This window comes from Gigantopelta aegis, unplaced genomic scaffold (assembly GCF_016097555.1).
Source record: "Gigantopelta aegis isolate Gae_Host unplaced genomic scaffold, Gae_host_genome ctg2864_pilon_pilon, whole genome shotgun sequence".
In the NCBI taxonomy this organism is placed as follows: domain Eukaryota; kingdom Metazoa; phylum Mollusca; class Gastropoda; order Neomphalida; family Peltospiridae; genus Gigantopelta; species Gigantopelta aegis.
In genome coordinates, this window is record NW_024533069.1 from 1 (window position 1) to 72,089 (window position 72,089).

Here is a 72,089-nt window from a genome sequence, read left to right on the forward strand (position 1 = left end):
AGGGTGCTACTTAAAGAACAAGTTGATTCTAAAATTCAAGAGAAAACATGGCTGCGACAGCGCTTATGATAGCCACTCAACAATGGTCATTATCAAAGTAGGGAAATGCTACTGCCAAACAACAAGCCAATCCAATGTTCAAAACAACAAACGGAGCAACAGCCCTTATGATGGCCAGGCCACTATGGTGTTGCTTATGGGGTCGAGCTGCTCTGAAAAATCAAGCCAATCCTAACATTAAGATAAAAAAATGGAGTAACAGCTATTTACAGAGCAGTCAAAAAGGTCACTGCCAAGTGGTGGAACTGCTACTTAAACAACAAATTGATCCTAACATCAGAGAAGATGGATGGACGGGACTTATGATAGCCAGTTCAAAAATGTGATTATCAAGTAGTGCGAACTGCTGCTCAAACAACAAGCAAATTCCTAATGATTCAAAGTAATAAGGGAATAAAAGCACTGCAACATAGCTAGTCAAAGTGGTGATTATCAAAGTGGTCGAACTGCATAATTAAAGAACAAGTTGATCTTCACATTTAAAGAATGATGGTGGACAGCTCTATGATAGCCAGTCAAAATGGTCATTATCGACGTGGTGGAACTGATACTCAAAAAACAAAGCAAAATCCTAATTTCAAGAGAAGATGGATGGACAGCCCTTATGATAGCCAGTCAGAATAGTGATTATCAAGTGGTTGAAGCTGTGCTCAAAAAACAAGCAAAATCTAGTACTCAAAGTATTCACGGAATAACAGCACTGCACATAGCCAGTCGAAATGGTCATTATCAATTGGTGGAACTGCTCTCTCAAAGAGAAGTAATTGTAACATTCAGAAGAGGACAAATGGCCATACAGCCCTTATGATGGCAGTCAGGATGGTCATTATCAAGTGCTGGAACTGCTTTTGCTCAAACAAACAGGCAAAATCCTAATATTCAAAGTAATAATGGAACAACAGCCTGCACTTAGCCAGTCAAAATGGTCATTATCGAGTGGTGAACTGCTTCTCAAAGAACAAGTTGATTGTAACAATTCTAGAAAGAATGGCTGGACTGCCCTATGCTGGCCAGACAAAAAATGGTCATTATCAAGTGGTGGAACTCCTACTCAAGCGAAAGCAAATCCTAATATTCAAAATGATAATGGAAGTACAGCACTGCATATAGCTAGTCTAAATAGTCATTATCGAGTGGTAGAAACGTTCTCAAAGAACAAAATCAATTTCATAACATTCAAGCGAAGAATGGCTGGACAGCCTTATGATGGCCAGTCGAAATGGTCATTATCAAGTGGTGGAATTGCTACTTAAACAACAAGCCAATCCTAATATTCAAAATGATAATGGAAGTACAGTACTGCACATAGCTAGTCTAAAATGGTGATTATGAAATGGTGGAGCTACTTCTCAAAGAACAAGTTAATCCTAATAGTAAAGATAAAGATGGCTGTACGGCCCTTATGATAGCCAGTCAAAAAAAATGATCATTCATATGGTGGAACTGCTACTCAAACTACAAAGCTGATCCTAATATTCAAAGCAAAAACGGAACGGAACAACAGCCCTTATGATAGCAGTCACAATGGTCATTATCAAGTGGCAGAGCTGCTACTTAAACAACAAGCTGAATCCTGATACTAAAAATATTAATGGAACAACAGCCTGTACCATAGCCAGTCAAAATGGTCATTATGAAATAGTAAAAACTGCTACTTCAGCAAAAAGGCTGATCCTGATATTCGAAACAAAAATGGAGTATTGCCAGTTTACATGCTCGTGGGAAAAAAGGTCATTATAAAGTGGGTTTAAACTGCTACAAGAAGACGATAGTACTAAGTATGATTCCAAAATTGTTGATCCTTTGAATATTTAAAACAATTTTCTTTGCTTATATTTACTTAGAGGAGATTGAAAGTTGAATGTCATTCATTTGTTTTTTTTTTTCTTTAGAAAACTTTATAGACCACTACTTAACTTACTCATTAATGTACAATATCTTTCTTCAGGCTATTTTAAATGAAATGTTTATTCTAGTACTTAGCTGTTTGTTGTTCACTTTTTTATCTAAATGTGTCTGATATGACAACATCAAAATTTTTCTAATAAGGGAAAAGACATATATTCCAATAACAACAGTAAAATATTAGTAACAAAGGTGATGACATGTTATATTGTATAGTAAATACTTCATGTACCCAATACATGAATGGATATAGAAATTATATGAAGATAATGGGACAAAGTATATGTAACACTACACAGGATTATAATCTAATGGAATAATTTATGTAGTGTCTATTCTAATTCATGCATGATCTAGTTGTTTTGTATCTTGCTTTAGTCAAAACTCTATCTTCAAACACAATTTAAATGTAATGCCATTTCATCAATAACATAAACATGTTAAAACTTACCTGGTCAAAATCCTCCCCTCATGAGTATTATCTTGTGTATCCACACTGTGTACCATTATGATATACATATACATACTCTATCAGTATAGTGTGTTGTGATTGGTTTCTGAGAGCTTATTTATAATTTATATTTATAATTTACTATAGAGGGTGCCATAATGTTTCCACTGAACCACCCACTCACCTGCAACCGTTACCGGAGAGGTCTTTAGCTTTTGCTACTTCAATGCACAGGCGGGCCAGACTGGACATAGCTGCAAAATGGTTTTTGGGTGGTGGTTTGAGAGGACATTTTTTGATCGTGAAGGTGTTTAAACCCTTTTGACCTCCCAAAACCGACACAGCAACCCCCTCGGTTAGCTATCGATCACACGAAAACGCAAAGAAGAGAAAGTATGAACAAAGTATTCGAGAGATTGAACCACTCCCGTTTACACCTCTGGTAATGTCATTGACAGGGGGACTAGGAAGGAGGCTAATGTGGCATATAAGCATCCTCGCCTCCTTCTGGCAGAGAGACGAATCAAACCTTACAGCAGCACAATGGGTGGGCTTAGATGTCCCTTTCATTTGCCCTCCTTCGGTCATCCCATCCTCGGTATCAGGGGCTCTCGATCCTCTAATGGTCGTGTCATTCAAGAACCTCCTCCTATGGACCTGGTCTCTTTGAGGGCCCAGTTGTCCACGGTGTAAATTTAATTATTGTTTAAACACATCATATCATATAAGTATCTATAATATACTTCTATTATTTATTATTTATTTATTTATCTATTATAATACTGTATATATACTATTATCATTTCTTGCTATGTTTGGCATTATTACTTATAGAAAGATAAAAAAATCAAAATAAAAAAATAAAAAATAAAAAAAAAATATTCAATTTAATTTATATAGTTATTTTGTGTGTACATTACAAAATCATCACATTTTCAAGTAAAAGTAATATGTTTATCATAAATTGTTAAAAGTCTTTAAGATTCCAATATAAATAGAGTGACATCTCTAGAAGAGGCTACATGCAAGTTTTATTGAATACACTATTTTCATTGTTGAATCATCAAATTAAATCAGCACACTCTCCTAATATTTATGTAAAATCCTTAGCAAATTTTAGTTTGGAGTAATATGCTAAAAAGACAAAAAAACGTCATTCCATAGAATTAACACAATAGCAATCCTTAACAACCAAGAGTATGTACTGTTACTTTAATGACGTGTTATTGTTTAAGTGTATAAACATAATAGCTTTTTGTTTCCTGTCTATTTAATTAAGAATGTGATATTCATATTAACACTTTTAATGAAAGAATATTGATATTCATGTTCTTAAATTGGGTTTATTAAAAGTAAGTATTAATACATGTTAATATGACTTCATTGACAATACACATATTAAAAAACAGCCACAATAGACTTAATGGAGAATATCTCTTATCAACAGTCAAGTCTGTAATGTTACAAGAATGTGAACTTGGATTATAGAATTCATGAAGTTATATTTTAGCAGATTATTTCTGTTATGTCAAGCCTATACTGGCTACTAATGGTTAGATATTAGGATAACATGTTTGTTTGACATTTCTGGTTATAGTATGTAAGATAAGATATTTATTAACTATAGTATATTGTGGGGTAACTCATTTATTAACCCCTAGCTATATAAATACCTATTTTATGTTGTCATATTCAAACATTAACATAATAAATATCTACTAAATTCACATTTAGTAATCTTAATGTGAGTAATATAGACAAGTATATCAAGTTCATTGGTTCATAGCATATATATATAACTTCTGTTATATATGCTATGATTAAGTTGATTATGGCTAATAAAAATGGAGTAGTCTGATTAGTGGGACTAGTTGACTAAAGTGTATAATGTTGACTAAACTTGAGATTACATATGTTAATAAATATACTATCTTTGTTTATACCATAACTTTACATGTCATAATCAATTTCTAGTCATTACTTGATGATTTTCCTAACAAGTTTGCAATTAATGTCTTCAAAGTCACAAGCAATTATGATAAGCACATACATGTATTAAAACATAATGAAGCCATTGAAGTGATGTTCAATGTCGGGGCTTTAGGATAATTTCAATGTTCTTGCAATTGATTACTGAAATTGAAAAATTAGTAGATTAATTCTACATTGATATCTTGTAGGTGATATGTATTTGAAACAATTGAATGTTATCTTTATTCATAGTAAGTGAATATTGCTATGAATCAGTCTTGTTATCATCATTATTATGACCTTATTTGGTCAAAATCGCACACATCACTAATATGCAATGATAATGTACACGTATGATAAATCTTGTACGCCATTTTCATTGGTATAAAATAAATATGACCTCTCAAAATCAATTAATGATAATTATTATTATCATAATTTCTGAGATAAGTGTAAATGTAATTAATGTAGTTTATATATTGGATGTATCTATGTATACATATATTAAAATGTTATCATTCAGTATATTTGTAAACCTCAAGTTTATGTTCAAATAAAACACACCAAAGTATTACATATATTAGCCTTAAAATTTTTTATTTTCTTCTACTTTCTCAAAGATGACTATCATAGCAAACACTTATCAATGTAATCAATAATAGTTATCCAACTAAAGCACTGTCAGTACAAATTGATGTCCACCAGCTAACGTAGCAGTAATTTATCATAAATACTATCATTTGTTTGTCTTCCTTTACTTATACTGATTAATAATATGGAATTTAATGTACCTACGTATTATGAATGAATTATGTAACCAGTTATCAAATATATAGCACATGTTTGTAATCTGTTATTCATTGTCTTCTTTAGGATGTGCATGAAAACAATTATTAACAAAGAAATGATTTTTTTTGAACAAATAACAGTCGTGAATGAGCTAAAACATTTCACTGTTTCCTATTTAAATCTATTGTGCTATGTGTACACAAATTTCTCTATGAATATATTATTGAAATCATTATTGTTCATATTTGGTTAAAATGATAACCTTTCTCCTCTATGAATATTATTGTCCTATGCCTCACATGATGTTATACTGATTAGATCACTTTTGCCACAGTAACCTATATCAACGAAAGAATGGCTGAAGGTTATAGCGAATTAAGTGAAAAAGATAAGTCTGATCCTTCTCTTCTGACATTTACTACTGAATCAGAGGGTAAGTTTGTATATAAATTATCAACAGAGTTTATGTCCGTAATATAGTTATCTAGTCATTATATAATTTATGATAAACAATTCTAGATACAACACCATGTCCTGATTGGGAAGTCATAGTTTGTTGAGCTACATGAAATGTGTAATTCCCATAGTAATTACTAATCAAACAGAATGTTTATAAGGGTGCATGAAACTTGAATCATTAAACAACCAATACAGTTTAATGTGTGTACATGTTCACTATAATTATTTATTCTTTACAGTAGTTGCAGATACCAACAAACTGCATAAAACATTGCAGAGTGTACTTAAAAAGCAGTTCAACTCATTAAATAATGCATTAAAAAACTGTCTCAAAGATGTTGCCAATGAAATGTAGCAGAAGGGTTAATATCAATGAAGTTAAGGATAAACCCACTTATGACAGTATAATTCAAGAGTTTAAAGCAGGGATGATATACAAGAAAGACATCAGTCAGTTAGAGGGATACTGCCAAACGTTTTAGATTGTCTCTATAATGGTAGTCAAGGTGGTCCTGCAAGAGGCTGCACACAAATTTGGCTGAAGAATGGAAAAGGATGTCCACGATATTCATAGCATATCGCTGTCAATTTATTGTGGTAAAGAAACAAAAAGTAAGTAAAAAGATGAATGACAAGTAACTTTATTGTTTCCGCACTATCCAGAAACAAAAGATGAAATGCCAAAGTGTGCTTACAAAAAACACTGTCAATTCAGTTTAGAACCCAACAAGAAGAAAAGCAAGTTCAATATTCATTAAAGGATCTTTCCAAACGATTTGCAACTTTAATGACAGCTGTTCAAACAGCCCTTGATATTAAGTTAAACCAGTCAAATCAGCTTGCACGTTTGCCAGATGGGTTGAAAAACGAATCAGCTGGGCTAAATTGCATCTGAGTGATGAACTAAGTGTGGATGAAATCTCAGGAAAAATTCATCCCTACTATGACTTTATTGACTGTGAGTTGATCGTGGAAATTAGTGAACAGTTTCTAAAACACGAAAAATTTCAGGATGGTGATGAAATTAAAGACCTAATTCATGAACTAAATGAGCATTTACACGCAGCAACAAGTCTTCGAGACTCGACAACAGTCAACAGCTAAAAGATGATCTAAAAGAATTATACGACCCACATCGACAAAATTTAGAAAATATGCCAAAAATTTGTATTGAGCTACAGAATCGATGGTATGATGCCACTATTCAAGGGCTTTATTTACTAATTAGACATCTACTTCCTTACAGATTGAAAACAATCACTACTTCAGAATATTGACATAGAGACAGGTTCAATACTAATAACTTATGTCATCCACGAATCTCAAGTTGATTGTCTTATAGCTCATGCTCAAGGCCGGCTGCAGTTTTATGCGTCTCATTGGCATCTTTGGTCTAAAAAAATTAATGGTAAGCATATCTTCAAAGATGACGAGAACAAGAATTTTACTTTTGATGTTGCTCTTCTTGAAGCAGCAAAAGTTGGTCATACTGAAGCATTTCAGTTTCTTCTAGAGTTAGGAGCCAGTGTGAATACTGCTCTTCTTAAAGCATTACAGGATGATCAAATGAAGTAGTTTCACTTCTTATGGAGTTAGGAGGTAACATTGATGATGCTCTTCTTGAAGCAGCAAAAGCATGGTCATACTGAAGCAGTTCAATTTCTTCTAGAGTTAGGAGCCAGTATGGATATTGCTCTTCTTAAAGCAGTACGGTTTGGTCAAAATGAAAAACAGTTTCAATTCTTATGGAGTTAGGAGGTAACATTGATGATGTTCTTTCTTGAAGTAGCAAAAGTTGGTCATTGTGAAGCAGTATCCTTATTTCTTAAATTTGGTGCTAGGATTAATTACCGAAATGAAAATGGCTTAACACCACTAATGCTAGCTACACTAGGTGGACATGAACAAGTTGTACAAACACTAGTATCAGCTGGAGCTAATGTTAACATTCAAAATAATGAAGGCTGTACAGCACTTATGATAGCAAGTGAAAAGGTCATACCTGGTTTTTTAAGCTACTACTTAAAGAGAATGCAGATGTGAACATCCAGGCAAACAATGGAATGACTGCACTAATGTTAGCTAGTCTAAACGGCCATATAGAGGTTGCTGAACTATTACTCAAAGAGAACGCAGACATTAATACTCAGGGACAAAATGGAGTGTCTGCACTAATGCTAGCAAGTCAAAATGGTCATATCAAAGTTGTTGAACTACTACTCAAACAAAATACAGACGTGAATATTCAAGATATAAATGGATGGACTGCCATAATGATAGCCTGTATTAATGGTCATGCTGAGGTTGCTGAACTATTACTGAAAGCTGATGCAGATGTTAACATTCAAGAAAACAAATGGAATGACTGCTCTAATGCTAGCCAGTCAAAATGGTTATACAACAATTGCGGAACTACTACTCAAAAAGAAAGTAGATGTGAATATTCAAGAAAAAAAGGATGGACTGCCTTAATGAAAGCCAGTCGAAATGGTCATGCTGAGGTTGCTCAGCTACTATTTAAAGGTGACGTAGATGTTAACATACAGGGAAAAAATGGAGTGACAGCCTTAATGCTAGCCAGTCAATATGGTCATACCAAGATGGCTGAAGAACTAGTCAAACAGAACGCAGATGTTAACATTCAAGCAAAAAATGGATTTTTTGCTCTAATGCTAGCTAGTTTAAATGGTCACACACAGATTGCTGAACTATTACTAAAAGAGAATGCAGATATCAATATTCAGACAAAAAATGGATGGACTGCCCTAATGATAGCCAGTCAAAATGGTCATACCCAGGTTGCAGAATTATTACTCAAAGCTGATGCAGATGTTAATATTCAGGATGAAGATGGATTGACTGCCCTCATACTAGCAAGTCAAAAGGGTGAAACCGAAGTAGTTGAACTACTACTCAATGCTAATACAGATTGTTAATATAGAGGCAAAAAAATGGAGTGACTGCCCTAATGCTAGCTAGTCAAAATGGCCATACCCAAGTGGTTGAGCTACTAGTGGAGGAGCTTGTAGACGTTGATTTTGCGAAAAAAGTGGAAATACAGCCTTAATGCTAGCTAGTATTAATGGTCATCTTCAAGTAGCTGAGTGTTTACTACAATCACATGCAGATCCTCATATAATAGCATACAATGGAGCAACAGCATTTTCATTAGCAGCTTATAGTGGTAACAAAGATCTTGTTAATATGCTCTTAGACAAATCAGAGCCCACTATTAATGAGATTGAAAAGCAGTAGTAACATCATGTTATAGTGGTCACCCTACTCTCATTACGTTCCTCTTAAACAAACTTCCACACCTCACTAATAACCACAGAGAACTACTAGACTCATGTGTTAAAGGAGATTTAGGAGCAGTCATAATAAAAATATTAGATAGTCCAGATATTCCACTGGTACTTGGTCTTACTCCACTCATGGTAGCTTCATCATGTGGACATGTTGATATAGTGGATGCTCTCATACAAGCTGGAGCTAATGTCAATAAACAAGAAAATCATTAGGGCTCACTCCTTTGTTCTTTGCAGTAAAAGGAGGACAATCCTCTTTAGTAGTAGAAACACTCTTAATGTATGGTGCCAGTCCTAATGTTATTGCTACTACTAATGAAACTCCATTGGATGTAGCTATCAGAGTTAGTGAGAAATTTCAAATGGATGCTATTAGTAAGCTATTAATCAAATATGGAGGTCAAACAACATTACAATTACAGGGAGGAGAACCAAAGACATTATTTCTAACATTTGATGAACTAAAAACCACACCTACATCATTACAAACAACACAAAAAATGCAAACTATAAAACTCTTTGAAGATAAAGAGCAAGACAAAGCAAGAATATCAAGTTACTCATCCTATATTGATTTACTCACTTAAACCACATTACTTGTACACTTAGTGATATCAGTTTAAAACAACACAGCAAGAAAGAAGTCAAAGAAGTATGATGTGCTGTCAATAATAAATAATTATATATTAGTTATTGTATACTATATGTCTTGTATCTTTTTTGCTAAATAAAATGTAATATTTTCCTACATTAATTTAACTTAGAGCTTAATCATCTCTTTCAGACTTAGTCAAACAGAAAAAAAATAGGACAGAAATGAAGGCTCTCTCCCATTCAGAATGACATTTGAATACCTGAATAAAAAATAGCCTCAAGAAGAGGATTGATTTTTGATCTTGATTAATTGGATTTTGAAACTAGTTTGTATATTATAACTTCAGCTTTGACATTTAGTAATGGAGAAAATAAGCGCTTCATTGTAACAAACAAACTGTAAATACAATTATCTCATAACTTAGTTATAATTTAATTGTCAAAGAAGCATTTATGGTCATAGTGAAGCAGTTTCAGTTTATTCAAACAGTTAGGAGCTAGTGTGGATGCTGCTCTTCTTGAATCAACTGATCCTAATATTCAAAGCAAAAAAAGAATAAACAGTCCTGTACATATCTGTTGAAAATAGTCACTATAAAGTAGTGGAAACCGCTACTCCAAGTACAAGTAGATCCTGAAAATCAAAGCAATAATGGAACAACAGCACTTATAATAGCCAGTCACTAAGGTAAACATCAAGTGTTTGAAATTCTACTCAAGGAACAAGCTGATCCTAATATTCAAAACATGTTCACACATCAAAACAGTCATTGTCAAGTGGTGAATCTCTACTTAGCAAACAAGCCGATCATCAAATTCAATTGTCATGCTGATGAACAGTCCTGTATATACAGTGAAAATGGTCATTATCAAGTTGTGGAACTGCTTCACAAAGAACAAGCTGATCCTAATGTTCAACTCAATAGCTGAGCAACAGTATGTGTGTGTGAAGGAAAGAGATGATGGTACAGGTTATACACTATTACAAACTTATTGGGTTTAATTTCATATCTCTTAACTGACTTGTAGTATTTTCAGTGATTATTACAAATTTCATTCTAGTGTTTGTAGCATATCCATACCTTAATACAGTGATTAAAGGATAAAACAAGAGCAAAAGTATATGATGCATAAATAATACATGTTAGACAAGAGCACAATGGTAGAGATGTATATATTTATTCTTCTAGTTATGTAATACCAAATTATTACATGTATATAGCCTTAAATATTTTTTATTTTCTTCTTATCCTAAGATGATTATCATTGTAATTAATAAGATGATTATCATTGTAAATAATAATAGTTTTTCTAACTAAAGCATTGCTCAATAATACAAACATTGATGTCCAGCAGCTGATGTAGCAGAACCTTATCATAAATACTATCATTTGTTTGTGTTCTTTTACTTCTACTGACTAATAAAATGGAATTTATGTGTACCTACGTATTATGAAGGATTATGATTAAGGAATTAATCATTAGTATATTGTATAAACCAGTTTACCAAAAATATTACCAAAGCAACTTACATTAAACAATCTTTTTGAAGTGAATTATTAGTTATTTCTGGTATGCTGCATTGCAAAAGAATGTCTGCAGGTTCTAGTGAATTAAGTGAAAAAAGATATATCTGCATGATCCTTCTCTTTATATATTGACTACTTAACCACGCATAAGTTTGTATGAATTATCAACAGTGTTTATATTCATAATATAGTCAGTCATATAGTGACTATAGAATTTATGATAAAACAATTCTAGATAGAACACGTCCTCTGACTGGGAAGTCATAGTTTGTTGAGTTACATGAACTGTACAATTCCATAATAATTAATAATCAAACAGAATATGTTTTTAAGGATGCATGCAACTTAACGAATCATTACAACAACCGATATTTTTTAAGTTTGTGCATGTTCACTATAATTATTTACTCTTTTCTGCTGTTGTAGAGACCAATAAGCTACATTAGAACATTGTCGAGTGTACTCAAAAGCTGTATGTATCATTAAATAATGGCTTCATATACTGTCTGAAAGATGTCACTAATGAAATGTATACAGAAGGGTTAATCCCAAACAAGTCAAGGATTCACCCAATCATGACAGTGTAATTCATGAGTTTGAAGCAGGGATGATATACATGAAAGACATCACTCAAGTAGGAAAGTACTGCCAAACATTTTTAGATTAATTCTCTCTACAAAGGTATTCAGGGTGACTCTCCTGCCAGATTTGCTGCTGAAAATGTGGCTGAAGAATGGAAAAGCATGTCAAGTAGCTCCACAACATATCACCGTCAACTTATTGTGGTAATGAAATAAAACAAAGTAAGTATAAAGATAATGACAAGTAGCTTTATTGCTTTCACACTATCCAGAAAAAAAGAATGAAATGACAAAGTGTAACTTGCAAAAAACACCAACAATTCAGTTTAGAACTCAAGACGAAAGCAAGTTCAATGTTTTTTAAAGGTTCTTTCAAGAAGATTTACAACTTTAATGATGAATGTTCAGACAGCCCTTGATATTAGTTAAATCAGTCAAATCGGCTTTTACATTTTGCTATATGGGTTGACAATGAATCAGCTGGGCTAAATTGTATCTAAATGACGAACTAAGCGTGGGGAACCTTTTTGGAAAATCATCCCTATGACTTTATTGATTGTGAATTGAACATGGAAATTAGTGAACATTCCTAAAAATGAAAAATGTTAGGAGGGGGGTAAAAATAAAGACATAAATCATGATTTTATATAAGCACTTTGACAAGAAACACAGTCTTCGAGAGTCAATCACAGTCAAAAGCTCAAAGATGACCTAAAAAAATTATCTATGCTTCCCACACCGAGACAATTTAGAAAAATATGCCAAAATGTTTGTATTACACTACAAAATTGATGGTATGATGCCACTATTAAAGGGCTTTATTTATTAATTAGACATCCTACTTCCTTAGAGATTGAGACAATCACTCCTGCAGTATATTGACATAGAGACAGGTTCAATACTAATAACTTATGTCATCCACGAATCTCAAGTTGATTGTCTTATAGCTCATGCTCAAGGCCGGCTGCAGTTTATGCGTTCATTGGCATCTTTGATCTAAAAATTAATGGTAAGCATATCTTCAAAGATGATGAGAACAAGAATTTTACTTTTGATAGTACTCTTCTTGAAGCAGCAAACATTGGTCATATTGATGCAATTCAATTTCTTCTTGAGTTAGGAGCTAATGTTGATGGTGCTCTTTTAGAAGCTGTAATTGTTAGTGATATTGAATGAGTTTATTGAGCTCAATTCTTCTAGAGTTCGGAGGTAACATTGATGAAGCTCTTGAAGTAGCAAAAGTATGGTCATAGCAAAGCAGTATGCTTACTTCTCAAATTAGGTGCCAGGATCAATCACCATAATAAAGAAAAACAAAACACCACTAATGCTAGCTACACTAGGTGGACACGAACAAGTTGTAACAAACATTAGTATCAGCTGGAGCTGATATTTATATTCAAGATAGTAACAATTACACTGCACTAAAAATAGCTTGTGAAATGAGCTCATATACAATATGTAATTATCTACTTCAACAAAGAAAAGTCTATGAAACAGCATTCATTACTGCCTGCTGACATGTTTGTTCAAGTGCAATCTTTGTACTACAATACACATCAGTACACATCTCTATTAATAGCAATGATGAAATAGTGGCTGATATTCAAAAGCTTGATCAGAAGTTCATCTCTATAGTATCAATATCAAAGAGCAATTATCTCAGATGATCGAAAATGGATCATACACTATTACTCAACATATTGAAGAATACACTGAAGAGAAAGGGGTTTACTAAAGTAGCAACTATTGATGAACTATTTAACAAGATTAAGTCACACTATCATTTTCTTTATTGTCACCTAATTAAAGACCTTGTACACTACTTTTTTCAGGAGACATCCTTCAAAGTAGATTCAAAGAGTATTCAGAAGAACTCAGAGTATTCGAAGAGTCAGCTAAATTATTCAGAATGCTAGTGAAAAAAATACATCTATCAAAACAAGATGGTACTGAACTATCTTGTAAAATTATCATCAAACTAAATGTCATATGGAAACAAATGACATTAAAGAGTCTACATATTCTAATTAACCATATATTTGCAGAAATAGGAAAAACATCTAAACCACATTCACATCGAACATGAATTACTATGTATCACATTCCTAGCACCTAGTTCACAATACCACTCTCTTAAAGATATGGCAGTAACTAAAAGAGATCTCCTCTATCAAGTTGGTATCTTTGAAATGTACATTAACAACCATCCTATCATAGTAAACGATGAGAATGATAGTTTTACATTTGAGCCTTCTCTTCTACAAGCAGCAAAAGATGGCTTAGTAAGTGATGTAGAAATACTACTGGAGTTAGGAGCTCGTGTCAACTATCACTGCATTGAAAGAGGAGCAGAGACAAATGAAACAGACAATCTTGGACCAACGCAATCCATAAAATGTTGAAATGTTCATCATCTTGGTGTAGAAACGTTACTTGAACTACAAGCCATCTCTCAACATTCAGAAGGAGAAAAATGGTGGACAGCCCTTATGATATCTAGTGAAAAATGGTCATTATCAAGTAGTGGAACTGCTTCTCAAACAACAAGCCAACCCTAATATTCAACTGCAAGATGGACGAACTGCACTTTACTTAGCCAGTGAAAATGGTCATATCAAGTGGTGGAACTGCTACTCAGACAAACAGTTGATCTTAACATACAAGATGAAATTGGTGCCAACAGCCCTTATGATAGCCAGTCAAAAAGGTCATTATCAGTTGTGGAACTGCTTCTCTAAGAACAAGTCAATCCTAATATTCAATTGCCAAATGGAGGAACAGCCCTTTACTTAGCTAGTCAAGAAAGGTCATTATCAAGTGGTGGAATTGTTACTCAAAGAACAAACTGATCCTAATATACAAGATCAAACCGGAGCAACAGCCCTTATGATAGCCAGTCTTTCAAAATGGTCATTATCAAGTGGTGGCACTGCTTCTCAAAGAACAAGCCGATCCTAATATTCAATTGCCAGATGGACGAACAGCCCTTTATTTAGCCAGTGAAAAATGGTCATTATCAAGTGGTGGAACTACTTCTTAAACAACAAGCTGATCCTAACATACAAAGTCAAAAATGGACAAAAACAGCCCTTATGATAGCCAGTGCAGAAGGTCATCATCAAGTGGTGGAACTGCTTCTCAAGAATAAGCCAATCCTAATATTCAGTTGCCAGATGGACAAACAGCTCTTTTACATAGCCAGTACAGAAGGCCATTATCAAGTGTGGAATTCCTACTCAAACAACAAGCTGATCCTAACATACAAGATCATAATGGAAAACAGCCTTATGATAGCCAGTGCAGAAGGTCATTATCAAGTGGTTGAACTGCTACTTAATCAACAAGCCAATTCTAACATTGAAAGCAATTATGGAATAACGGCCCCATATATAGCCAGTCAAAAATGTCATTATCTAGTTATGGAACTGTTATATAAAGAAAATGCCAATCCAAAACAAAATATCTTCCGAAAATGGTGGAGCTCTTTTAAGAACTGATTCACTAATTCCAATCGAAATCACTAAAAATTGCTTGCTCATACTGACCTTTCATTTGTTCATTTATTACTGTCATTAACTTTATAGCCCACAATAAAAAGAATTTTCTTATCACTGTGTAGTGTTTATTTTAAGGTTATTGTAAACAAATGTTCATATAATTTAACATTGTAGTTTTTAGAATTTGTTATTCATTTTTTATCAGTTGTTTTAATACTCTCTAAATGTCTCTAATACGACAAGATCAAATTTTTGAACATTAGCAGATTATGACATCAATAACAAAAGGTGATGACATGTTATACATATTTTCATATTGTCAATGCTTTGCATACCCAACTACATGGGATGGACACAGATGTACGAGTTAATCATATATAAAGTATAAATAGCTGTTGCCTAGTCTAGAAGCACATTAGAATATATACTACACACTATTTGAAACAGAGTGTACTTTTAATTTTGTCCACACACACATACAGTGAAAGTAAGTACAGTCGAGAGGTAGAGAAATGGTGAATGTCAAATAATAGGAAGTGAAAATTTGAAAATTATTGCTAGTTTCATAGCTAAAATTATGTAAATATCAGCAGTTTGACCTAAGACAGTAGCTACATATACCTCGTTAATAAATTATTTACTAGTGCAACTAGTTTTAAGTCCAATATAGTTAAAATGACTTGGCATCAAAAGTCAGTTTACTTCATCTGTATGACTCGGAACTTTTTTAGCTACTGATTTCTATTTGCTTCTCCATTAAATGAATTAAAGGCTACACATCAATACAACACTTTCAAAGCATACTATAACTTTAGATCCTTTTACTACTAGTTGTGCAAGTAATGTTGGAAATATGAGTAGCAATTTAAGACTGACTCTTCACATCGACTTGAATTGTATAATGATTATGCAAAAGCCCATAACTTTCTAGTAACCATTAGTTACCATGACACAATGCCATATACAAATCTGACTAATATCAATAATTCTTTTTAATCAAGAAAATTGAATTTGATTCTAGAAGATCTTTTGTTATGAAGAAGTAAAATGGAACCAGATGAGGAGGAAACTACTATATATATTAATGACAAAAGCAATAGGTTAATTTCATTATCTTATTATGTTTTGTAGCAACCCATGTCTTAAAAGGGTCAGTAAAGGATAAATATTAGTTAGATAGGGGAAAAGACTACAGTAGAAAAAGTATACATTTTATTGTCTGTTGATGTAATATTAATTCAGTTCTACTGGTGGGAAATATTTTACTTTGGTTGTGGTGATTTGAGACTTGTTAAATGTAGGTATAGTGAAAATTGCTGCTTAAAAGCAAGAAAATTTTATATTCAAATGTCAGATGAGCTTTGTATATAGTCATTAGGCAAAAATAAACTTATTAGCAGACCCAAACACAAACGTAAAGCTCTAGATTATAATATTCACCCTCCAATAATCTAGTGACACTGTTAAATTGATCATGATGGAAAAGCAATAATAGCCAGAGGTAGCTGCACCTATATGCATATCTGCTACATATCCTTCTTTATAATAGTTATTCATCTCGGCCTAAAGACTTTTCAATAATTGTTATAAGCAACGCGATGTAGCATGGATGCCTCTGGATGCCTTTGAATACCATCAATGTTGTCATTTGGTCAATTTTAACAGTAGGAACTCTATCTCAAGTGAATATATTGTGGACAGAAGATAGACTAAATTTTAATTCAATGTTTTACTACTATAATAAGTAATTCATTACTACACCACTATATACTTGTCTACAGAATATATGTCATTAATTCACCAATGAGTGTTATGTATCAATTGTCCACCTTTTATCCATGTAAAATTAGACTGGCAGATATGTAAAATGGAAAATTTTAGTACAAACAAATATACTGAGTGGTATATGTGGCTAGCAGATAGACCAATTTACATTAGTGTTTTACTACTATAGTAAGTCATTCTGTATTATAGAAACAACAATTGTTAATTTAATAATTTATTAAGTGCAGTTACTACTGACTGACCTGGAATTCCAACAGTTTATTCCAGCTCCCCAACTCACTGATGTATGACAGAAATCATGTAAACAACAAAGGTACCACTGCAGACCTTGCTACAGGTGATGTCATGTACTAGATATGTTGTCTCTCCCGATGTCTTGAATATAGACCAGTCTTCAAACAGTCAAAATTACATTAGTAGACTTTGTATTTGCTTGTTTCCCGCCAGATGCCAAGACAGAGTTGCGGTCATCACGTGAGGAATCAGGCCCCTCCCTACGACTAGAGTACTCTCTACCTGACATTAGCAAAGCGAAATTTTTCTCAGACAAGATATAACATTATGGTGTAAGTTACTACCCTTTATGTATATAGATAATTCATTAGTTCACTCACTGTGAATATAATATAATACATTGTGTAAATAGAACATTTTGAATTAGCCTTCCGCACTCATATAAGAGAATGTCCTCCTGACACACCCCAGAAACATGAAAAGTCAACAGTAAAAGGTGACTTAAGATAATCCTTAGATTTAAAAGTACAATTTTTGCACATAGTAAAGTATGTCCTAGTAATCTTACTGTTTAGTACTTAATTCAGTATAATATTGTAACATAAATTAAACTCTACTATCTGTTAACATGACCCTTGACCTCCAATTATTATATAATAATGTCTACTGTGCGTTCATTTCTTAACACTAATGTTATAAATTATTATTTCAGCACACAAAATCCTATATTAAAAGTACATATAATTGACCAATATTGATTATTGCACTAAATCATACACTATAGATTATTTTACTGATACATTCACTTTGTATTTTTCTCTTGAAGTAGTTCAATAATGATTTAGCTAGAGAGTAATATGTAATGGTCTCTATTTATCATTAAATTAACTAAGTATAAAACTGTCCAGCAATCATTTGACCATCACAAGTCCATTTATTCTGTTTTATACATAGACCTATCATATAAATGTGTATATTGTTATAGACTTTTTGTCTTAGGTCATTTCTTTGTTCATGATATAGTGGCACTCTGTGTTTTATATGTTGCAATTGTTCAGTCATCTCTGTTCCTGTGACTCATTATAAGGTATGAGTGACTCCAATAACCTATAATTATTAGCTTGTTACATTTGTTTTTTACTTCCATTAATAAAATTATGCAGAAAATAGATTGTAAATATGTACATAAGTATATGTTAAAATCTGTTCTGTTTATTAATCCAATTATTAAAGAAAGTGATACTAGTAGCTTCATGCCATAACTTTAGTGTAATATAAACTAGTTTAAATGATCATAGAAGTTACGTAATCATGACAAAAAAAAAATTGCCTGTGATCAATAGAAGCTCTTATCTTTTTGTTGCTACATTGACATTCTTGTAGGTGACATGTATTTTAAAGATTGAATGTTATCTTTATTCATAGTAGATTGTTACTGCTGCAAATCATTCCAGTTATCATAACACTGTTGTGACCTTATTTGGTCAAAACCCCACCATCACTAATATGCAATGATAATTTACATGTATAATATAATATAATATCATACTTCATGTTCATTGGTGTAAGGAAGATCTGATATTTCAAAATCAATTGATGATTATTTGTGTGATGTTAATAAGTCTAAAATAATATTTATAATCAGTTAATGTATATACTTTATTGATTGTATCTATTAAATGACATTTCATTGTATGTGGTAAATGTCTTGGTTTTCACTGTTATATGTTACTACAAGCTGGTACTGATAAGATACTAGATGATGGACTTTGACTTAGAACTATAGTATATCACTAAATGTTACTGATGGTAGGATAATGTAAGGTACGTGCTATGTATGTACATTTAACTATGTTGTATTGCCCTCAATATCATGAATAGAGGCAAACATTAATTACTTCTAGAGCCAAGAGTGACATTACATTTGATAAACTAAATTTGCACCCTAAATCATTACAATAAAAAAGTGACAGTTATTAACACTTCAAAGATAAAGGTGACACTATCAAAAGGAGCCAAAGCAAGAAAGCAAGAATACCAAATTTCTCATCCTTTATTAAGTTACTCACTTAAAACCACAATACTCATAATTAAGAGATAACAGTGTAAAACAAGATAACAAGAAAGAGAGGAAGAATTATAATTTTTATATTTGCCTATTGTTAATTACATACTGTCATGTCTATATCTTTTGCAAAGTAAAATGTAACAATGTACCACATTTTATAACTTAGCTGAATCATCTATTTTCATTTACACTGTATACTAAATTTACACATTTATAAGAGTGTTTTCTTTCAAATGGAAAAGGTCTATATTTAAAACTCTGCATCCAATAATTCTTTTGAAAATGCTAATCACACAGTGAACATATTGAGTGTTAAGACATAGCTGAGAGTACAAAAGTTTTTATGGTAGAAAACCATCCTAGGACATAGATTGTATTATGTACCCATTTAGTCTATGTAATCTGTACCCCACTTGGATAATGTATATACTGACTTAATTAACTATTCTCTGTTTTATAATTAGTTTATATATTAAAATCTCTAGAAGAGGCTGTCCAAGTTTTTATTGAAATCACAACTTACTTTAATGAATGTTATAGTGAAGTGTACACTAATAAAATAGCTTGTCATTTATTAAGATTGTAATATTCATATTTGACAATTTTTTTAATGAAAGAAATGGATATTCATATCTTAATATTGGTAATTAAGAGTAGGTGTCAATAGAGGTTGATTAACTTCCTTGACCATACATATGTCCATACAACAACAGCCATAAGCATGCATAATCAAGACATGGTGGTGAAATGCAAAGACCTGTTTTATATGGGATTTCTGGTTTGTGACTTTCCTAAATCACTAGCACTCTACTTATTGATAAACTTGGTGTGCTTGCAAGGTCTTTTTAATGGTGAAAAAACATTTCTTTCTAGCTTATTCCTAGCCAGAGTTATAACACTGAGTTAGTGGTCATTCTCAACTTGAACAGAGTATAGTACCTAAGCTTTTTACAAATTGTACTAGACAGGGAGGATATGTATATACTGTTTATTATAATAATTATATTGATTGTTGTAGTGATACAGAAGAGTTGAAGTTTAGTAGATGATACAAACTGTCTGTCATTCTTAGTTTGGTATTTGAAGTGATGCTTGTATCATCACTTGAACCTGATCATGACCACACTCATTACTCAATCTTTATTCAAAAGTGTGGTCCAACATTTCGATACTCTCTTGAATAAGTCAATACTTTGTAGATTGCAAATTAGATCTCAACTAGATCATGAGATTTGAAACCATATACAAGATGCCACACTAATTATGAGATTGTTTTTTTTTCAAAAAATAAATAAAGGCTATACTTTTTGCTATTCTTTATTTATGATAATTGTAATTATTCAATATTAATAAATGGCACATCTCAAAAGAAGAATAGTATCCAATTTTTATTGAAATCACTACTTTTATGTTGAATCATTCAAATTAGTGTACTCTCCTATTTTTTAAAACTCTTACAAAATTTCTAGTTTGTAGTTATTAGTTAAATGAAATGAAAACATCATCCCATCCCTAGAATAAACATTATAGTACATTGTTAATCCAGAGTATGTATATATATGTACCAAGAATGTGTATATTATACTGATACTTTAATCAATTTAATTGTAGATAATCATAATAGCTTTCTGTTACTGTCTATTTAATCATTTTAAATCAAGATTGTGATAGTCATATTTGACACTTTTTAATTAAAGAAATATTGTATTCATATTCTTAATATTGTGTTAGTTAAGAGTAGGTGTTAAAATGAAGTTAATTAACAATATTGACCCACATATATTATACAACCCCATGATAGTCTTAATGGGGAGTGTGTCTTACTCAAATCCATAATTTATAAGAATGTGAACTTAAGTTATAGAACTATATTACTGTATTTCAGCAGATTATTTCTGTTATGTCAATCCTACTGACTAATAGTGACTAGATATTAGGAGGAGGACATTTGTTTGAAATTGTCTTCTTGGTCACATTTTGAAGGTTTTCTGGTTGTAGTATATAAAAAAATATATTTATTAACTATAATATATTGTGGGTTACTTATTACCTACCCTGCATAAATACTTATTTATCTTGCAATGTTCAAACATTACCATAATACATTCTTATTAATTCACTTATAGTTAATCTTAATGTGTGTAGTATAGACAAATGTATCAAGTTCATTGTTTCTTAGCATTCATGTAATTTGTTTTTTGTTATGCTATTGCTAATTAAATATAAAAATCTAATTGGTGGGGCTAGATGACTAAAGTATATTAATGTTAACTGACTTCAGAATACACTGTAGTAAATAAAACTCTTTGTCAATAATACCTTTTTACCATTTCTTTACACGTCATGAATTAATTTCTAGTCACAACATTATGATCATGTATTCAAGTTTGTAATTGATATCTTTAAAATTTCAAAAGTTAGCTTTAATGTTGTATCACTTATAAGCAAAGTATTGTTATAAGGACATATATAAATATGTGTATTTAATACATGATAAAGTTATGTAATGATTTTCAGCATCATAGATATTTTTAACATTCTTGTAGTCTATCGCTAAAATTTAAAAATTAGTAGATTAATTTTACATTGTATACTTGTAGGTGTCATATATTTTTAATATTTAGTATTTTTTTTAATTATGTAAGTGGATCTGCTGTCAATCAATATTACTGTGATCATATCATCGTTGTAAACCTTATTTGATTCAAAACTCCACCCATCACTAATTTGCAATAATAATATACATGTATGATAAAACTTGTACCCTCGTGCTCATTTGTATAAGACAAATCTGATTTGATTTGATTGAGTAGATGCCAAATTAATTTATATTTTTTTGCTGTTAGGGCTCAGTTTAACCAATGATATCACCTCTTATCTTGTCTTTAACTTTCCAACAACAGACTATGATAATCTAATAGGATAGTATAAATGATTTATGAGATATTAGTATTGTTAAAGTGATGTACTATTTTTATGTCAGACTAACTTCTATGGGAAAGTGTCTTTAATGTAACTTATATATTGATTATCTCATTAGTGATAGGTGGAATTGTTGACCAAATAAGGTCACAACAGCAATACACATGAATATATGTACTTTCTTCATAAACAGCATATTATATGTCTATTGAAGTATAATAAAACACTTTTATTATGAAAAGTCAGAAAAAAATCACTATTTCTCATATGTGATTTAATTTTGGTGTCATTTTAATATTATATTCTATTGTTTGTATACAACTATCAAGACAAGAAATGATACCAAACTAAACACATTTTCTTTCAGTATATATCATCTTAAGATGATTTTACAAATCAAATTGACAATTATAACATTCATTAAATTAATTGTTTAAGTAGATTAAGTAAGATCATTTTCAGTACATTTGTACATGTAGTAATATCTTCACCTCATGTTCAAAACCTATTATTACATGTCAAAATGACTAGGTAGGTCATAGCCATATACTTCTTAGTAATAGTTCTTCAACTAAGCATTGTTATGTCTAGAAACTTGATGTTCACCGCTTATGTAATAGTGTCCTATCATTAATACTATCATTAATTTTGTTTGTGTACTTTTACTTTATTGGATAATAATATGAAAATTTATTGTACCTAACTTATTGTTTAGTTTCTGAATTAAAGAATTAATGATCAGTATATATATTATATATATATATATATATTAGTTATCAAATAATTCACATGTTCATAATTTGCTACTAATTATTTTTTATTGTCTTCTATGTTTTGTACAGCACTGGATTATTTTGTCCACCAGTTTACGTAATAGTGCACTATCATCAATTCTATCATTTGTTTGTGCTTGTTTGCCTATATTCACTAATACATGGACTTTAATGTACCTACTTATTGTGTAGTTTCTGAATTAAGAAGTTAACCATTAGTATATTATATATGCTACTTATCAAATAAATCACATATTTCAATATTAATTATTAATAAAAGTGGCACTCTCAAGAAGCTATATCCAAATTTTAATTAAAAATCACTTCTTTTCATTGTTGAATCACTCAAAAATAAACACACTCTCCTAATTTTTATGCAAAAATTTTTAGCAAATTTCTTGTTTGAGTTATGGGCTAAAAGACTGAAAAACATTATCCCCATTTCTAGAATTAACACCACAGTAAATTATTAAACCAAGTGCATGTATAGTACTGTTACGTTAATGTATGTTATAGTGAAGTGGGTATAAACATAATAGCTTTTTGTTTCCTGTTTATTCATTAAGATTGTGATATTCATATTTGACACTTTTAATGAAGAAATATGATATTCATCTTGTAAATATTGGTTAATTAAGAGTAGGTGTTCATAGAGTTTGATATAACATTATCACCACATACATATCATACAACAACCACGGTAGTCCTAATGTACAGAATGTGAACTGAAGTCAATGTAGTTGTATTTCAGTAAATTGTTTCTGATATCAAGCCCTACTGGCTACAGTGGCTAGATACAAGGATAATACTTGAAATTGCTCGACCTTTTGAAGGCTTCTAGTTGTAGTATATAAAGATAAGTATATTTATTAACTATAATATATGTAAGAGTAAACTCATTTATTAACCCTACCTGTATAAATACCTATTTATCTTGTCATATATGCAAACATTATTATAACACTTTCTTTATTCACATTTAGTTATTCTTAATTTGTGTAATATAGACAATTGTATCAGGTTCATTGGTTCATGGTATATATAATTTCTGTTAAACATAGCTAATAAAAAATGGAGTAATCTGATGATAGGGCAGTTAACTAAGTGTATTAGTGTTTAACTAACTTCACAATATAATAAAGTCACAATTTTTTTTCACGTAATGCATTTTTTATAATTCTTTACATGTCATGATCAATTTCTAATCATAACTTAAAATATTCCCATTAGTATAGAACAAGTCTACAATTAATATCTTTTAAGTTTCAAAGTTAGCTTTTATAATGTATCTCACATATAACAAAAGTGTTGCCATAACAGAGTATACAAATTTGTGTATTAAAAAACATGTCTATTAAAATGATTGTCAAGATCAAATAGATAGATGAAAGGATGATTCATTATTCTTGTAATCTATACTAACATTTAACACTATCAAAAAAATTTAGCTTAATTCTGCATTAGTGTACGTGTAGATGACATGTATTTAAAATAATTCAGTGTTATCTATATAGAATTGGTACTGTTATCATTTCATTACTATGACCTTATTTGGTCAAAAACCCACCCATCACTAATTTACAATGATAAATGTTACATGTATGATATAATCGCATACCTTATGTTCATTGTGTACGGAATATCTGATATTTCAAAATCAATTGATAATTATTACCTCATGTTATTAGTCTAAAAGTATTAGTAATCTCTTCTCATTTGTTCAATGTACTTTAATTTTGATTGATTGTATCTATTAAATGTATTTCCATTAACATGTGGTACATGTCCTGGTCTCCAAATTGTTATATCTCCTACAAGCTGGTACTGATAAGATGCTAGAAAACGATAGATTTTGACTTAGAACTAGTATATCAGTAGACTTTACTGATAATATGATATAAGACATATGTTATATATGAAACATTTATCTAAGTTTGCATTGCCCATATACATTACATGGATGACTGATGCTTGTCTCTATATCCTGAGACAACATTGATCATTAGTAGAGCTAAGTGTGGCACACAATGCAAGATGCTGTTTAAAAAATTGACTATACCCTAAGCTTATGCAGCATAGTACACCTATAATAAGTACTCTCATTGTTTGTGCTCCTTTACCTATATTTGGCTACCAATATGGAATTACAATGCACCTACTTATTGTGTACTTTATAATTTAAATAGCATTGTGTCCTATACACCTCCAATGACATTGAAGATAGTGACACAGAATTACTTATTACACTGTTTTGAGCTTATTTTCACCCTGCATTTACTTTCTTTCACCTACTTTGTGCAAATTTTATATGGATTATACATGTTACATTTAGTGGGTTAATGTTATATAATAGCTTATGCGTACAACTAAGGCATAGTATAATAGACCTTGTTCTGTTAGATTCTGCAGCGTCAGAATCTGTTTAAGAGTTTCAGGAAATTGCTGAGGTAATGAACCCAAAATTTGCTTATAATAAAGTCTAAGCACCTTGTGAGCACTTTGAACATCTGTAACATTGTGTCATAAGTAGAGTTAAAAACTATATTGTTGATTTTGAAGTTGGAGCTTTTAAAAAAAGTACTTTTAATGAGACACTGATCATTTGTAACAATGGCTAAAAACTAAGATGAAAATTAATCATGGTTTATTGCATAACATATTTTGATGATGCAAGTTATTATATTTTTAAAACAGGAATTTTGATGATTGATGACTATACTAATAATAATATTGTTAGCCAATACCAGAAAAATTTGCTATAGTTTTTCATATTTTCATTCCTGTAGGAGCTGAATATATATCTTTTAGGCACTTAATCAGGATGGACAATGAACAAAACAATTCACTTCTTTGTATACAATTACTAGCCTAATGTCTGTGTACTATTATGACTTTTAATTATGATTATAAATAAAATTCATTGTCATCATATTTGGCCAAAATTTTCATACTTTGTCTGTGAATGAAACTGACCCAGACCTCATGAATATTATGAAGTCACTCATCATTATAGCAACATTAGACAAACCAGACTACTGTCATTGATAATTTGCTGTCTCTTAGCGTTTCAAATATAATGGCTGAGGCAACTAGCCCACCTATTAGCAATCCTTCTCTTGCAACAATGACTGAGCAGCAAGGTAAGTTTGTCAATTTGGTATGGCATTATTTACTACCAGTTTGTTTTATAGCTACTAGTGCTGATGTAGTTCAATTACAAAACCTAATGAAGGACATACTCCAGGAACAAGATTATCCTTTACAAGTTGCATTATTATAAAATGTCTTCCACAAGTGCTGCAGAAATGTTTAGCATTAAAATGATTCCTGAGTCTGTCAAAGAGGATCCAACTTATGATAAAGTAATTGGTGAATGTAAAGCTGGCATGGGATTAAAAAAGATGTTTCCAGCATTACAAACGTATTGGCAACTATTTCTCAAAATACTATCTAATCAAAGTGATCCTGCTGTTCAAGTGCAGCACGTTATTTAGATACAGAATTAAGAGACAGATTGATAAGCCTCGACTCTGGTACATTCAGAATCCATGTACTTCGCCAAGTATTGAAGCAGATGTCATCAAAACAATAGAACTAGAACCTGAAAAGTTGGTCATGACAAAGCAGCTAAAATTTCTTCTTAAGCTTGGAACAAAACAAACACAAATGCTGCTCTTTACGAAGCAGCAATAGGAGATAATAACGAAGCAGCACAATTTCTTCTCAATTTAGGAGCTAGCGCAGATATATTGCACTTTTTGAATCCGCAAAAGTTGGTCATGGCAAAGCAGCTCGATTTCTGTCAGTTTAGGAGCTAGCGCAGACATTTGCTCTTCTGAGTCAGCCAAAGTTATCATGACAAAAGCGGGGCTCTATTTCTTCTTATGCTTTGGAGCACACACTAATGTTGCTCTTTACGAAGCAGCAATAGGAGATAATAACGAAGCAGCACAATTTCTTCTCAATTTAGGAGCTAGCGCAGATATTGCACTTTTTGAATCAGCAAAAGTTTGGTCATGGCAAAGCAGCTCGATTTCTTCTCAGTTTAGGAGCTAGCGCAGACATTGCTCTTCTTGAGTCAGCCAAAGTTAATCATAACAAAGCGGCGCTATTTCTTCTTAAGCTTGGAGCACACACTAATGGTTGCTCTTTACGAAGCACAAAAGGAGATGATAACGGAAATAGCAAGGTTTCTTATAACTTAGGAGCTAACAAAGGTATTGCCACTTCTTGAGCAGCCAAAGTTGGTCATGATAAAGCGGCTCAATTTCTTCTTAAGCTTGGAGCAAACACTGGATGTTGCTCTTTATGAAGCAGCAAAAGGAGAAGATTATGAAGCAGCTAGATTTCTTATCAAATTTGGAGCTAGCACAACTATTTCTCTTCTTGAGTCAGCCAAGTTGATCATGACAAAGCGGCTCAATTTCTTTTTAAGCTTGGAGCAAACACTGATGTTGCTCTTTTTTGAAGCAGCAAAAGGAGATGATAATGAAGCAGTACAATTTCTTCTTGATTTAGGATCTAGCACAGATGCAGGTCGATGTCAGTTAGAAAAGATAATGAAGGACTTGCTTCAGGAACGACATTATTCTTTACAAGTTGCATTTATAAACATTCTTCCACGAGTGGCTGCAGAAATGTTTAGCATTAAAATGATTCCTGAGTCTGTCAAAGATAATCCCAATTATGATAAATTAATTTGCTGAATTTAAAGGTGGTATTGAATGGCAAAAAGATGTTCCATCATTACAAAAAGTATTGGCAATCATTTCTCAAAATACTATCTAGTCAAGGTGGTGCTGCTGTTCAGGGTGTTGCAGAGATTATTTAGATACACAATTAAGTAAAAGATTAGAAGCCTCAAACCTGCCACAATTCAGAGTACATATACCTTTTCTAGTATTGAAGAAGATGTCAAGACAATTGAGCTTGATAGTGAAAAAGTCATTGTTTTGAAAAGGTGCATAATCTCCACCAAACATTTGCTGGTCTAATGAGACAAGTTAGAGCTGAACTAAATGAAGAAATTCAGAATCAAAACAACAAAAACATGTCTTTCAGATATAGCGGCTGTGTACAAGATAATATATTTTGGGAAAGTCTTGATCTCAGTCATATCGATGATTTGGATGGACTCTTTAAAGGAATTACATCGCTTTTATGACTTTCTAGATTGCGACATTATTGTTGCAATTGCTGCGGAATACATTTTAAAAATAGCGATTTAATTAAAAAATTGCAATTGCAAAAACCATTCTAAAGAAGCAATTGAATTTCGAATACCCAATCAGTTTAAGGGACACTTAGAATGGTTTGATGCAAATATACAATCCACACTTAAAAAATCCTGAGAATGCACCAATTTCTCATATTAAGCTAAAAGAGACTTGGAATCAAGTACACATAGAAGGACTTTACTTATTAATCAAACATTTTCTTCCAAATCATGAAAAGCAATCCCTTCTAAACCACATCAAAATCTCAGCTGGTTCAGTGCTTATTAAATATATTGTCCGTGAATCTCAAGTTGACCATCTGATAGCTTATGCTCAAGGCAAGTTACAGTTTATGGCGTCTCATTGGTATGTTTATTTTTAGTCATCAATGACACAACCAATACTAGATGGTGAAGATGGAATGAGAAACTTTACTTTTGATATTGCTCTTCTTGAAGCAGCAAAAAGTTGGTCATCCTGAAGCAGTTCAGTTTATTCTTGAATTAGGGGCTAATGTTGATGCTGCTCTTTTTTAAAGCAGCAAAAGTTGATCATGACAGCGCAGCTCAATTTCTTCTTAACTTTGGAGCGAGCACTTGACGTTGCTCTTCATGAAGCAGCAAAAGAAGATGATAATGAAGCAGCACAATTTCTTCTTAACTTCGGAGCGAACGCTAACGTTGCTCTTCCACGAAGCAGCAAAAGGAGACGATAATGGAGCAGCACAATTTCTTCTCAATTTAGGAGCAAGAATAGATATTGCACTTCTTGAATCAGCCAAAGTTAGTCATGACAAAGCAGCTCAATTTCTTCTTGATCTCGGAGCGAACACTAATGTTGCTCTTTATGAAGCAGCAAGAATTGATGATAATGAAGCAGTACAATTTCTTCTTAATTTAGGAGCTAGCACAGATCCAGATCAAAAATAAACAAGATAATGGCAGACGTACTTCAGGAGCAACATTATCTTTTACAGTTGCATCAAAACACTGCCTTATGCAAAGGCTGCAGAAATGTTTAGTTATGGAATGATAAGTGAGCCTGTAAGAGATCAACCAATTATAACAAAATTAATTAGTGATTTTAAAGCTGGAATGAAGTTTAAAGGTGTTCCAGCATTACAAATGTATTGGCAATCATTTCTCGAAATACTATTCTAACCAACATGGTGATGTTCAAGATGCAGCAGATTATTTACATACAGAATGGAAAAGACAGACTGAAAAGCCTCAACCCTACTGCAATTCAGAGTACATATACTTCATCAAGTAGATCTAATCATGAGGGTGTTAAGATAGTTGAGCTTGATAATGAAGATGACATTAAGAAACAGCTACATGATCTCACCAAAAGTTTGTTGGTCTAATGAGACAAGTTAGAACTGAACTAAATGAAGAATTCAGAATCAAAAACAACAAAAACATCTCTTTCAGATATAGCAGGCTATGTACAAGCCTATATATATCTTGGGAAAGTCTTGATGTCAGTCATATTCATGATTTAAATGGGACTCTTTAAACAACTGCATCATTTTATGATTTTTTGGATTGTGACATCATTGTTGCAATTGCCTGTGGGATACATTAAAAATAGCGATTTAATTAAAAAATTGCAAAACCATTCTAAAGAAGCAATTGAATTTCGAAATACCCAATCAGTTAAGACACTTAGAAATGGTTTGATGCAAAAATTACAATCCACACTTAAAAAAATCCTGAGAATGCACCAATTTCTCATATTAAGCTAAAAGAGACTTGGAATCAAGTACACATAGAAGCACTTTACTTATTAATCAAACACTTTTTCTTTCAAAACATAAAGGCAATCCCTTCTAAACTACATCAAATCTCAGCTGGTTCAGTGCTTATTAAATGCATTGTCCGTGAATCTCAAGTTGACTATCTTATAGCTTATGCTCAGGCAAGTTACAGTTTATTCGTCTCATTGGTATGTATTTAGTTTAGTCATCAATGACACACCAATACTAGATGGTGAAGATGAGAATGAGAACTTTACTTTTGATATTGCTCTTCTTAAAGCAGCAAAAGTTGGGCATCTTGAAGCAGTTCAGTTTCTGCTGGAATTAGGATTAGTGTTGATGCTCCTCTTCTTGAATTAACTTATCCTATCTTCAAAGCCAAATAGGAACAACACCCTGTACATAGCCAGTGAAAATGGTCATTATCAAGTTGTGAAAGTCCTACTTAATGAAAAAGCTGATCCTAATCTTCAAAGCAAATATGGAACAACAGCCCTGTACATAGCCAGTGAAAATGGTCATTATCAAGTGGTAGAACTGCTACTTAATCAACAAGCAAATCCTAATATTCAAAGCAATAATGGAGCAACAGCCCTTATGATGGCCCAGTCACAATGGCCATTATCAAGTAGTAGAGCTGCTGCTGAAACAAAAGCCAATCCTAATATTCAAAGCAAAATGTGAGCAACAGCCCTTATGAGGGCCAGTCTTAAGGGTTGTTATCAAGTGATTTGAACTGTTACTCAAACAACAAAGCTAATCCTAACATTGAAAGTAATAATGGAGTAACAGCTCTTATGTTGGCCAGTCAAAAGGGTCATTATTACCAAGTGGTAGAACTGTACTCAACACAGCAAGTTGATCCTAATATTTCAGAACACTAACATAAGCAATCCAGCCTTGCACATAGCCATTCAAAGTGGTCATTATGAAGTTGGTGGAGCTACTTCTTAATCAACAAGCTGATCCTAATATTCAAAACAAATAATGGAACAACAGCTCTTATACTAGCCAGTCAAAATGGTCATTCACAAGTAGTGGAACTGCCTACTTAAACAACAAGCCGATCCTAAAATTCAGTTACCAGATGGACAAACAGCCCTGTATAGATCCAGTCAAAATGGTCATTATCAAGCGGTGGAACTACTACTCAATAAAACAAGCTGATCCTAATATCAAAAAGAAGAAGATTGGACTGCACTCATGATTGCCAGTGGAAAATGGTTATCATCAAAGTGGTGGAACTGTTACTCAAACAACAAGCCCCAAATATCAAAACATTAATGGAGCAACAGCCTTGCACTTAGCCATCACAATGGTCATTTTCTAGTGGTGAAAATACTTCTCAAAGAACAAACCAATCCTGAAACATTCAAAACAAAGAAGGCTGGACAGCCTTATGCTGGCCAGTAAAATGGTCATTATCAAGTGGTGGAACTGCTACTTTAAAACAAAGCCAATCCTAATATTCAAAACAATAATGAAGCAACGGCCCTTATAATAGCCAGTGAAAAATGGTTATCATCAGTGGTGGAATTGCTTCTCAAACATCAAGCCAAATCTAATATTCTAAAAAAACACTGGAGCAACAGCCTTGCACTTAGCCAGTCACAATGGCAATATCTAGTGGTGAAAATACTACTCAAAGAACAAACCAATCCTAACATTCATGACAAAGAAGGCTGGACAGCCCTTATGCTCGCCAGTAAAATGGTCATTATCAAGTGGTGGAACTGCTACTTAAAGAACAAGCCAATCCTAATATTCAAACATTAATGGAGCACACAGCTTTACACATAGCCTGTCAAAACTGTCATTATCAAGTGGTGAAACTGCTACTCAAACAAACAAATAGATCCTAATATTCAAAACAATAGCAGAGTAAACAGCCTTGCACATAGCCCAGTCAAAGTGGTCATAATCTAATGGTGGAAATACTACTCATGAACAAGCCAATCCTAAACATTCAAGATGAAGATGGCTTGACAGCGCTTATGCTGGCTAGTAAAAATGGTCATTATCAAGTGGTGGAACTTTACTCAAACAACAAGCCAATCCTAATATTCAAGACAATAATGGATCAACAGACCTGTATATAGCCAATCACAATGGTCATGTTGAAGTGATAGAACTACTTCTAAAGCAACAGGCTGATCCTAATGTTCAAAGACAATAATGGAACAACAGCCCTTATGATAGCCAGTCACTATGGTGATTATCAAGTGGTGGAAATGCTACTCAGAGAACAAGCCAATCCTAATATCAAAAAGAAAGGTGATTGGACTGCACTCATGATAGCCAGTCAAAATGGTCATTGTGAAATAGGTGGAACTGCTACTTAAACAACAAGCAAATTGTAAAAATACAATTACCAGATGGGACGAAACAGCCTTATACATAGCCAGTCAAATGGTCATACCAGGTGGTGGAAAACTACTACTCAATCAACAAACTGATCTTGATATCAAAAATGAAGAGATTGGACTGCACTCATGATTGCCAGTGAAAATGGTATCATCAAGTGGTGGAAACTGCTACTCAAACAACAAGCCAATCCTAATGTTCAAAACAATAACGGAGCAACACGCCCTTATGATGGCCAGCCACTATGGTGATTATCAGTATGGTGGGAACTGCTACTGAAACATAAATCTGATCCTAACATTAAAGATAAAAATGGAGTAATAGCTATTTACATAGCCAGTCAAAATGGTCACTCCATGCCAAGGTGGAACTGCTACTTAAACAACATGCTGATCCTAATATTCAATTGCAGATGGACGAACAGCCATGTACTCAGCCAGTGAGAATGGTCATTATCAAGTGGTGGAACTGTTACTCAAACAACAAGCCAATCCTAATATCAGGGAAGAAGATGATTGGACTGCGCTCATGATCGCCAGTGAAAATGGTCAATATCAAGTGATGGAGCTGCTACTTAAAGAACAAGTTGATCCTAACATTCAAGAAAACCATGGCTGGACAGCTCTTATGATAGCCAGTGAAAATGGTCATTATGAAGTGCTGGAACTGCTACTCAAACAACAAGCCAATCCTAATGTTCAAAACAATAACGGAGCAACAGCCCTTATGATGGCCAGCCACTATGGTGATTATCATATAGTGGAACTGCTACTGAAACATCAATCTGATCCAAACATTAAAGATAAAATGGAGTAAACAGCTATTTACATAGCCAGTCAAAATGGTCACTGCCAAGTGGTGGAACTGCTACTTAAACACATGCTGATCCTAATGTTCAAAACAATAATGGAGCAAACAGCCCTTATGAGGCCAGCCACTATGGTGATTATCTTATGGTGGAACTGCTACTGAAACATCAATCTGATCCTAACATTAAAGATAAAAATGGAGTAATAGCTATTTACATAGCCAGTCAAAATGGTCACTGCCAAGTGGTGGAACTGCTACTTAAACAACATGCTGATCCTAATATTCAATTGCAGATGGGACGAACAGCCATGTACTCAGCCAGTGAGAATGGTCATTATCAAGTGGTGGAACTGTTACTCAAACAACACAGCCAATCCTAATATCAGGGAAGAAGATGATTGGACTGCGCTCATGATCGCCAGTGAAAATGGTCATTATCAAGTGATGGAGCTGCTACTTAAAGAACAAGTTGATCCTAACATTCAAGAGAAACATGGCTGGACAGCTCTTATGATAGCCAGTCAAAAATGGTCATTATGAAGTACTGGAACTGCTACTCAAACAACAAGCCAATCCTAATGTTCAAAACAATAACGGAGCAACAGCCCTTATGATGGCCAGCCACTATGGTGATTATCATGAGGTAGAACTGCTACTGAAACATCAAGCCAATCCTCACATTAAGATAAAAAATGGAGTAACAGCTATTTTCAGAGCCAGTCAAAAAGGTAGCTGCCAAGTGGTGGAAACTGCTCCTTAAACACAAGTTGATCCTAATATTCAAGAGAAAGATGGATGGACGGGACTTATGATAGCCTGTCAAAATGGTGATTATCAAGTAGTGGAACTGCTACTCAAACAACAAGCAAATCCTAATATTCAAAGTAATAATGGAATAACAGCACGCACATAGCCAGTCAAAATAGTCATTATCGAGTGGTGGAACTGTTACTTAAACAACAATCAAATCCTAATATTCAAAGTAATAATGGAATAACAGCCCTGCACATAGCTAGTCAAAGTGGTGATTATCAAGTGGTCGAACTGTTAATTAAAGAACTAGTTGAGCTTCACATTCAACAGAATGATGGCTGGACAGCTCTTATGATAGCAGTCAAAAAATGGTCATTATCGAGTGGTGGAACTGCTACTCAAACAACAAGCAAATCCTAACTTTCAAGACAAAGATGGATGGACAGCCCTTATGATAGCCAGTCAGAATAGTGATTATCAAGTGGCTGAGCTGCTGCTCAAACAACAAGCAAATCCTAATATTCAAAGTAATCAAGGAATAACAGCACTGCACATAGTCAGTCGAAATGGTCATTATCAATTGGTGGAACTGCTTCTCAAGAGGAAATCAATTGTAACATTCAAGAGGCAAATGGCCATACAGCCCTTATGATGGCAGGTCAGGATGGTTCATTATCAAGTGCTGGAACTGCTGCTCAAACAACAGGCAAATCCTAATATTCAAAATAGTAATGGAACAACAGTCCTGCACTTAGCCAGTCAAAATGGTCATTATCGAGTGGTGGAACTGCGTTCTCAAAGAACAAGTTGATTGTAAAACATTCTAGAAAAGAATGGTTGGACTGCCCTTATGTTGGCCAGTCAAAATGGTCATTATCAAGTGGTGGGAACTCCTACTCAAGCAACAAGCAAATCCTAATATTCAAAATGATAATGGAAGTACAGCACTGCATATAGCTAGTCTAAATAGTCATTATCGAGTGGTAGAACTGCTTCTCAAAGAACAAATCAATCATAACATTCAAGCGAAGAATGGCTGGACAGCCCTTATGATGGCCAGTCGAAATGGTCATTATCAAGTGGTGGAATTGCTACTTAAACAACAAGCCAATCCTAATTTCAAAATGATAATGGAAGTACAGTACTGCACATAGCTAGTCTAAATGGTGATTATGAAATGGTGGAGCTACTTCTCAAAGAACAAGTTAATCCTAATAGTAAAGATAAAGATGGCTGTACGGCCTTATGATAGCCAGTCAAAAAATGATCATCATATGTGGAACTGCTACTCAAACTACAAGCTGATCCTAATATTCAAAGCAAAAATGGAACAACAGCCTTATGATAGCCAGGTCACAATGTCATTATCAAGTGGCAGAGCTGCTACTCAAACAACAAGCTGATCCTGATACTAAAAATATTAATGGAACAACAGCCCTGTACATAGCCAGTCAAAATGGTCATTATGAAATACGTGAAACTCTACTTCAGGAAAAGCTGATCCTGATATTCGAAACAAAAATGGAGTATCGCCAGTTTACACTGCTCGTGAAAAAGTCATTATAAAGTGGTTAAACTGCTACAAGAAGACGAGTAGTACTAAGTATGATTCCAAAAATTGTTGATCCTTTGAATATTTTAAAAACAATTTTCTTGCTTATATTTACTTAGAAAGATTGAAAGTTGAAATGTCATTTCATTTGTTTTTTTTATTTCTGTAGAAACTTTATAGATCACTACTTAACTTACTCATTTAATGTACAATATCTTTTCTTCAGGCTATTTTAAATGAAATGTTTATTCTAGTACTTAGAGTTTTTGTTGTTCACTTTTTTTTATCTAAATGTGTCCTGATATGACAACATCAAAATTTTCTAATAAGGAAAGGACATACTTATTCCAATAATAACAGTAAAATATTAGTATGATGACATGTTATATTGTCTAGTAAATACTTCATGTACCCAATTACATGAATGGATATAGAATTACATGAAGATAATGGGACAAAGTATATGTAACACTACACAGATTATAATCTCACAATGTTGTTTTGTCTTGTCTAGGAGCACATATACTTTATATTGTACTATATTATACTTTTAAACAGAGCATACCTATAATATTGTCCCAACCTTACTCAATTAAAGATTCTGGCAGTTTTTCAAATTCCTGGCAAAGGAACTTGTGATTGTTTTAAATACTAAAAGTGAAATTTGCAGTTATTGCTAGTTATTTAAGTAAAAGTTATCCAATGTCAGCAATTCCTGATCTAAGACAATAGCTAAATATACCTGGTTAATAAATTATTCACTAATACAAATAGTTAAAACTCTAATGATAATTATAAATGTTTGCCACTAAAAAAGTCAGGAAACTTTTAGCTACTTTCCCTTTGATTCTCTATTCAACAAGTTATATACTCATGGTTTAGAAAAGGACTGACTCTACACATCAACTTGTTTTTTGATGATCATCAATAACCATAACAAAAACTATCTTCACATTCATGTTGAACAACAACAACAACACAATTAAATTTGCCACATCTAATCACACACATTACTGCACCACTAGTATTTTATATATGTGTCTACAAAGTATATGTCATTAATTTCACCTAATGAGGTGTTATGTATCAAATGTTGACCTTTATCCATGTAAAAAATTAGGACTAGCAGATATGTAAAATGGGAAATTTCGAATAACTATAGTGAGTGGTATATTGCAGCCAGCAGACAGAGTAATTTACATTAAAATGTTTTACTGTTATAGTAAACACTTTTGTATTATTGGATAACCCTTATATTTGAAAGTACATAGTTTTTAATATCTCCTCATAATCTTACTATTCGATTTTAGTGGTAGTAACTCAGTACTAAGATTGTGACATAGACTAAAACTCCAGTACCATCTGTTAACATTGACCCTTGACCTCTGGCATTATGTAATTATGTATATTGTCAATCGTTTTATTTTATTTCTTAACATTAATATTTTAACATAAAATATTCATTCAGCACACAAAATCCTATATTTAAAAAGTACATATTGTTTGCCATTATTCATTATTGCATAAATCATTTTCTAAAAGATTATTTTACATCTAAACTCAATCAATTCAATTTGTGTGTAAATTAACTAGAAGTAGTTTCAATAATAAATCTTAGCTAGAGAGTATATGTAAAAGTGTCTATTTATCATTTAAATTAACTCAGTATAAAAACTGTCAGCATATCATTATAGTACTTAAGTACATTACTCCTGTTCTATACCTAGATCTATTACACAAATGTATCCTTGTAAGAGACTTTTTTGTAGTCATTTTCTTGTTCATCATGTAGTGGCACTCAGTGTTTTTATATATTGCATTGTTTCATTCATCTTGTTCCTCTGACTACATTATAAAATGTATGAATGGTTTCCAATAAACCTATAAGTTATTAGCTTGTTACTTTTGTTTTCTTCTACCAGTAAAAAATTACCATATATAATAGACTGTAAACATGTACAAATATTCTTTACAAAAATGTACTTGTCTATTAATTCAATTATTTAAATGAAAGTGATACTAGTAGCAATAACTTTAATGTAATATAAACTACTTAATTGAATCATACAAGTTGTGTGATCATGAGTCATTAATAAAAGTAGAATAATGCCTGCAATCAATAGATGCTCTATCCTTAGCTGCTACCTCGTATGGAAGTACTATTATATACATATGACATTAAAGTTACTGCCATCACTGCTATACAGCCTGACCAATAGACATCTTATTATATTAATGTACATCCTATTACATAATTATGATAATCTTTATGATGATGAATTAAGGTAAGTCAAAACTCCACCCCCTCACTTTGTATGGGCTGTATATCCCATATTATCATACTGTGATAAGCATATTGTACTCTATCAATATAGTACGTCTGGACTTGTTACTAAGAGCTTATGTATAATTTGTATAGTTATCTTGTGTGGTACTTACCAACTCATTACATTTTCATGTAAACTAACATGTTGAAACATAAATTGTTAAGTCTTTAAAAACTTTCCTACAAATTAAGAAATGATCATATAACACTTTGTAATTATCAACTTGTCTCAAAGAATGGATATCATAATCAAATTTGAGTTGTATTAACTTATGTCATGTTGTAGTTTAGTGGAATTCCAATAACTACCCATGGTCATCAACCTAACTTGGCCATGGTGTCATAGTTGCAAACTTTTTGTGTTTATATTGAAGCTTTTGCACTTCCTTACTTGTCCACCAACTCATCTTAATATAGCTTACTTTCACTAGTAAAGTACTTTTAACAGTTTTCTAAACTTTTCTGATGAAATTAGAGAACTCTTGTGCAGAACATTCATTAATAATATACAAATTACGTGTTATGTCAAACATACTGGTATGCAAAGAATGCAAAGCTTTTTTTTGGAATTTCCCCTGATGTGTGACTTCTTAAATTGCTAGAATTCTACTTTATTTTAATAAACTTGCAGGTTTGCAAGGTCTTTTTTAAAATTTCTCTAGAAACTCAATCCTAGCCAGAGTTATAACACTGAGTTAGTGGTTCATTCTCAGCTTGAACGATTATTGTACCTAAGTTTTTTTACCGAGACTTGTTTGGTTAAATATAATTAAGAATTTGCAAAGTAAATCCTCATTCCATTTAAAACTCATAAGGATTGATGATACTTTCTATATTGACCTTTACTGATACATTTTTAAAATTATTGTATTAATTTATCAATCACATGTCTATATTTAAAACAGTTTCTAACATTTACAATGTTCTATATATAAGCTTATTAATTGGATGACTGCTAAATAAATTGATTGTTTTTAGCCAATTTATGTATATATTGGTTGCATGCATCCCTCCTTACATATAGCTTCTAGTCCAGTATCTTATCATTGTCCTACCAACTAGCTACACAAATAGTCTATTTCATTTTATATTTACTACATTAGCAATGAAACTCTACACTATGTTTACTTTATCCATCAATAATTTGCTTGCATACATCATCTATATAACCATATATTGGTTAAATCAACCAATCAATTTTTACAATGATATATAGTGTTTATTCACACATTATGATAAGTGCATATACTAATTATAGCATCACCATTTTGACCTTATTTGGTCAAACACCACCCATCACTAATATAAGAATTTTATTAATACAAAATTTATTATTACAATTTTCACGATATATTGTACTTATGGGATGTCGATATGTATTAGGAGCTTTCAAGAGAAGTTCATTGATTGCCATAATCACATCAAACAGCAGCCTCTAAAAAATTTCACATAAGCGATAATATCAGTGAACAGTGTCTAGAAAAGTGACAAAGAACTTCTTTACAGTGATTTAGGAAGCAAAAACAACTTTGATGATCTTAAATTGATATAAAGCAAAGCAAACATTGATAATCTAAGCTATTACTCTCCCTGCATCAAAATGCTGACGAAGCTGTTGCTAAGGAGCTAGTGAAGGTCTAATCTATTATAATTAAAAGCTGATGAAATTATTCTTAATGGAAATATCATTTCACTAGAAAGTGGCAATCACTATATTGTGTTCTCTAATGATACCATAAAGGGAAAGTCCAGAAGATGATGATGCCCAACAATGACGCCCTTTATAGGTGACCAATGTATGAACATATTCACTTGAAGACCTGACCTCCATTAGATGACTGTGACTTTAATGTTGTGTCAAATACAGTATGTCCTACCTATCATTTCGGTTCAATAATCCAAGATTTGAGATTCCTTGATACTTATGCTATCATGTATATATACTGTCTTTAATAATTATTTCAATTTAAATTAATAAAACACAAAGGTTCAGTTTATGAACCTCTGCTCAATTCCACCACTTACTGTTCAAAGTGAACTCAAAAGAAAATGTACCCAGATATTTTGCTTAATATTACAAAACAAATTATCAAGCATTTGAATCATATTGCATGTACAATATTGTTGATAAATTGCCACTTGTCAAAAACATATATGATTCATGTGGTTTAGATAGATATTCAAGATACAAGTTTCATCACATAGGATCAATATTGAGTACTTATTTTATCTAACTCTAAACAAGTATTTGAGTCATTACACATATAGCAGTAGAGAGAACAATTGTCAAGAAGCAAATTATATTAAACAAAATAAATAATATGATATCCATTAACGACAAGTATATAATTACAATGCAACGTATGTGCTTCCTCCTTAAATTTGTAAGATGAAATGACTTCTGTCATAATTCACAACAAGCATGCTAGTATATGTATACATGTATATATATATATATATATATATATATATATATATATATATATATATCTATATATATCATGCTCAATGAGTAATGGTACATAGTATGATAATATTGGATAATATATATATATACTATAATATGTGATGGGTGGAGTTTGATAAAATACAATGTTATGAATACACTACTTATTGATAACATGATATCTGTAACACAAATAGATTACTACATCAGTGATGGGTGGAGTTTTGACCAAAATAAGGCCACAATAGTGAACTGTAGAATACATTATCTAATAATAACATGATGTACATACATAACCAGATGACTGCATCAGTGATGGGTGGAGTTTTTGACCAAATAAGGCCATAATAGTGAACTATTTGAGCACATTACTTATTAATAACATAAGATACGTAACAAATGCCACATAATTTTGATTGAAAAGACAAAGTTCCAAAGTGGTGAGCACAAAAAAGAAAACATGATAGCTTATCTATAGTTATATCAGTTTGTAGAGATGACAGATCATAAACTTGAAGCTAGTATTGTTTGAACCAGCAGGTGCTAAGGAAGAAGCAGTGGCTGTGTCCACTTCAATAGGTATATATATATAGATATACATCATGCCATATTACAGTATAACATTATTTAATCAATCTGTAGTCAGTTGCATTGCGTATATTACAAGATAAGTTGTAGCCTTGTCCACAGGCTCTCAGGATTTTATGTGGGAGAGACTCAAGCAAAAAGAGAGCCTAAAAACTCACATTATGATTATACCATGCATGTGTGCAAAATCCCCCATACACAGGTTTTTCATGATATACTAAGTCCATCTGGGACCAACTTAAACATAAAATATTCAAAAGTATAGCATCTCATAACTTAGACACAAAGAATTATCACCCACACACCACATTATATATATATACATAAAAATTACCTGTTTACTTAAACCAACTATGTAGCTTACATCAGTGGATGGATACTATGAAATTCAAAATTCATGTGAATTACACGTTGTATAATTTGTTGCTTTGTAATTATATATCATACCAAGAAATTATGCAGTGCACAGTAAACTCTAAATAAGTATAGATTCCATAGTAAATCACTGATGTAAAGCTATAAATTGGTTATTAAATAACTGATTAACCACTACAGTCCTATATAGATGATCAACTATAGTGTAAAGGATATAATTATAGACATTATAAACATAACTCTATATACAACACAGATCCTTATTGGGGAATTTATCGCTTGTTGAGTTATATAAAACTGTGCATTTCAGTTAGTATCAAACAGGATATGCAACCCCCATGAGTATGAACCATAAAAACCAACAATTTTTTTTAGTCTGTGGATGTTCTCTCTAATTATTTTTTTCTTTTCAGTAGTTGTAGATATCAATAAACTGCATAGAACCTGCAGAATGTACTTGCAAAGCAGTTCAGCTCATTAAATGGTGCTTTAAAAAACTGTCTCAAAGATGTTGCTAATGAAATGTTTTCAAAAAACTTAATCTCTAAGTAGTCAAGGATTCACCCACATATGACAGTGTAATTCATGAGTTTGAAGCAGGAATGACATATGTGAGAGACATTACTCAGTTAGAGAGTACTGCCAAACGTTTTTAGATTGTCTCTATAATGGTAGTCAAGGTGGTCCTGCTATATTTGCTGCTCAAAATTTGGCTGAAGAATGGAAAAAGGATGTCCAGGAAGTCCATAGCATATCACTATCAATTTATTGTCTTAAAGAAATACCAAAGTAAGTGCAAAGATAAATGATAATACCTTTACTATTTTTCATTATCCAGAACAAAATAATGAAATGCCAAAATGTAAATTACAAGAAACACCAGCAATTCAATCTAGAACCCAAAAGAAGAGCGAGTTCATGTTCTTCAAAGGGTTCTCCAAAACATTCACCATAACTGAACCAGAGCAAGGTAGGCCTGTGTATGAATTATTAACAATATAGTTTATTTCCATAATATAGGCAGCAGAGTGCTGTTACAAGTCAAGATAAAATTCAAAATGTGATGAACATTTACTTGAAGAACAACATTATCCTTTGCAAGTTGTATTAAAAGACTGTCTTCCACAAGTTGCCGCAGAAATGTTCAGTAAGAAATTAATCTCCCATTTTGGCATTTCATTACAAAATAATGAATGCCAAATGTAAATTACAAGAAAACACCAGCAATTCAATCTAGAACCCAAAAGAAGAGCGAGTTCATGTTCTTCAAAGGGTTCTTCCAAAACATTCACCATAACTGAACCCGAGCAAGGTAGGCCTGTGGTATGAATTATTAACAATATAGTTTATTTCCATAATATAGGCATGCAGAGTGCTGTTACAAGTCAAGATAAAATTCAAAATGTGATGAAAACTTTACTTGAAGAACAACATTATCCTTTGCAAGTTGTACTAAAAAGATTGTCTTCCACAAGTGCTACAGAAATGTTCAGTAGAAAATTAATCTCCCAATCTGTAAAAGATGATCCAACTTTTGATAAGATAATTGATGAGTTTGTGGCAGGAATGAAATCAAAAGACATTCATGCATTACAGGGATCATTTAAATCATTTCTTCAAATTCTCTCCAACCAATGTCCCCAGCATGTGATACAGCTATTCATTTGATGTCTGAGTTAAGTGATAATGAAATATTCATCAATAGCGAAGGTATCAGGATGTCAAAGTAAACGAAGAGGACAGAGTTTGAAAGAACTACGACGTCTTCAACTACAGTTTGCTCCTCTAATGACAACATTTAAAAATGAGCTTAAAGACAAAGTGAAAGATAAAGAAACACTTGAGAACTCATTGATTATGTACTAAATTTTATACCTATGGCCAGAGAAGGAGCTCGATAATATTCAAGATTTAAATGAACTATTTAAAAAAGCTCATCGCTATTTTGACTTCTTGGACTGTGAACTTATAGTAGCAAATTGCTGCAGAATCAAAATATATATCAAAAGAACTATCTGCAGAAATACAAAAACACTCTGAGCAAGCAGCTAATTTAGAAGCTCTCAATCAGTCAAAGAACTAGGAGATTGCTTGTTAAAAATATACAATCCATACTTAAAAATCCTGAAAATGCACCAAAAGCTCTTATTAAGTTAAACAAGCCTGGAATCAAGTAACATAGATGGACTTTACTTATTAATCAAACATTTCCTCCCACAACATGGAGAAGCAATCCCTTCTAAACCACATAACAATCTCAGCTAGGTCTGTACTTATTAACTACATTGTACGAGAATCTCAAGTTGACTATCTTATAGCTTATGCTCAAGACAAGTTGCAGTTTATGCGTCTCATTGGTATGTTTAGTTTAGTCATCAATGGCACACCAATACTAGCTGATGAAGATGAGAATGATAACTTTACTTTTGATGTTGCTCTTCTTGAAGCAGCAAAAGTTGGTCAATTAAAGCAGTTCAATTTCTTCTAGAGTTAGGAGCCAATGTGAATATTGCTCTTCTAAAGCATTACAGGATGATCAAAATTGAAGCAGTTTCAGTTTCTTATGGAGTTAGGAGGTAACATTGATGATGCTCTTCTTGAAGTAGCAAAAGTTGGTCAAAGTGAGCAGTATGCTTACTTCTTAAATATGGTGCAAGGATTAATCACCAAAATGAAAATGGCTTAACTCCACTAATGCTAGCTACGGTAAGTGGACATGAACAAGTTCTAGAAACACTAATATTAGCTGGAGCTAACGTTAACTTTCAACATAATAAAGGCTTGGACACCACTTACAATAGCAAGTGAAAAAAAGGTCACACCAGCTTGTTAAGCTACTGCTTAAAGAGACGCCGATGTGAATATCCAGACAAAAAATAGAGTGACCGCCCTAATGTTAGCTAGTCTAAATGGCCATTAGATGTTGCTGAAACTACTAATCAATGCTGATGCAGATGTTAACATTCAAGGAAAAAAAATGGAGTCACTGCCCTAATGCTAGCCTGTCAAAATGGTCATACCAAAGTTGCTGAAACTACTACTCAAAGAAAACACAGATGTGAATATTCAGGAAATAAATGGATGGGGACTGCCACAATGATAGCCATTGTTAATGGTCATACTGAGATTGCTGAACTATTACTGAAAGCTGATGCAGATGTTAACATCAAGAAACAAATGGAGTGACTGCTCTAATGCTAACCAGTGAACGTGGTATACAACAATTGCTGAACTACTACTCAAAGAGAAAGCAGATGTGAATATTCAAGAAAAAAAAGGATGGACTGCACTAATGAAAGCCATTAAAATGGTCATACTGCTGTTGCTGAACTACTATTCAAAGCTGATGCAGACTTAACATACAGGGAAAAAATGGAGTGACAGCCTTAATGCTAGCCAGTCAATATGGTCATACCAAGATGGCTGACAAAAAAAAAAAACTACTCAAACAGAATGCAGATGTTAACATTCAAGCAAAAAATGATTTTTTGCCTTAATGCTAGCTAGTCTAAATGGTCACACACAGGTTGCTGAACTATTACTGAAAGAGAATGCAGATATTAATATTCAGACAAAAAATGGGATGGACTTCCTAATGATAGCCATTCAGAATGGTCACACCCAGGTTGCAGAATTATTACTCAAAGCAGATGCATATGTTTAATACTCAGGATGAAGTGGATTGACTGCCCTGATGCTAGCAAGTCAAAAGGGTGATACTCAACTTGTTTGAACTACTACTCCATGCTAATACAGATGTTAATATACAGGCAAAAAATAGAGTGGACTGCCCTAATGTTAGCTAGTCAAAATGGTCATACACAAGTGGTTGAGCTAATAGTGGAAGAACTTGTAGACATTGATTTTCGGGGAAAAAATGGAAATACAGCCTTAATGCTAGCTAGTATTAATGACATCTTGAAGTAGCTGAATGTTTACTACAATCACAAGCAGATCCTCATATAATAGCATACAATGGACAAACAGCATTTTCATTAGCAGCTTATAGTGGTAACAGAGATCTTGTTAATATGCTCTTTGACAAAGCTGAACCCACTACCGATGAGATTGAAAAAGCAGTAGTACTATCATGTTATGGTGGTCACCCTACTCTCATTACATTTCTCTCAAATGAACTTCCACACCTCAATAATCATCAGAGAGAACTACTAGGACTCATGTGTTAAAGGAGATTTAGGTGCAGTTATATGGAAGACATCAGATAGTCCAGATACTCAACTGGTACTTGGTCTTACTCCACTCATGGTAGCCTCATCATGTGGACATGTTGATATAGTGGATGCTCTCATACAAGCTGGAGCTGATGTCAATTAAACACGAAAGTCACTTAGGGTTTACTCCTTTGTTCTTTGCAATAAAAGGAGGACGATCCTTTTAATAGTAGAGGCACTCTTAATGTATGGTGCCACTCCTAATATTATTGCTGTTACTAATGAAACTCCATTAGATGTAGCTATCAGAATTAGTGAGACATTTGAAATGGATGGTATTAGTGAGCTATTAATCAAATATGGAGGTCAGACAAAATTACAATCACAGAGAGGAAACAAATCAGAACGAAAGACATCATTTCTAACATTTGATGAACTAAAAACCACACCTAAATCATTGCAAACAACACAAAAAATGTCAACTATAAAACTCTTTGAAGATAAAGGTGACACTATCAAGAGCATGACAAAGCAAGAATATCAAGTTTCTTCATCCTTTATTGATTTATTCACTTAAACCACATTACTCATACATTTAGAGATATCAGTGTAAAACAAGATAGCACAAAAAATGTCAATGAAGTATAATTTTTATATGTGCTGTCAATATTAACTAATTATATTTGTTATTGTATACTGTATGTCTTCTATCTTTTTTGGTAAATTAAATGTAATAATTTCCCACATTAATTAACTTAGATCTCTTTCAAACAAAATTTGCATTACACTACAGAATCATTGGTATGATCCACTCATGAAGGACTTCATTTGCTAATTAGACATCTACTCCCTTACAGATTGAGACAATCACTGCTGCAGTATATTGAAATAGAGACAGGTTCAATTTCAAATAAATTACATCATCCATAAATCGCAAGTTGACTGTCTTACAGCTAATGCTTAAGGCGGCTACAGTTTATGCATGTTATTGGAGGTATGATTTAAAAATTAATGGTTAATGCATCTTCAAAGATAATGGGAATGAGGATTTTACTTTTGATAGTACTCTTCTCAAAGCAGTACAAGTTGGTCATGTTGATGCAATTAAATTTCTTCTAGAGTTAGGAGGTAACATTGATGATGTCCTGATATTTACATTCAAGACAACAAAAATTAACTACACTAACAATAGCTTGTGAAATGAACTCGTATACAATATGTAATTATCTACTTCAACAAAGAAAAGTCCATGAAAAAACCTTCATTACTGCCTGTCGACATGTCTGTTCAAATGTAATCTGTCTACTACAATACTCATCATCCCACATCTCTATTAATAGCAATGATAAAATAGTGGCTGATAGTCAAAAGCTTGATCAGAACTTTGTGTCCCTAGTACAACTATCAAAGAGCGATTTTCTGTAATGATTAAAAATGGATCATGCAAGTTAGTAACTATTGCTCAACATATTGAAGAATACACTGAAAAGAAAGGGTTGACTAAAGTTGCAACTATTGATGAACTATTTAACAAGATTAGGTCACACTCTCATTTTCTTAATTGTCACTTAATTGGACACCTTGTACAACACTTTCTTTCAGGAGACATCCTTGAAAGTAGAGTCAAAGAGTATTCAGATGAGCTTAGAGTATTTGAAGAGTCAGCTAAATTAATAGATATTCAGAATGCTAATGACAAATACATCTATCAAAAACAAGATGTCACTGAGCTAACTTGTAAAATTATCATCAAACTAAATGTCATATGGAAACAATGACATTAAAGGGTCTACATATTCTAATTAACTGGATATTTGCAGAAAAAGGGAAAACATCTAAACTACATTCACATCGAATATGAATTACTATGTATCACATTCCTAGCACCTAGTTCACAATGCCATTCTCTTAAAGATATGGCAGTAACTAAAAGAGATCTTTCCTATCAAGTTGGCATCTTTAAAATGTACATTACAACCATTCTATCATAGTAAATGATGAAAATTATAGTTTTATGTTTGAGCATTCTCTTCTACAAGCAGCAAAAGATGGCCTGATAAATGATGTGGAATTACCACTGCAGTTAGGAGCTCATATCAACTATCAATGCAAAGAAGGAGGAGCAAAGACCAAATGAAACAGACAAAGTTGTATCAACACAATCCACAAAATAATGTTCATCATCTTGGTGGAGAAAAATGGTTGGACAGCCCTTATGATATCTAGTGCAAATGGTCATTATCAAGTAGTGGAACTGATTCTCAAACAACAAGCTGACCCTAATATCAATTGCAAGATGGACAACAGCACTTTACATAGCCAGTGAAAATTGGTCATTATCAAGTGGTGGAACTGCTACTCAGACAAACAGTTGATCTTAACATACAAGATGAAATTGGAGGAACAGCCCTTATGATAGCCAGTCAAAAAAGGTCATTATCAAGTTGTGGAACTTCTCAAAGAACAAGTCAATCCTATATTCAATTGCCAAATGGAGGAACAGCCCTTTACTTAGCTAGTCAAGAAGGTCATTATCAAGTGGTGGAATTGTTACTCAAAGAACAAACTGATCCTAATATACAAGATTAAACTGGAGCAACATCTCTTATGATAGCCAGTCAAAATGGTCATTATCAAGTGGTGGCACTGGTTCTCAAAGAACAAGCTGTTTCCCAATATTCAATTATCAGATGGACGAACAGCCCTTTACTTAGCCAGAGAAAATGGTCATTATCAAGTGCTTCTTAAACAACAAGCAGATCCTAACATACAAAATGAAAATGGACAAAAAGCCCTATGATAGCCAGTGCAGAAGGTCATCATCAAGTGGTTTGAACTGTTACTTAGTCAATTCTAAACATCATTAGCAATTAGGAATAAACAAGTTTAGTCAAGCAGAAGGAAGGACAGAGCAGGGAGGCTATTATTGAAGGATGACATTTAAATATTTTGAATAAAAAATAGCCTCAAGAAAACAATTGATTTTCATTTTCATGATTAATTTGGATTATAAAACTAGTCTGTATATTATAACTTCAGCTTTGACTGACTTTATGGAAAAACTAAGCACTTTGTTGTAAAAAAGCTGCCAATATAGTTATGTCATCACTTTGTTATATATTCATATTTCAAAGAAACATCTAAATGACAACTATGGTCATACTGAAGTAGTTTAGTTTTTCAGGAGTTAGGAGAATAGGAGCTAATGTGGATGTTGCCCTTCTTGAATGAACTCATCTTAACCTAATATTCAAAGCAAAAAAGGGATGACAGCCCCTGTACATACCAGTGAAAACGGTCATTATAAAGTTGTGAAACTGCTACTTTAGAACAGTTAGAGCTATATTGGATAGTTAAAGCTTATTTTGGTCACAGTAATATTATTGCATAAATTATAGTAATTTACCTAATGCAGGAAGTCACACACTTGTAGGTCTTCAAGATTGTTTTCAGTTGTGTTTTGTACGCTTAATGAACTGTCCCTGATAGTAAATACAATTATGTAAAACTTTTTATAATATCAATATATTATATATAATTATTAACAATTAACAATAATAATATAGTCACATAATATTATATGCAATAATGTTTTGGTTATTGCCAGGTGAAGAAAAGCATGTTCATGTCAGTGTGCTTCAGTGGATTTTACAATCTAATTAAAAAGGAAAATGATTTTTTTTCTTGGTTTTTGGGAAGTGTTGCTTGTGCACATAATGCAATAGGATTTAAATAACTATACAAATGTTTTGCAATGCAATAAAATTTACGTACATTATTCAGATAAAAAGAATATCCAACTACTGTTAATAACTTACTGTTTTTATTGTAATGTTTTGATTATTATATGATACATATATGGACTAGCGCATACAAGTTTCTCATATATTGTATACATATAAGATTAGCACATATAGGTGTCTCATATATTGTATACATTATTATATGATACATATATGATTAGCACATATAGGTGTCTCATATATTGTATAAATAACATACATAAAACATTATGTATATGATACATGCATGATGAGTGCATACAGGTGTCTTATATACTAATTTAAAGTGTGATAAATATATATATAAAAACTGTAATCATATATACAGTTCAGATATGAGACAGGTGTGATCAAAAATCACACGTGTAGCAAATTTATACAAACAAACTTTAAATCATGTCAGATATTAACCAATTACTATGGCACATGTTATGCTTGACTGAAAAATTGTGTATCTAACAAGTAAGTATAAAATTATAACAGCTAGAACAAATGCCCAACAGTAATAGTCAGGCCAAGCTCTTTACTCAGAGATCATTGTTGATTCCAATATTCAGAGTAAGAATGAAAAAACAGCCCTGTATGCAGCCAGTATAAGTGGACAATATCAAATGGTGGAACTGTTACTTAAAGAACATGTGTTAGCAGACATAAATATTCAGTAAAAGATGGACAAACACGCCCTGGTCATAGATAGTACAAATGATCATTATGAAGTGGTGGAATCGTTAATCAAAGAAAAAGGCTGATTCCCAATTTCAGGATAAAAGATGAACAAATGTCCTAAAACGTAGCCAGCGGAAAAAGGCTATTATCAAGTGGTAGAAGAAAACTACTCCAGTCCCAATATCAATACAGGACAATGAACAATGGCTCTGATGGTGCCATGCAGTCCAGGAGGCATTATAAACTGTCAAACTACTTAATACTTATAATGAAGTAAAGTATATAGCAAAATGTGTGTACTAAAACATGAAGTTATAGAACAAACGTTTAACATCAAAGATGGGACTAAAGAAGTTTTTTTGTATTCTTGTAATGTATTACTAAAATTGAAAAATTAGTAGGTTAGTTCTACATTGATTTACTTGTAAGTGACAATCATTTGAAACAATTGAGTGTTATCTTTTGTTTATAATAAGCGAATACTGCTATTGAATTGGTACTGTTATCAGTTTTCACCATTATGACCTTATTTGTTGAAACCACACCCATTATTAATTTCCAATAATAATGTACATGTATGATATAATCTTATACCTCATGTTCATTGGTGTAAGACAAATTTTGCATTTCAAAATCAATTGATAATTATCATTATCATTAAATGACAGGTAGTGATGTCATCATATATGACATGGGTATATGTCTTGGGTTTTCAACTGTTATATGTACTACAAGCTGGTACTGATAAGATACTAGATGATGGACTTTGACTTAGAACTATAGTATATCACTAAATGTTACTGATGGTAGGATAACATAAGGTACGTGCTATGCATGTACATTTAACTAGGTTGTATTGCCCTCAATATACATGAATAGAGCAAACATTAATTACTTCTAGAGCCAAGAGTGGCATTAACATTTAATAAACTAAATTTGCACCTAAATCATTATAATAAAAAAACGTGACAGTATTTAAACCCTTCAAAGCATAAAGGTGACACTATCAAAAGGAAGCTAAAGCAAGAAAGCAAGAATACCAAATTTCTCATCCTTTATTAAGTTACTCACTTAAACCACAATACTCATACATTAAGAGATAACAGTGTAAAACAAGATAGAACAAGAAAGAAGAGAAAGAATTTATAATTTTTATAAGTTTGCTGTTAACCACAATATACATATTGGTTATTACATACTGTCATGTCTATATCTTTTTTTAAAGTAAATGTACCAATGTACCACATTTTATAGTACTTAGCTGAATCATCTATTTTCATTTTACACTGTATACTAAATTTACACATTTATAAGAGTGTTTTCTTTCAAATGGGAAAGGTCTATAATTAAAACTCTGCATCTAATAATATTCTAATCACACAGTGAACATATTGAGTGTTAAGACATAGCTAGAGAGTACTAAAGTGTTTATGGTAGAAAACCATCCTAGACATAGATTGTCTTATGTACACATTTAGTCTATGTAATCTGTACCCACTTGGGATATTGTAGATACTGACTTTAATTAACTATTCTCTGTTTATAATTAGTTATATATTAAACATCTCTATAGAAGAGGCTATGTCCAAGTTTTATTGAAATCACAACTTACTTTAATGAATGTTATAGTGAAGTGTACACTAATAAAATAGCTTGTGTATTTAATTAAGATTGTAATATTCATATTTGACATTTTTTTTTAATGAAAGAAAATAGATATTCATGTCTTAATATTGGGTTAATTAAGAGTATGTGTCAATAGAGGTTGATATGACATCATTGACCATACATATATCATACAACAACAGCCATAAGCATAATCAAAACATGGTGGTGGAATGCAAAGACCTGTTTATATGGGATTTCTGTTTGTGACTTGGGTGAATGGTGAAAAACATTCTTTCTAACTTATTCCTAACCAGGAGTTATAACACTGAGTTAGTGGTCATTCTCAACTTGAACAGAGTATAGTACCTATACTTAAAACCCTTATCCAATCATTGTTTTAAATGCTAATCACACAACAAACATGTTGTGTGATTAGTTGAGAGTTAGTAGAAAAAAATACAAAACCCACACCAGAACATCATCTTAGTTACAGATTGTCTTACATTCAGTGTATATAATTTGTGCACTATAAGAGCTGGCCATAATCAAGAGGACAGTTGTAATTAGTTCAATATTAATAAAATGGCACATCTAGAAGAGAATATATCCAATTTTTATTGAAATCACTACTTTTATTGTTGAATCATTCAATTAGTATACTCTCCTATTTTTTTAAAACTCTTACAAAATTTCTAGTTTGTAGTTATTAGTTAAATGGAATGAAAACATCATCCCATCCCTAGAATAAACATTATAGTACATTGTTTAAGCCAAGAGTATGTATATATATGTACAAGAATGTGTATATATTATACTGAGACTTTAATCACATTTAATTGTAGATAAGCATAATAGCTTTCTGTTTCCTGTCTATTTAATCATTTAATCAAGGATTGTGATATTCATATTTGACACTTTTTAATTAAAGAAATATTGTTATTCATATTCTTAATATTGTGTTAATTAAGAGTAGGTGTTAATAGAAATTAATTTAACAATATTGACCACACGTATATTATACAACCACCATGATAGTCTTAATGGGGAGTGTGTCTTACTCAAATCCATAATTTATAAGAATGTGAACTTAAGTCATAGAATACATGTACTTGTATTTCAGCAGATTATTTTCTGTTATGTCTAGCCTACTGACTAATAGTGACTAGATATTAGGAGGAGGACATTTGTTTGAAATTGTCTTCTTGGTCACATTTTGAAGGTTTCTGGTTGTAGTATATAAAAAAGATATTTATTAACTATACTATATTTGTGGGTACTTATTTATTAGCCTACCTGCATAAATGCTTATTTATCTTGCAATGTTCAAACATTACCATAATACATTCTAAATTCACTTATAGTTAATCTTAATGTGTGTAGTACAGACAAATGTATCAAGTTCATTGTTTCTTAGCATTCATGTAATTTCTGTTATACTATAGCTAATAAAATATAAAAATCTAATTGGTGGGGCTAGATGACTAACGTATATTAATGTTAACTGACTTCAGAATACACTGTAGTAAATAAAACTGTTTGTCAATAATATCTTTTACCATTTTCTTTACATGTCATGAATTAATTTCTAGTCACAACATAATGCTCAGTGTATTCAAGTTTGTAATTAATATCTTTAAAATTTCAAAGTTAGCTTTAAATGTTGTATCACTTATAAGCAAAGTATTGTTATAAGGACATATTAAATATGTGTATTTAATACATGATAAAGTTTATTGTAATGGATTTTCAGCATCATATAGAATAGATATTTTTAACATTCTTGTAGTCTATCGCTAAATTAAAAAATTAGTAGATTAATTTTACATTGGTATACTACTGTTGGTGGCATATATTTGAAAATAATTTAGTATTTTTTTAATCATTATAAGTGGATACTGCTGTATCAACTATTACTGTGATCATATCATCCATCGTTGTAACCTTATTTGATCAAAAACTCCACCCATCACTAATTTGCATAATAATATACATGTATGAATAAAACTTGTACCTTGTGCTCATTGGTACCGGTATAAGACAAATCTGATTTGATTTGATTGAGTAGATGCAAATTAATTTATATTTTTTTGCTTGTCTAGGGCCCAGTTTAACTAATGAATATCACCCTCTTATCTTGTCTTTAACTTCCCAACAACAGACTATGATAATCTAATAGGATAGTATAAACGATTTATGAGATATTGGTATTGTGTAAAGTGATGTAGCTATTTTATGTCAGAACTTATTCTATGGGATAACTGTCTTTAATGTAACTTATATATTGGATATATCAATTAGTGATAGGTGGAATTTTGACCAAATAAGGTCACAACAGCAATACACATGAATATATGTACTTCTTCATAACAGCATATTATATGTCTATTGAAGTATAAGATAAAAACACTTTTATTATGAAAAGTCAGAAAAAAATCACTATTTCTCATGTTTGATTTAATTTGGTGTCATTTTAATATTATATTCTATTGTTGTATGCAACTACTATCAAAGACAAGAAATGATACCAAACTAAACACATTTGCTTTCAGTATATATCATCTTAAGATGATTTTACAAATCAATTGACAAATTAAACATTCATTAAATTAATTGTTTAAGTAGATTAAGTAAGATCATTTCAGTACATCTGTAACATGTAGTAATATCTTGACTTCATGTTCAAACCTATTATACATGTCCATGTCATCAATAGCAAAATGACTAGTATCATCAATTCTGGTCATTTGTTTGTGCTTGTTTGCCTACATTAACTATAATATGGACTTTATGTACCTACTTATTGTGTAGTTTCTGAATTAAGAAGTTAACTATTAGTACTATTATATTATATATGCTATTTATCAAATAAATCACCAATATTTGTATTCTGTTACTTATTGTTTTCTTTAGGTTGCCACAAATGATAGACTACATATTAACAAACAAATCACATTCTTTTGAACCAAAACTAATAGTCATAATATGGAGCTAGAACATTTCAGTGTTTTCTATTTTAATCTTCTTCTGTTAAGTGTATAAAAATAATTTGTCTATGAATATATTATTGAAAAATCATTATTGTTCATATTTGGTTAAAATTATAATTATAACCTTTCTCCTTTATGAATAATATTGATATACACCTCACATGATGTTAGGTCACTCATCACCATAAAAACAATATATTAACAACAAACTTTCTGCAGAGTGAATTAGTAGTTAGTTATCTCTTGGAATTCTGTATTTCAAAGGAATGGCTGAAGGTTGTAGTGAATTAAGTGAAATGTTGTCAATGATCCCTCTTCTCCACAGTGACTACTGAACCACTTGGTAAGTCTGTATGATATGTTAACAGTAGTTTTATGTACTTTATGCAACCCACATAGTTATGAATCATTACAACAACCAATATCTTTTAAGTTATAATTATTTTATTTTTTTCTGTACTTGTAGATACTGATAAGTTATGTAAAACATTGCAGAGTGGTACTTAGAAAAAAAGTACACATTATTAAATGATGCTTTGGAAAGCTCTCTCAAAGATGTTTGCTAACAAAATGTTTGAAAAAGGTTTAATCTCAAAGAGAGTCAAGGATTCACCGACTTATGACAGTGTAAATTCATGAGTTTCAAGCAGGGATGAATGTGTGAAAGACATTACTCAGTTAGAGGAGCACTTGCCAAAATTTTTTGATTGTTTCTACTATGGTAGTCAAGGCGGTCCTGCTCTATTTGCTGCTCAAAATTTGGCAGAAAAATGGAAAAAGGATGTCCAGGAACTCCACAGCATATCACTATCATTTCATTGTCCTAAAGAAACACAAAGTAATGCAAAGATAAATGACAGTTACCTTACTATTTTTCACTATCCAGAACAAACGAATGAAATGCCAAAATGTCAATTACAAGAAACATCACCAAATTCAATGTAGATCCAAAAAAGAAGAGCAGGTTCAATGTTTTTTAAAAGGCTCCTTTCCAAAACATCCACCATAACTGAGCCAGAGCAAGGTAAGTCCTGGGTATGAATTATTAACAATATCGTTTATTTCCGTAACATAGGCATGCAGAGTGCTGTTTACAAGTCAAGATAAATTCAAAATGTGATGACAAATTTACTTGAAGAACAATTTATCCTTTACAAGTTGTGTTAAAAAGACTGTCTTCCACAAGTTGCCACAGAAATGTTCAGTAAGAAATTAATCTCCCAATCTGTAAAAGATTGATCCAACTTTTGATAAGATAATTGATGAGTTTGTGGCAGGAATGAAATCAAAAGACATTCATGCATTACAGGATCATTTAAAATCATTTCTTCAAATTCTCTCCAACCAATGTCCTCCAGCTTTGTGCAGCTAAGCTATTCATTTGATGTCTGAGTTAAGTGATAATGAAATATTCATCAATAGCGAAGGTATCAGGAATGTAAAAAGTAAACGAAGAGGACAAAGTTTTGAAAGAACTACGACGTCTTCAACTACAGTTTGCTCCTCTAATGACAACATTTAAAAATGAGCTTAAAGACAAAGTGGAAAGATAAAGAAACACTTGAAGAACTCACTGATTATGTACTAAATTTTATACCTATGGCCAGAGAAGAGCTTGATAATATCAAAAAGATTAAATGAAACTATTTAAAAAAAGCTCATCGCTATTTTGACTTCTTGGACTGTGAACTTATAGTAGCAGTTGCTGCGAATCAAATACATATCAAAAGACCTATCTGCAGAAATACAAAAACACTCTGAGCAAGCAGCTTAATTTTAGAAGCTCTCGATCAATCGAAAAACTAAAAGAGATTGTTGTTTAAAAATATACAATCCACATACTTAAAAATCCTGAAAATGCACCAGAAGCTCATATTAATTTAAAAACGCCCTGGAATCAATAAACATAGATGGACTTTACTTTATTAATCAAACATTTCCTTCCGCAACATGAGAAGCAATCCCTTCTAAACCACATAACAATCTCAGCTGGGTCTGTACTTATTAAATACATTGTACGAGAATCTCAAGTTGACTATCTTATAGCTTATGCTCAAGATAAGTTACAGTTTATGCGTCTCATTGGTATGTTCAGTTTAGTAATCAATGACACACCAATACTAACTGATGAAGAGAGAATGACAACTTTACTTTTGATGTTGCTCTTCTTGAAGCAGCAAAAGTTGGCCATCTTGAAGCAGTTCAATTTCTTCTAGAGTTAGGAGCCAGTGTGAATACTGCTCTCCTTAAAGCATTACAGGATGATCAATTGAAGCAGTTTCAGTTTTTTATGAGTTAGGAGGTAACATTGATGATGCTCTTCTTGAAGCAGCAAGCATGGTCAAACTGATGCAGTTCAGTTTCTTCTGGAGTTAGGAGCCAGTGTGAATACTGCTCTTCTTAAAGCAGTACAGTTAGGTCAAAACAAAGCAGTTTTCAGTTCTTATGGAGTTAGGAGGTAACATTGATGATGCTCTTTGAAGTAGCAAAAGTTGGTCAAAGTGAAGCAGTATGCTTACTTCTAAACAAGGTGCAAGAATTAATCACCTAAATGAAAATGGCTTAACTCCACTAATGCTAGCTATGCTAGGGGACATGAAACAAGTTCTAGAAACACTAATATTAGCTGAGCTAATGTTAACTTTCAACATCATGAAGGCTGGACACCACTTACAATAGCAAGTGAAAAAGGTCATACAGGGCTTGTTAAGCTACTGCTTAAAGAGAACGCAGATGTGAACATCCAGACAAAAAATAGAGTGACCGCCCTAATGTTAGCTAGTCTAAATGGCCATATAGAGGTTGCTGAACTACTAATCAATGCTGATGCAGATGTTAACATTCAAGAAAAAAATGGAGTCACTGCCCTAATGCTAGCCAGTCAAAATGGTCTATACCAAAGTTGCTGAACTACTACTTAAAGAAAATACAGGTGTGAATATTCAGGACATAAATGGATGGACCGCCACAATGATAGCCATTTTAATGGTCATACTGAGATTGCTGAAACTATTACTGAAAGCTGATGCAGATGTTAACATTCAAGAAACAAATGGAGTGACTGCTCTAATGTTAACCAGTGAAAATGGTTATACAACAATTGCTGAACTATACTCAAGAGAAAGCAGATGTGAATATTCAAGAAAAAAAAGGATGGACTGCACTAATGAAGCCATTAAAAATGGTCATACTGCTGTTGCTGAACTACTACTGAAAGCTGATGCAGATGTAACATACAGGGAAAAAATGGAGTGACAGCCTTAATGCTGGCCAGTGAACATGGTCACTCCCAAGATGGCTGAACAACTACTCAAACAGAATGCAGATGTTAACATTCAAGCAAAAAATGGATTTTTTGCGTTAATGCTAGCTAGTCTGAATGGTCACACACAGGTTGCTGAACTATTGCTGAAAGATAATGCAGATATTAATATTCAGACAAAAAATGGATGGACTTCCCTAATGATAGCCAGTCAAAATGGTCATACCATGTTGTAGAATTATTACTCAAAGCAGATGCAGATGTTAATATTCAGGATGAAGACGGATTGACTGCCCTATGCTAGCAAGTTTCAAAAGGGGATACTCAAGTCATTGAACTACTACTCATGCTAAAACAGATGTTAATATACTGGCAAAAAATGGAGTGACGGCCCTAATGATAGCTAGTCAAAATGGTCATACCCAACTGGTTGAGCTACTAGTGAAAGAGTTAGTAGACATTGATGTTCAGGAAAAAAGTGGAAGAACAGCCTTAATGCTAGCTAGTATTAAGGACATCTTCAGTAGCTGAGTGTTTACTGCAATCACATGCAGATCCTCATATAAAAGCATCCAATGGAGCAAACAGCATTTTCATAGCAGCTTATAGTGGTAACAGAGACCTTGTTAATATGCTCTTAGATAAAGCTGAACCCACTAATGATGAGATTGAAAAAGCAGTAGTACTATCATGTTATGGTGGTCACCCCAGTCCATTACTTCCTCTCAATGAACTTCCACACCTCAATAATCATCAGAGAGAACTATTAGACTCATGTGTTAAAGGAGATTAGGTGTAATCATAATGAAAACTTAGACCATCCAGATACTCCACTGGTATTGGTCTTACTCCACTCATGGTAGCTTCATCATGTGACATATTGATATAGTGGATGCTCTCATACAAGCTGGAGCTGATGTCAATAAACAAGAAAGTCATCTTTGGTTCACACCTTTGTTCTTTGCAGTAAAATAGGACGGTCCCTCTTTAATAGTAGAAACACTCTTAATGTATGGTTGCCAGTCCTAATATTATTGCCGCAACTAATGAAACTCCATTGGATGTAGCTACCAAAGATAGTGAAACATTTGAAATGTATGCTATTAGTGAGCTATTAATCAAATATGGAGTCAGACAACATTACAATCACAGGGAGGAAATAAATCAGAAGCAAAGACATCATTTCTAACATTTGATGAAATAAAAACCACACCTAAAGCATTGCAAACAACACAAAAATGTCAACTATAAAACTCTTTGAAGATAAAAGTGATACTCTCAAGAGCATGACAAAGCAAGAATATCAAGTTTCTTCATCATTTATTGATTTTATCACTTAAACCACATTTACTCATACATTTAGAGATATCAGTGTAAAACAAGATAGCACAAAAAATATCGAGAAGAGATAATTTTATATGTGCTGTCAATATTAACTAATTATATTTGTTATTGTATACTGTATGTCTTCTAGCTTTTTTTGCTAAATGAAATGTAATAATTTCCAAAATTAATTAAACTTTAGAACTAAATCATCTCTTTTCCAACTTATTCAAACAGAAAGAATAGCACAGAAATGAAACTATTATTCAAGAATGCTTTTTAAATACCTATAAATAAAAAACAATCCCGAGAAGAGAATTGACTTTTGATCTCGATTAATTAGAATTTTGGAACTAGTTTTATATTATAGCTTCAGCCTTGACAGATTTTTAGGATAAAAACTAAGCACTTTTTGTATCAAACAAGCTGTCAATATAATTATGTCATCATTTAGTTATATACTTAATTGTCAAAGAAACATTTATGGTCATAGTAAAGCCATTGACTTTATCAAAAGGAATAACAACCCTGTACATACCTGGTGAAAATAGTCATTATAAAGTAGTGGAACTGCTACTTCCATGTACAAGTAGATCCTGATAAACAAAGCAATAATAGAACAACAGCACTTATAATAGCCATTTACTATGGTAAACATCAAGTGGTTGAAATTCTATTCAAGGAACAAGTTCATCTTAATATTGAAAATAAGTTAACGGATCACCACCCCTTATGATTAGCCAGTCAAAATAGCATTGGTTTCTTTTTAAGTGGTGGAACTGCTACTTTATTACCAACCTAATCCTAATATACCAAGCAAAAATGGAAAAAAAACCTTGAAATAGCCAGTCAGAACAGTCACTGTCAAGTGGTGAAGTTCCTACTTAAACAACAAACTGATCCTTAAATCCATTTGTCACAAGTGGTAGGACTGCTACACAAAGAACATGCTGATCCTAATGCTCAAACATTAGCTGAGCAACAGTATGTGAAGGAGAGAGATGATGGTATAGGTTATACACTATTAACAAACTAACTGGGTTAATCTCATTATCTCTTAACTGGCTGGTAGTATTTTCAGTGATTATAACAAAGTTCATTCTAGTATTTGTAGCATATCCTTACCTTAGTACAGTGAGTAAAAATAAATATAAGAGCAAAAGTATATGCTGTATAAATAATATACATGTTAAGACAGTAGAAACAGTATATATATTTATCTGGTGATGTTGAATTCAGATACTGTATACAGCATAATGTTAGGACACATGCAGGAGAATGAAGGCAATCAAAATGCAGTGTTCACATTTATTAATTTCTCTCCACTATTTAATATAATATATATATATATATGTATATTGTTTTGAAAAAGTGTCTGAAAGATGTCACTAATGAAATGTATACAGAAGGGTTAATATCAAAAAATTCAAGGATTCACCCAATTATGACAGTGTAATTCATGAGTTTGAAGCAGGGATGATATATATGAAAGACATCACTCAGTTAGCAAAGTACTCCCAAAGCGTTTTAGATTCTCTCTTACGAAGACAGTCTGTAGTATATTGAGACTTATTATGTTGTGTTATCTATGCTTGTAATTATTTGTAAGATTTGTGACGTCATTGATACATTTATATATATATATATATATATTGTATTCTGCCATTGTTGTAGAGAGAGAGATTAAAGATATTCAATTCAGTGAAATATATACCTAAGGTAGTCGTCTAGACGGAGTTACTACATAGTCAAAGTGGTCCTGGCAGATTTGGTGTCAAACAGTGGCTAGAAATGAAAAAGGATGTCTAGGAGCTCCATAGCATATCCTGTCAACTTACTGTGGTAATGAGACAAAAAAATGAGTATAAAGATGAATGACTTTATTGTTTCACACTATCAAGAATAAAAAGATGAAATGGCAAATTGTCACTTGCAATACACACTACCATTCAGTTTACAACCCAAAAGAAGAAAAGCAAGTTCTACGTTCTTTAAAGTCTCTTTCAAAAAAATTCATAACATTAATGATGGCTGTTCAAACAGTCCTTGATATTAAGTCAAATCAGCTTTTACATTTTTCGATATGGGGTAAACAACAAATCAGCAGGGTTAAATTGTATCTGAGTGATGAACTACATGTAAATGTGGACACAATCTTTAGGGAAATTCATCCCCTACTATGACTTTTATTGATTGTGAATTGGTTGTGGAAATTAGTGAATACTTTCTAAAACCCAAAATTGCAAGAGGGTGGTAAAAACTAAACACATAATTCATGAACTATATAAAACTTTGACTCAGAAAGAAGTCTTTGAGACTCAACCACAGTCAAACAGCTCAAAGATGACCTGAAAGAATTATACTTCCCACATTGAAACAATTTAGAAAATATGCCAAAAATTTGCATTACACTACAAGTATCATTGGTATGATGCCACTATTGAAGGACTTCATTTACTAATTAGACATCTACTTCCTTACAGATTGAGACAATCACATGCTGCAGTATATTGAAATAGAGACAGGTTCAATTTCAAATAAATTACATCATCATAAATCGCAAGTTGATTTTCTTACAGCTAATGCTTTTAGTGGCTACAGTTTATGCATGTCATTGGCATGTATATTTAAAAATTTATGGTTAACGCATCTTCAAAGATTATGGGAATGAGGATTTTACTTTTGATAGTACTCTTCTCAAAGCAGTACAAGTTGGTCATGTTGATGCAATTATTTTTTCTTCTAGAGTTAGGAGGTAACATTGATGATGTCCTGATATTTACATTCAAGACAACAACATTACACTGCACTAACAATAGCTTGTGAAATGAACTTGTATACAATATATAATTATCTACTTCAACAAAAAAAGTCCATGAAACACCTTTCATTACTGCCCCTCGACATGTCTGTTCAAAGTAATCTGTCACTACAATACACATCATCCCACAATCTCTATTAATAGCAATGATAACATAGTGGCTGATATTCAAAAGCTTGATCAGAACTTTGTGTCCCTAGTAACAACTATCAAAGAGAGATTTTTCTGTAATGATTAAAAATGGGTCATGCCAGTTAGTAACTATTGCTCAACTATTAAAGAATACACTGAAGAGAAAGGGTTGACTAAAGTCGCAACTATCGATGAACTATTTAACAAGATTAGGTCACACTATCATTTTCTTAAATGGTCACTTAATTGACACCTTGTACAACACTTTCTCTTGGAGAGATATTCTTCAAATTTGAATCAAAGAGTATTCAGATGAACTCAGGAGTATTTTGAAAAGTCAACTAAATTAATAGATATTCAGAATGCTAGTGACCAAATACATCTATCAAAACAAGATGTCACTGAGCTAACTTGTAAAATTATCATCAAACTAAATGTCATATGGAAACAAATGACATTAAAGACGTCTACATATTCTAATTAAACTGATATATTTGCAGAAAAGGAAAACATCTAAACCACATTCACATCGAACATGAATCACATGTATCACATTCCTAGCACCTAGTGTCACAATGCCATTCTCTTAAAGATATGGCAGTAACTAAAAGTGATCTTTCCTATCAAGTTTTGGCATCTTTAAAATGTACATTAACAACCATTCTATCATAGTAAATGATGAAAATTATAGTTTTATGTTTGAGCATTTCTCTTCTACAAGCAGCAAAAGATGGCCTGATAAATGATGTGGGATTACTACTGCAGTTAGGAGCTCATATCAACTATCAATGCAAAGAAGGAGGAGCAAAGACAAATGAAACAGACAAAGTTGTATCAACACAATCCACAAAATAAATGTTCATCATCTTGGTGGAAAAAAATGGTTGGAGAGCCCTTATGATATCTAGTGCAAATGGTCATTATCAAGTAGTGGAACTGATTCTCAAACAACAAGCTGACCCTAATATCAATTGCAAGATGGACAAAAAGCACTTTACATAGCCAGTGAAAATGGTCATTATCAAGTGGTGGAAACTGCTACTCAGACAAACAGTTTTTTTTTCTTTTTTTTTTTGATCTTAGCATACAAGATGAAATTGGGAGAACAGCCCTTATGATAGCCAGTCAAAAAGGTCATTATCAAGTTGTGGAACTTCTTCTCAAAGAACAAGTTAATCCTAATATTCAATTGCCAAATGGAGGAACAGCCCTTTACTTAGCTAGTCAAGAAGGTCATTATCAAGTGGTGGAATTGTTACTCAAAGAACCAAACTGATCCTAATATACAAGATTAAACTGGAGCAACATCTCTTATGATAGCCAGTCAAATGGTCATTATCTAGTGGTGGCACTGCTTCTCAAAGAACAAGCTGTTCCCAATATTTAATTATCAGATGGACGAACAGCCCTTTACTTAGCCAGAGAAAATGGTCATTATCAAGCGCTTCTTAAACAACAAGCAGATCCTAACATACAAAATGAAAATGGACAAACAGCCCTTATGATAGCCAGTGCAGAAGATCATCATCAAGTGTTGAACTGTTTACTTAGTCAATTCTAACATCATTAGCAATTATGGAGAATAACAACTTTAGTCAAGTAGAAGGAAGGACAGAGCAGGGAGGCTATTATTGAAGGATGACATTTAAATATTTTGAATAAAAAATAGCCTCAAAGAAAACAATTGATTTTCATTTTCATGATTAATTGGATTATAAAACTAGTCTGTATATTATAACTTCAGCTTTGACTGACTTTTATGGAAAAAACTAAAGCACTTTGTTGTAAAAAAGCTGCCAATATAGTTATGCCATCACTTAGTTATATATTCAAATTTCAAAGAAACATCTAAATGGCAACTATGGTCATACTGGAAGTATCTTTTTTTTAGTTTTTTTTTTCAGGAGTTAGGAGAATAGGAGCTAAATGTGATGTTGCCCTTCTTGAATGACTCATCTTAACCTAATATTCAAAGCAAAAAAGGAATGACAGCCCCTGTACATACCAGTGAAAAACGGTCATTATAAAGTTTTGTGAAATTGCTACTTAGAACAGTTAGACCTATATTGGATGGTTAAAGCTATATTTTGATCACAGTAATTATTATTGTATAATTTACCTGATGCAGAAGTCACACACTTGTGGGTCTTCAAGATGTTTTTTTCAGTTGTTTGTACGCTTAATGAAACTGTTTCCCTGATAGTAATACAATTATGTAAAAATTTTTATAATATCAATGTATATAATATAATTATTAACAATAATAATATATTCTATAATTATATGGAATAATTTTTTGTTATTGCCAGGTGAAGCAAGCCTGTTCATCTCAGTGTTGCTTCAGTGGATTTTACAATCTAATTAAAAAGTAAAGATGTTTTTCTTGGTCTTGGGAAAGTGTTGCTTGTGCACAATGCAATAGGATTTAAATAACTATATAATATTTTTGCAATGCAATAAAATTTATGTACATTATTCAGCAGATAAAAAGAATAATCCAACTACTGTTAATATTGTTTTATCGTAATTGTGTATGATTATTATATGATACATAGATATTAGCAACATATAGGTGTCCCATATATTGTATACATTATTATATGATACATATATGACTAGCGCATACAAGTTTCTCATCATATATGTATACATATAAGATTAGCGCATATAGGTGTCTCATATATTGTATACATTATTATATGAATACATATATGATTAGCACATATAGGTGTCTCATATATTGTATACATAGCATACAAAAAAATATATATATGATACATGTATGATGAGTTCATACAGTGTCTTATATTACTATTTAAAGTGTGATAAATATATGAAAACGTATCATATATACAGCTCATATATGAGACAGGTGTGATCAAAAATCACACTTGTAGCAAATTTATACAAACAAAACTTAAATCACGTCAGATATTAACCAAATTACTATTGCACATTTATGCTTGACTGAAAATTGTGTATCTAACAAGTAAGTATAAAATATAACAGCTAAAACAAATGGCCAACAGTAATAGTCAGGCCAAGCTCTTACTCAGAGATCATTGTTGATTTCCAATATCAGAGTAGTAATGAAAAAAAACAGCCCTGTATGCAACCAGTACAAGTGGACAATATCAAATGGTGGAACTGTTACTTAAAGAACATGTGTTAGCAGACATAAATATTCAGGTAAAAGATGGACAAACAGCCCTGGTCATAGATAGTACAAATGATCATTATGAAGTGGTGGAATTGTTAATCAAAAGAAAAAGCTAATTCCCAATTTCAGGATAAAAGATGAACCAATGTCCTAAACGTAGCCAGAGGAAAAGGCTATTATCAAGTGGTAGAAGAACTACTCCAATCCCAATATCAATACAGACAATGAAACAATGGCTCTGATGGTGCCATGCAGTCCAGGAGGCATTATAAACTGTCAAACTACTTAATATTTAATGAAGAAGTATATATAAATGTGTGTACTAAAACATGATGAAGTTTTTGTATTCTTGTAATCTATTACTAAAATTGAAAAATTAGTAGGTTATGTCTCTACATTGATTTACTTGTAAGTGACATGTATTTGAAACAATTGAGTGTTATCTTTATTCATAATAAGCGAATACTGCTATGAATTGGTACTGTTATCATTTCACCATTATGACCTTATTTGGTTGAAACCACACCCATTATTAATTTCCAATAATAATGTACATGTATGATATAATCTTATACCTCATGTTCATTGGTTTAAGACAAATCTTGCATTTCAAATTAATTGATAATTATTACCTGAAGATATTTGTAAGTCTAAAGTATTACTTGTAGTCAATTGTTTAATGTTGTATATACGTTATTGATTGTATCTAGTAAATGACTTTTCATTGTATCAGTATAAGCTAGTACTGATAAGATACTAGATGATGAACTTTTGACTTAGAACTATATTATATCACTAAATGTTACTGATGATAGTATAATATAAGGTACATGTTACATATGTACATTTAACTAGGCTGTGTTGCCCCTATATATACATGGATAGAGGCAGACATTAATTATTACTACAGTTAAGAGTGCCATGCATTGTAAGAGATCTAATTAATTATTAATAAGGGTGTGGTCAACTATTAACTGCATTGATTGTTATTATTGTTCCTATACACACACAGTAATATAGTCATCTATGTTTATATATGGCAGCTTCAAAATAAAAGCTGCTTGCAACTAGCAGCTTACAACAGAAAGGGCATTTGAGTAGACGCAAATTAATTTTAATTTTTAGCTAGTCTAGGACCCAGTTTAACCCATGTATAGCACATTCTGTTGACTATGATAATATGATTAAAGAGAATAAATGATTTATGAAATACTAGTTATTGTATAAGTAATATAGACATTTTAAGTCAGTCTAACATCTATGGGATAAATGTTGATGTAAGCTGATATGTTGGATATATTAATTAGTGATAAATGGAGTTTGACCAAATAAGGTAGCAGAATGTTATTACAAATTGCTTTGTACACTATTGACATCAATTGTTGTAAGTTGTTTTTTAACTCATTGTCTACACTATATACTATTGTTCCTGTCAAAGCTGCTATGAGTAAAATTACACTAACAAGTAAAGCAAAGCAACTCCTCATGTGATATATAGCAATATAATTATAAATGTATGAGGCTAGCCTTAAACAAAAATCAGTATAAAACTATACTATGTACATAAAATTAAGCACACTACACTATTGAATGTATGCATCACATACTGTTATCTATAAGGGAGTCTAGACCCTATCATAATTTAACTATGACATGCAACTATGACAATGGTACTCAAGTACTATAGCTATGACAATAGTATAGTGTCTGTGAACGCTCAGCAAAGTTTTATCAGTGTATATACTGTACTATGCATTAATGCAGGTTTTTACCCTTCATGGATGTTCCTCACACTGATCTGATATGCACTTATAATAGCATTTGTCATTTCAACCAATGTTTTTGTCACCATAGTTTCATCACTACGATGTAAACCCAATATTGAGTACAACAAAAACTAGTCTAATACTATATGTATAAAGCCAACTAAAGTGAAAGTAATCTTGTGTTCATGGCTTCAATTGATCATGAACAGATACTATTACAACTGAACTAACTTAGTTAGTTCAGTTATTATAGTATCCATCTCTTGCTTATGGTTTCAATTGCTGGGCAATAAACCACAAATGTTACTATATGGCTTCTAGTTGGCTTTAAAATATTGAGTTAGACTAGGTTTGGCTTTGTGGTAATTCTGTATTGGGCTTACATCAAATAGATGAGCCTAAGGTAGCAAAGGCCTTGGTTGAAATCATAAAATCTTTTTAAGTGATATGTCTATTAACTACGGAACTAAAGATATCAGTTTTGTTATAGATTTCATTTTACTATATAATCTTGTCCATAACAATATTTTTTTGTAGTTACACAAGGGACCAAGGGACATTGAAGTGAATAACTGTATAACAACTGTGTTTTTGATATCATATTACAAATCATAATTATATTCATTAATGATAAAAAATTACTATCTTTGTCATGAGCATATGTCCAAATTTCATGATCACGTGAATTATAACAATATTCATATAAAGTTAGTGTTACGTGCAGTGTCAACTGAAATTTGTGATAAAAATCTTGCCTTGTCTATAGTTATATCAGTTGCAGAAATGACTGATCATGAAATTAGTCCTATGGGGTATTGATGAAGAAACTGTAACAACGTCTCCTTCAGAAGGTATATATAAATACTAAATATCTACATCTTCACATCAATTGTATAACAATTTTTTCAGTAGTTGTAGATATCAATAAGCTGTGCAGAACACTGCAGAATGTACTTACAAAGCAGTTCAGTTCATTAAATGGTGCTTTAAAAAACTGTCTCAAAGATGTTGCTAATGAAATGTGACCGGATTTGCGAAAAGGGACCACTTCTGTCAAAAACAAAATTTCATGTATGGACAGAAAAAGTGATGGTTTCAATCTTTTGGAGAATTTGAGTTAAACCAAAAAACGAAGAGAATAGTTCCTGACAGTCATTTTGAAGCGTCTAAAGCGAAAGTTCTTTCTAGCTTTGCACGTAGAAGCGTTCGCGTTATCAAATATTAGTGTACGGAATGCGGGGGTGGAAAATTAAATTCCACTTTTCTCAAAATTAATTTTTGGTAGTAGCCACTCTATTTCCGTTTATATCTCGTGTCTTGAGCAACGTATGCATTTATTCAAAGTATCAAACAATTCAGCATTATCTACACTTTAAAATGGTATGAAAAAGTGAAAATGACAGAAATGACTCAAGTGGTCCCTTTTTGCATATCCGGTCACAAATGTTTTCAAAAGTCTTAATCTCTAAAGTAGTCATGAGTCACCCACGTATGACAGTGTAATTCATGAGTTTGAAGCAGGGATGATATACATGAAAGATATCGCTCAGTTAGAGGAGTACTGCCAAACGTTTTTAGATTGTCTCTATAACGGTAGTCAAGGTGGTCCTGCAAGAGGTGCTGCACAAAAATTTGGCTGAAGAATGGAAAAAGGATGTCCAAGAGATTCATAGCATATCACTGTCAATTTATTGTGGTAAAGAAACAAAACAAAGTAAGTAAAAAGATGAATGACAAGTAATTTTAACTGTTTTCACACTATCCAGAACAAAAGAATGAAATGCCAAAGTGTCATTTGCAAAAATCACTCTCAATTCAGTTTAGAACCAAACAAGAAGAAAAAGCAAGTTCAATATTCTTTAAAGGCTCTTTCCAAAAGATTTGCAACTTTAATGATGGCTGTTCAAACAGCCCTTGATATTAAGTTACACCAGTCAAATCAGCTTGTACATTTTGCCAGATGGCTTCAAGAACGAATCAGCTGGGCTAAATTGCATCTGAGTGATGAACTAAGTGTGGATGAAATCTTCAAGAAAATTCATCCCTATTATGACTTTATTGACTGTGCGTTGATCGTGGAAATTAGTGAACAGTTTCTAAAACACGAAAAATTTCAGGATGGAGATGAAATTAAAGACCTAATTCATGAACTAAATGAGCATTTACACGCAGCAACAGTCTTCGAGACTCGACGACAGTCAAACAGCTAAAAGATGATCTAAAAGAATTATACGACCACATCGACAAAATTTAGAAAATATGCCAAAAATTTGTATTGAGCTACAGAATCGATGGTATGATGCCACTATTCAAGGGCTTTATTTACTAATTAGACATCTACTTCCATACAGATTGAAACAATCACTACTTCAAAATATTGACATAGAGACAGGTTCAATACTAATAACTTATGTCATCCATGAATCTCAAGTTGATTGCCTTATAGCTTATGCTCAAGGTCGGCTGCAGTTTTATGCGTCTCATTGGCATCTTTGGTCTAAAAATTAATGGTAAGCGTATCTTTAAAGATGACGAGAACAAGAATTTTACTTTTGATGGTACTCTTCTTGAAGCAGCAAAAGTTGGTCATATTGAAGCAGTTCAATTTTTTTCTTGAGTTAGGAGCTAATGTTGATGGTGCACTTTTAGAAGCTGTAATTGTTAGTGATATTACATCAGCTCAACAACTCCTAGAGTTAGGAGGTAACATTGATAACATTCTTCTTGAAGCAGCAAAACATGGTCATAGCAAAGCAGTATGCTTACTTCTCAAATTAGGTGCCAAGGTCAATTACCAAAACGATGAAAACAAAACACCACTAATGCTAGCTACACTAGGTGGACATGAACAAATTGTACAAACTCTAGTATCAGCTGGAGCTGATATTTATATTCAAGATAACAAATACACTGCACTAATAATAGCTTGTGAAATGAACTCATATACAATATGTAATTATCTACTACACACAAAGAAAAATCCATGAAACACCTTTCATTACTGCCTGCCGACATGTCTCTTCAAATGTAATCTGTCTACTACAATACTCATCAGCACATATCTCTATTAATAACAATGTGGGGGATATCCAAGTACTTCATCAGAAATTTGTCCCTCTAGTATCAAATATTAAAGAGCGATTATCTCAGATGATTGAAAATCGATCATGCAAACTAGTCACTATTGCTCAACATATTGAGAATACACTGAAGAGGAAGGTTTACTAAAGTAGCAACTATCGATGAACTATTTACAAAATTAAGTCACACTATCATTTTCTTAATTGTCACGTAATTAAAGACCTTGTACACTTCTTTCTTTCAGGAGACATCCTTGAAAGTAGACTCAAAGAGTATTCAGATGAACTCAGAGTATTTGAAGAGTCAGCTAAATTAATAGATATTCAGAATGCTAGTGACAGATTACATCTTTTTATAGAAGATGTTACTGAATTAACTTGCAAATTATCATTAAATTAAATGTCATATGGAAACAAATGACATTAAAGGGTCTACATATTTCTAGTTAAACATATATTTGCAGAAAAAGGAAAACATCTAAACCACATTCACATCGAACATGAATCACTATGTATCACATTCCTAGCACCTAGTTCACAATATCTATCTCTTAAAGATATGGCAGTAACTAAAAGAGATCTCCTCTATCAGTTGGTATCTTTGAAATGTACATTAACAACTATCCTATCATAATCAATGATGAGAATGATAGTTTTACATTTGAACCTTCTCTTCTGCAAGCAGCAAAAGATGGACTTATAGAAAACATTGAATTACTATTGGAGTTTACGAGCTCAGTTTTCTTACCAATGCGAACAAAAAGAAGCCCTTATGATAGCCAGTCAAAATGGTCATTATCAAGTAGTGGAACTGCTACTCAAACAACAAGCCAATCCTAATATTCAAAATAACAATGGAGAAACAGCCCTTATGATAGCCAGTCAAAATTGTCATTATCAAGTGGTGGAATTGCTACTCAAACAACAAGCTGATTCTAATATTCAAAACAATAATGGAATAACAGCCCTGTACATAGCCAGTAAAAATGGTCATTATCAAGTGGTAGAACTGTTACTCAATCAACAAGCTGATCCTAATGTTCAACTACATGATGGACAAAACAGCATTATATGTAGCCAGTCAAAATGGTCATTATCAAGTGTGGAACTGCTACTCAATCAACAAGCTGATCCTAATATTCAAAACAATAACGGAATAACAGCCCTGTACATAGCAAGTAAAAATGGTCATTATCAAGTGGTAGAACTGTTACTCAAACAACAAGCTGATCCTAATATCAAAGAAGAAGATTGGACAGCACTTATGATAGCCAGTCAAAATGGTCATTATCAAGTGGTGGAACTGCTACTCAAACAACAAGCTGATCCTAATATCAAAGAAGAAAAAGATTGGACAGCACTTATGATAGCCAGTCAAAATGGTTATTATAATGTAGTGGAATTGCTACTCAAACAACAAGCCCAATCCTAATATTCAAAATAACAATGGAGCAACAGCCCTGTACATAGCCAGTCAAAATGGCCATTATCAAGTTGTAGAACTGCTACTCAATCAACAAGCTGATCCTAATATTCAAAACAATAATGGAATTACAGCCCTGTACATAGCCATCAAAATGGTCATTATCAAGTGGTAGAACTGTTTTACTCAAACAACAAGCTGATCCTAATGTTCAACTACTAGACGGACAAACAGCCTTATATGTAGCCAGTAAAAATGGTCATTATCAAGTAGTGGAACTGCTACTCAAACAACAAGCTGATCCTAATATTAAAGAAGAAGAAGATTGGACAGCATTTATGATAGCCAGTCAAAATGGTCATTATCAAATAGTGGAACTGCTACTCAAACAACAAGCTGATCGTAATATCAAAGAAGAATATTGGACAAAAGAAGAAGAAGATTGGACAGCACTTATGATAGCCATGAAAATGGTCATTATAATGTAGTGGAATTGCTACTCAACAACAAGCCAATCCTAATATTCAAAATAACAATGGAGCAACAGCCCTTATGTTAGCTAGTCAAAATGGTCATTATCAAGTGGTGGAATTGCTACTCAAACAACAAGCTGATCCTAATATTCAAAACAATAATGGAATAACAGCCCTGTACATAGCCAGTCAAAACGTCATTATCAGTGGTAGAACTGCTACTCAACCAAAACTGATCCTAATATTCAAAACAATAACGAATAACAGCCCTGTACATAGCCAGTCAAAATGGTCATTATCAAGTGGTAGAATTGCT

At 32.4% G+C, this 72,089-nt stretch overlaps 1 protein-coding gene across 1 annotated transcript; it reads left to right on the top strand.

Annotated features, from left to right (window-relative positions):
* Nucleotides 1–8,106: 8,106 nt before the first annotated feature.
* Nucleotides 8,107–34,251, top strand: LOC121391707 (ankyrin-3-like). The gene is made up of 7 exons (XM_041523244.1): nt 8,107–8,532; nt 13,483–13,540; nt 28,890–29,023; nt 30,283–30,421; nt 32,681–33,080; nt 33,372–33,608; nt 33,981–34,251. Exons 1-7 carry the CDS (start codon nt 8,107–8,109, stop codon nt 34,249–34,251), a joined length of 1,665 nt encoding a protein of 554 aa, XP_041379178.1.
* Nucleotides 34,252–72,089: the final 37,838 nt, after the last annotated feature.

Excerpts from the sequence above, each read along its gene's own strand:
- LOC121391707 (XM_041523244.1), top strand. The coding sequence starts at position 8,107 with ATGAAAGCCAGTCGAAATGGTCATGCTGAGGTTGCTCAGCTACTATTT. Across the intron at positions 8,533-13,482 it reads GTCAAAAGGGTGAAACCGAA|GAGACATCCTTCAAAGTAGA; the intron begins GTAGTTGAACTA and ends TACTTTTTTCAG. Across the intron at positions 30,422-32,680 it reads GTACATAGCCAGTGAAAATG|ATGGACGAACAGCCATGTAC; the intron begins GTCATTATCAAG and ends ATTCAATTGCAG.